At 42.4% G+C, this 72,089-nt stretch overlaps 1 protein-coding gene and 1 pseudogene across 2 annotated transcripts; one reads left to right on the top strand and one right to left on the bottom strand.

Moving 5' to 3' along the window:
• Positions 1-3,041: 3,041 nt before the first annotated feature.
• Positions 3,042-3,758, top strand: LOC308217315 (tetraspanin-7 pseudogene; annotated as a pseudogene). The gene has a single exon. The product of its transcript is annotated as a tetraspanin-7 pseudogene (transcript).
• Positions 3,759-29,065: 25,307 nt separating this feature from the next.
• Positions 29,066-49,372, bottom strand: PANX2 (pannexin 2; the record flags this gene model as incomplete). Its single annotated transcript, XM_080635836.1, has 3 exons — positions 29,066-29,418; positions 31,349-32,800; positions 49,147-49,372. The coding sequence occupies 3 exons, from the start codon at positions 49,370-49,372 to the stop codon at positions 29,066-29,068; spliced, it is 2,031 nt and encodes a 676-aa protein (XP_080491962.1).
• Positions 49,373-72,089: the final 22,717 nt, after the last annotated feature.

Here is a 72,089-nt window from a genome sequence, read left to right as displayed (position 1 = left end):
ACAAAGTTTATCCAGTATTTCCTCTTGGATCAAGGGTTTGCAAAGGGACCATGACTAGGTGGGATTCCATGATGCATTAATTTTTCCTGAAGAGACTTGCAGCTGGAAGTGAGCTGTGTTATAAAATGTCAAGACTTTCACATCCTGGAGTTAATGGGAAGATTAAGGGGAAATTCTCTCTTCCTCCAAGGCCATCTTCTTTTCCCATCCAGCCTGGACTTGCACCACATCCATGTTGCACAGCCCTGAGAGAGTGTAGAACTATGACTGCTGTTCAATTTGATTCAATTTAGAATAAAAGTATCATTCAGTATTTGGATCAATTGGATTTTGATAACTTTCCTTACACTGAATAACTGCTTTTCCTATTAACAGTTCTATTGAATTCAATGCAATTGAATTTACGGTGTAAGGGGTCACTGAACATGACAAAGCATCACAAAACCAGACTTTAATATAAGAAAGCTTTTTGGTTTGTATTTACAAGGATCCGACCCAGTAGGCATCATGTCCATGTGAGAAGCTCTTAAGAAAATCTCCAGAGAAGAAAATACCAATAATAAATAATTATAACCTCAAAAGTACACAGGTATAACATCAGCAGGACACTATGGTGGCATCACAGGAGTTCTGGTTTCCCCCAGGGTAAGTAAATGGAGGTACTTCGGCAGCTATAGTAGCTCTCCATGCGTCATGACATGAAAATCTCATTCAGGTGTCTAAGGAAAGCACACTTGTGAATGCTAAAGTAATACTGCTTTTTTTTGAAGCTACTCTTGCTACGCATATTTTCACAGTAAAGCGCCTAACTACCTGATCTTGCTTTCCGTGCCAGTGTTGCCACTGGTTCTTGTAGCCAGAGCTACCTTAAATAGCTGTGAACTGGGGACCACAAAAGGACTCAGTTTCCTTGAGAAACCATGAAGAATCAATCCCTGCATTGTTTTTCTGTCTGTATGGACTGATTGGAAAGAGTCACTTCAGAATTCCAAGTGTAAACTCAGGCAAAAAAACCCACAGAAAGTGGAGCTGGAAAACTGTACGGTGTATGAACATCATCATACCTCCACCAGGGAAGAGATGTAACACCTCAGGCATGCCCAAACTGAAACAGTAAGAGAAAAATTCGTGCTTCAAGCAGACTGCTTTTCCTTCCCAAATAGTATTGCAAAGCCGTGTCTAATTAGCTATCTGCTATCACCCATATATCCTTCAGAGGCACTGTCTGGCAGGCTCTTTCCTGCCACTAAGCACCAGTTTTGTCTGAGATATATTGGTTTGCATTTCAGTTTCACTGTATTTGCTACCTATGTCTGTAAGCACTCTTTAATAATCGGTATTGCTGCTCTTACTAGTGGGTTAGGCACTTCTGAATCCTCACTTCTTATGGTGACACTTTGCTTTCCAAAAAGACATGTAAAGGAATATCACTTCTCTTTCATCAAATTGTCAATCCACATATTGCATGCAGTATCATGAACATTTATTCGCTAGTATGATTTCATGAGTGTCTGTAACAGTTTTCATACTAAGATGCAAACATATTTTATGACTCTGCCAATGTCTGAAAAATCAAGCTAGTCTATTTCCAGACACTGAAGCTGTTTCATTGTTTATAGCTTCCCATACACTCAAGGAGCTCAATCCTACCTTCTCTACTTACCCAAACAGTGCCAGTGGCACAACTTATGAGAATGGGCAGAATTTGTCCCTGTAAACCGATTTCACCCAGGTTAAAAAAATCACAAATGTTGGTATCATCTGGCACCTTCCAACACTGAATGCTTAACATGATCTTTGGAGGAAGTTCAGTACTTAACTGCCAGTGAAACCGGTAGTTATTATGTGCCAAATGCTTCACAACATCACCAATAGATCATAAAACATCTCTATGGAGATACTTTTAGATTTCTGCACCCTTAGCACCATCCTTCATCTGTGACACATGCTGGAGGAACTTGGCTGACAACAGAGCTGCCCATATGCCCTATATTTTAACTACTCCTAGCAAGCATAATGCATCCCAAGATACTTGTACAAGCCTGTTCTAAAGCTATTTCACCTAGCTGCTTCCAGTGCAAGGAAGGGCAAGGGTAACAGAAAACACCACTTACTGGTGTTCATTTTGGTGTTCTTTATTGGTGTTGAAGCCAAATGTGGCTTCAAATTTGAGACAGTATCCAGAGAGAGTATTCAGAGGTTTGTCCTGCAAAACCAGGCAGTAGCCCCTCATAGGCACTGCCCAGGGTGGCTAGTCCAGCCCTTCTCAGCTGACTGCAATTCAAGACCCAGTTCTGATAGCGTTAGCTTCAAAAAACGTATGAGAAAGCATACAGAGGTACGAAATCTCTGCTGCAAAATGGCAGCAGGTAGTTTTGAGATGTGGGTAGTTATCAGTTCAAGAATTCAAAAGGAAAAAACGCTGCTATGAAAGGGATAAAATCTAAGAAAAACAGCAGGTTGGAAGATGCAGCAATGATCAGCACGACCCAAGGACAGGAAGGTTAAACCTGGACTGCGGTAGAAGTTAATCTCGAGCTTTCAGCATGCAGAACCTTTTCATCGGAGCGTGTCCAGTGCTGCGGACAGCGGGAACCGTCAGTCCACACACATTCACCCGTTTGCTACGGCCCAAACCTCGGAAAGGAGCGCTAAGGCGTGTGTGTGTATGCTTCTCCCTCCGGGTATCGCTGGATACACACTAGCGTAAGACGGCGGCTCGCTTAAAAGAGGACGGCAGGAGGAGAGGGGAGGAGACCTTCGTCCTGGCCCGTTCCGTCCCTTCTGGCCCCCAGCCGGGGCCGCCCCGCACCGGGGACAAGCGGAGCCGCCGGGGCCGCCCCCCCGCGCCGGGGACTGAAAAAGGGCGACAGGGGAGGCACAGCGGAGCTACTGGCACCGGCCGCCGCGGGGGGAGGCAGCTGCCGGCCCCGCGCTCAGGGAGAGCCCGAACACCACCCACCAAGGCGCCCTCTCCTCCATCAACCTCGGAGAACAGCGGCACCGACGGCCGCAGGACCCCCTCACAGCCCCAGGGCACCATGACCATTCTCAAGCTGTCCCTCATGGCCTTCAGCATCGTCTTCTGGGCAGCGGGGCTGACCATGTTCATCATCGGCCTCTGGGCTACGGTGTTTCTGGGGAGCTACCTGGAGCTGTCAGCCAACAGCAGCCCCAGTGCCCCTGCCATCCTCTTGGCCACAGGCGCTGTTGTCATCATCTGGGGCTTCCTGGGCTGCTTCGGTGCGGCCACAGAGCACCGAGGCCTCCTGCGTGCCTACAGCGCTTTCCTGACCACTGTGATGGCAGCCGGGCTAGCGGCGGGGCTCTCGGCACTCCTCTACCGCCAGAACATTGCACAGGGATTCCAGGAAGGACTGCACCAGGCCCTGCTCGCCTACGGGAAGGACGAGGGGATGGCGGATGCCCTGGATGCTTTGCAGCGCTCCTTATCCTGCTGCGGTGTGCAGAGCTACCGGGACTGGCTCACCACGCCATGGGGGTTGGAGCAGAACCGCTCCGTGCCCTTCAGCTGCTGCCAAGCCCGCCAGGGCTGCCACCGCAACCCGCCTGACACACGCGGGTTGCACCACGACGGGTGCTTCCCCAAGGTGTTGGCCTTCGTCAGCAGCAACATGTTCTGTATTGCCACGGCTGCCCTGGGGCTGGCGCTGCTGCAGCTCATAGGCATCGTGCTGGCTTGCCTGCTGGCTGCCCGCATCCCTGCCCGCCTGACGGGCATCACCACCCTGCACTGAGATCCCCTGGTCCTGCCTCTTATCCCCTCTGGCTCCCTTCTTTCCCACTGACGTCGGTGTACCCCACTGGGAAAATCATCTCTTTGTGTTCCCCACTTCCACCTGACCTTCCTCCTCAGACTCCATTCCTCCTCTGGAGCCTGTGTCAGGTGCATCCATGCTACAGGCATCTCACAGTCCCTTGGAGGGGAGCAGCAGGTCCCCACTGCCCCTCCCCGGAGTCTCTGGACTGCTTCTGCAGAGAGGGGTGACAGCATGGACGGACGTCACACCCTGGGGCAGCAGGGACACCTGGGTCAAAGCTGACCAGTCTTCTAGGTGATGCAAACATCCCAAGGCACTGAAGTGGGAGCCAAGAAAGGAGGAAAGAGGAGAGGGTCTGGGAATGCAAGAGAGGTGTCTCTCAGCATTACACCACGTGAGTGTGCTGCTGGGACTGGAAAATGGTGTTACTGGGAAGCTGCTGGAGCACACAGAGTCTGCTCTGGGGACACCCACGTACCCTGCCAGCAGCTGCCATTGGGGGCTGCTTGAGAGACTGCCCAGTGGCGTGCACCCCACCGCCGAAAGATGTCCTCCCTCCGCCGTGTTCGAGCTGTCCGGCTGCCGCGGGTGCTTTTCCTGCTGTGCTGTTCCCAATGCTGATCTCCATCTGAAGGTGGAGCTGCAGCTCCAAGTGCAGCTCTCTCCTCCAGTACATGCCTGTACTCGTAGCCGGGGCATTGCCGGCTATGTCTTTGCAGGGCTAAGAGCTTAAACCTGGATCCCCATCATACAAGAGGATGGCAAAAGCTGCATGATCAGACCTGACTAGGGGTGGCAAGAGGGGGGAAGGGTGCATTGTCCTTCAGAAGTTTCTTTGAGGCTTTTGCTGTTAACTTCAGAATGAATGGAACGGACTCTCTGTTTTTGAAGCCAGGTCTCTACAACCAGAGTGTAAACAGAGGACCCCAAGACTTGCTTTGTTGCCTGTGGTGTCTGCAGGTCAGACAGCACTGCAAATCTACACGATTTTGGTTCTCCCAACTGTTCTGACTGGCATTTGGAGCTTTAGGAAAAGCGAGCCCTGCACTTTAGAGGATCTTGAACTTTCACAGCTTCACCTCTGCTTCTTCCCACTTCTTTAAACCTGTGAATGGGACTTGTACATGTTTCTCTGCCTCGCAGCACAAAGACATGCTGAACACTGTCCTCACCCAGCAAACTCGGGAGGGAGGATTTCAGGAAAGAACCAAGAACCACAAAGGAACTCCAGGATGTAGTGTCTTTTAGGAGCATGGCTAGCAAAGCTGTGGAGAATGCTCAAATGCCAGCAATAGGAGCAGAACAGGAAATCTTCAGTGAAGAAGATGGCTGATACAGATGGTGAGCGGAGTAACTGTGAGGGAAAGAGGATTAACAGTGAAGCTCTAATGCCTGGGCAATGAATGCATGAGGTGAGGGGTGAAGGAAGCTTGGTTCATTTTCTTCCTTGCTTACCTTTACCACCTTTACATGCCTGGCTTTCTCTCTTCCTCCCACCGAAGAGCAAGTGCTTGGCTGCAAAGATGAGCTAGGCAGAGCCTCCGCCCCACTGCTCCTGCTTGCTTTGGGGGATGGAGCTGGCCCACCACCCTGGTGAGGCAGGCAATGGGAGAGCAAATGCATTGCTGCCTCTTCGGGGAGAGAGCCAGATCAAACGCAGAGCTAACTCTCCTCCTGCTGTTTAAATAATCCCAGTTTCTCTACCTAAGAGAACCCTGCTTTGGTCTTTCTGTGCTTTATCCCTGCTGAAAATAAGCTTCTAGAATTTTGCTTGACAATGCCTCTGGGGGTGAAGCCAGGGCAAAATGTGAATTCACTTAGAAAGATTGATATCTTTGCTGCTTTAAATGGTTTATACCATTTTAAAATAGCTGGAAATGCTACTGCTTCCCTTTCTTTTGTGATAGTGAAGCCTTTCTGGGGTTTTTTTATTCTCCCACCAGTCTTCTTTTTTGGGAGAGGGGTGGCTCAATCCTACAGTGAATTTGTTCCACCTGCGGGATTGTAACTATTTCTGACCTGGGGATATTGCTGCAATAACAGGGGGCTAATAACAGCCCTTGACTTGTTGGACTGCCCTCACAAAGGTGCAGTGTTCCTGCAGAGCACAGCAGACTTGCCAAGGGAACATAAAGTGAATTTCCTTAACTTACATTAACTATTGCTCAAACTCGAGGGTAGTTGGGAATGTAAAGAAAAACCAAACCAAACCAATGTAAATAGATGTTTCCATGGAAAGAGATGTTATACTCCCCAGAGATGCAAAATGGTCTAAAGTTTAAATGAAGTTTTAGTTGAAGGCTGCTGAATTGGAATGGTATTTACAAGCAAAAATCTACAAGGACCAGTAGCAAGTATCCAGTACTGGCTTATGGGAATAATTCCCTTGGGATCAGTGCTCTCAACCAAAGCTCACAAGATCTAAAGTATAAAAAGAAAATCTGGGTTTTCCTTTTTGGAGAGTGATTCTAGCCGGCATGAATGGAGCTTATGATTCTGGAAGGACAGTGATGTTGTGCTTGGGTGTTAGCTGTGGCTTTATCTTCACTGTCCCTTTTTTCAGGTATTGTATTTTTCACGTGGCTATGTAATTATGATAATCACGTTCCAGTTGGAGAGTGCAGTGTGAACAGACCTCTCAGTCACTTGACTGTTCATCTGCACAAGTGATCTCTGTAAGTGTGTTGGGAATCTCTTTTTGTGGAGAAAACAGCGCTTCATTTTTTAGTGCTGATGTTTATTGGTCATTGTTTTACATCATGTAATTTTTTATTTTTGTTAGTAAATGTGCTTGTACTTACACCCCTTTTTTGGAGTTATGAACTAGTGGAATTCCTGTTATGTTCTGGAAATCAATGTCATGGGGCAGAAAGTATATTTTGTATGGGAAATGTTACTTCATAAATAAAGTTTAGCAAGTGCTATGAGCAAAACAGGTCACTGTTTGAAATCCAATTCGCTATTTGCATTTCTGTATGTCTCCAAGTGGTTTGACTAAGTGTAAGTGAAATGAAGTGTACACTGAAGTGTACAGACAGATGCATATTGTGGTTTTCTGTATTGAGAAGATCCATTAAAGAAGTCATAAAAGAGCTATTGTGGAATGTGTTGGAAAGGGACATGGAGTTGCACTGTTTATTATAATGATCTTCTTTACTGGAATCAATAAGCTCTGAAAATCTATGAGAATATGGCCTTGCTCTTTTTTTGCTCCACTGATTACAAGAATTATTTCCTATCCTGATGCTGATTACTTCATGTGACACATAGATGCTGTTAAAACACATAAAACCAAAAACCTTGTGTAGATATTCACTTCAGTAGATTTGTTGTGTTTTTAAGTTGCTGGGAATACCAAAATAGGAATGATAAGACTAAGTTTTAAGCATGACAGTGCATGTTTGTATGGTGGCCAGGACTGAATCTCAGGACACCAACTTAATGTAATGAATAATTCAAAATGTAAACTATCATGTTGCACTCTTAGCCTGCGCTCGCTGAAATAGAATGAACTGTGGCAGTGACCATGTAAATGTTAAGGATACTTATATCACTGAAGATTTTGTGGACTGGCTGTTTTAGTTGAATGTTCATTGCCCAGTGCCTAAAATAATCATTAACAACATTAACTTTTGTAGATGTGTGGATGAAATTTCATTCTTTGATAAAGAATTCCCAGATTAGCAGACTCTCAGTAGCTGTTTCACTTGTCTTGAATTCTTTGTGCTCAGTGATTAAATTTTAATTTAATTTTAAAAATTACCTAATTCAATGTTAATTTAGTTCTAAGTGATCAGAATGGCTGCAACATGTAACAGTGGTCAGCACCATCTACCCCTTGCTGGGATATGTGTTTGTTTTCTGTCATCCTCTTCAGTACAAAGTCACTCGTCAAAATGGTATGAGTTCATAAAAGCTGATCCCTTCTCTTACAAAAAGCTAATCTCAATTTTAACATGCTGGTTATTTAATCAATTAAAAATCATACCAAATTAAGCATAGGAGCAAGCTGTGTTGCAGTTGTAGAAACAATAGAGCTGTTGTTTGGACAAACTGAGATTTAGAATTACCAGGGTGGTAAGATTAGACCCTTGTTTCGTAACAAGACCCTTGTTTTATAATATTGAACTAGAATGCCAAGAATATAACTCTTTCAAACCTCAGAAGTGTGTTGATGTTTTGTCCAACATCAGTTATTTACTGTACTTTTGTGTAGCTGAATTTCACATCACATAACCAGAACTTAAAATGGCCTTTATAATAGATCATACATTTTTAGAGAAGAGATGGCTTTCCCAGGGTCAGAAAACTTAAACAGTAGCAGTAAAATTGTGTAAATCACACAAGAAAGAATTTTGATGACTGCCTTGGTGACTTTCACTGGTAGTAGCTGATATTATATAAAGCCCTTGACAGGAAGAGTATTCATCTGTTATTTCCACAGATAATAACAAACAGTAAAGATGCCCTTTTTCATAAATCCAGCAAACTACAGGAGATTTTGATAAATAGATAACATGGGAACAGAGCTGGAAATTCAGTGTTTCAAATATTTTGGGTGCCAATGAAAAAGGCATGTCCACGGAAGGTTTTGGGCAGTCAAGTTAAGAAGCCTTATGACAGTCTTGTTCTGAAGGACCACAAAATATTGGTCAGAAACGTATAAGTCACACAACTAACAGAGTCTGAGACTTTTAATCTCAAATATCTCTAGCCCAGAAGGTAGCAGATGTCATCAGGAAGGTGGCATTGGTTTTCATACCATATTTGTTTGAGGTGTGCTGGTGTCAGCATGGAACAGGGATACTCCTATCTCTGAAAGAGCTCTATAGTTTCTGAAAGGATCTGCAAGCATCAGGGGAGTATCTGTAAAGATGTTTTATGTCCAGTGCTTCCCCTTCATCCAGCCACGCATCTCTACCTGAGGGAGCTTATCAAAAAAAGCCACCATCATGTCCCCATAACCCCCATAACATCCCAGATTCTGTCTCAAACAGTTAAAGAAAGTATTTATTTGTGGGAAGAGATTTTTTTTTCTTTCACTAGGAAAGCAAACTGTTGTTCATTTATTTTTCAGACAGTTCACATTGCTTTATTTTGCCCCCTTGCTGTTTCCTGGTCTTTTTGGTCCAGTGCAGGGGCATGAACGAATTGCTCCAGACAGAAGTATGGCTAAAAGAATGGTGAAGGCAGATGTGGTGGCTGTGAAACTGCAAAGGAGGAGAAAGCAGTGGTAAATTCTGCACTACCACAAAGAAACTTTTCTGAGCAGAGTTTAAGCATGAACTGTGAAAAGGATTTAACTGTGGGTGAATCCCTTTTGCCATTAGCCTTCCAATACATGTAGTGTTTACTTTTCAATTCCACCGTTTACTTTGTGCAACTTGAAAAGTTAATGACTCACATCATACCCTTGAATTTTAAGCTTTTCAGGATGATATTATGGGAAGACATGCGAAGCAAACTGGAGTGCAATACAGCTTAGTGGTAGGATCTTCTGTGGTTCTTCTCCATTTCCTTCAGTGTCAGAGGATGACCATCTTTGTAAAGTAAGAATTTTACACCAGTATGTTAACTGGTCATGCACCCGTTATACTTCGAAGTGGTAAAAATAAATCCTTCTTCCCAGACTGATTTGACTGAAAATGATATACATTTCAATCTGTTCAATAGACCATTGCAGTTTGCTGAGGAGCATCACAATTTAGCCTTCTTTTCTTGTGCCCTCTACTGTCCTGATGTACTTTCTGGGCCAGTAATATTAAAATATCAAAGGATCTGGTGTCCCTTATTATCAAAGAGAACACAAATACACATGCTTTTTTCAGTAGCTCTGTGTTTATCGGTCAGATATGTGGATTTGCTTGTGGATGAGCCAGTGACATTAAAAAAAGGAGCTATCTAAGGAACATATTGTTCCATCCTTGACATTAGCTTTCATTTGCAATGAACACTCAGTACTGTCTATTGTAGAGAGGAAATATTTTGTTAATTATTTTAATCCATGTAATAGAATTTACTAGAGAATCTTATCGGGGCCACAGGATTAAAATTAAACATTATTTCAAATGCTCTAATTCTATAAAGATTTCTCTAATCTGCTTGAAGTTATTTCTGTGAAGCCTCACTTCTCCTGTTCACTCGTTCTGCAAATGTCTGGAGTCACCTGTAGGCTGGCTCCACATCATCAGGTACTTCCTGGAGAAAGCAGAGGTAGAATTCAGGTCTCTCTTCCAGATAGGCTCGCAGAAAATGAGCTTCATGGTTTGAAAGCAGAATTGAGACATACCCCTGGTTAACACAGCTCTCCCTAACAAGTAGAAATGGAGATGTGAGTGCTGTTTTGAAGCCAGCTTTCTAGCATCTGATGTATATGCCATGCTTCCAGAGTGTCAGGGATGTTCTCCTTTGTTTCCATTCTGTATAATGTTCCTTATCTGCTTATGACTTCAAGTTTATTTATTGCTCCATTTTTGGCTCTAGACACTTTTCATCCTGTTCTTTTCCTTTTGCAGAAGGCTCAGCAGCAGTGTTTTAACACCATTCTGTCCCTGCAAGTTGATCCAGTAAGATTTCTCCAGTGCTTCCTGCATATTTCACCCTTTTAAAAAAAGATGGAACTATTTTTTCACTGAATTTTCACTGTGCAATGTCTTTTTTGCTTCAAATATAATGTGAAACACAGATTAATCTTTGTGTCCACAGAGCCATCTAGCATATAAAAAGCATTGCTTGCCTTTAAGCTAGATATTTTTCTGAGTTTTCTCAATGGTATCGTCTAAGCATTACTAATGTAATTCCCATGATGCTGCTTCCTCTCCAGCTTTTAATTATGACATTGTGGTACAATCAGCAGGCTGCTGGTCAGCTCCTTAGCTGTTACATTTTTGGGAACTGCATTTCTTTTGTCCTTCACCCTGGCTTTTATCATATTGATTATTTCTAGCTCCTATTGACATGTTTCCAGGACACACTGTTCTGCTTCAAATGAGATTTAAAAAGCATTAGACACCCTAAATGTCAGATCACGTATTTCATATTTAACTTGATTCATGCTTAACTTATTACAGTACTGAGTCCCGGGACTCTTTTCCAGAGCTGGTTGGCACAAAGCTGGAAGCCATCGGGAGCTTACTTAGGAGAAAGTTTTCATTCTGCAAAAGTAGGGTCCTTAGGTGCTTTTCTTTTATAGCGCTATTGATGCAGACCTATATACAAGAGCATAGAAAGTATAACTGTGCAACCTGTACAACAGTGTGTGCACATATCCATGTATCATTTGCCCAAGGCCCAGCCATTAGTCATTAAGACTGGGCTGGCAGAAGTAGATACCACCTTCCAGAGTTTCAGACCAGCTCTGCCCTTTTTCCACAGTAAAGCCAGGACAGACACTGGACACTGAATGGTTCCACCAACGATGGTGCCAATTCAGATTAAAACACAAGGAACCAGCATCAGCCACTGTTGCTTTGTGGGTTTTCTGAGAGCACTCCTCTTCCCTTGGCCATGTGAACCAGCTCAATGCAGTGAAGGGTGTGTGGTGAGGGCAGCTGGCACTAACCCATAAGATATCAGCCCACAGACAGTTTGTGGTGTGCTCTGTTATCAGTCGTTTGTGCACTGCTGATTGCAGAAAGGTCAGACACTGCTTAATGAAATCATGAAGCTCAGAGCCCAAGTGAAAATGTGAACTTAGGTACGGCAACAGAGAAGATGGCATTGCTGCTGATATGTGTGCCTACACTGCGTGATGTGGAAATCTCTCTGTGAGCTCTGTGCACTCCTTGATCAGACAGACCCCGAATTATGGAAAGCACTATCTCTGTAGCATTTACTGCCTGGCTCCATTAAGGTACCTGCTTCTGATCGGGATGTAGACTGTGACTGAAAGGAGGTTGTAGCCAGGTGGGCATCAATCCCTTCTCCCAGGTAACAATTGACAAGACAAGGGGAAATGGCCTCAAGTTGTGCCAGGGAAAGTTTAAATTGGGTATTAGCAAAGTTTTCTTCAACAAGGATTGGAACAGGCTGCCCAGGAAAGTGATTGAGTCACCATCCCTGCAGATATTTAAAAGACACGTAGATGTGGCACTTAGGGCCATGGTTTATTGGTGGACTTGGCAGTGCTGGGTTAATGGTTGGACTGGATGATCTTAAAGGTCTTTTCCAACCTAAATGATTCTATTCTATGTAGGAATTTGAACATGACACACGGCATTTCATTTGATGCTGACTCCAAAGCTTATGACAGCAGATGTCAACCTGATTGGCTGGTATGTCTAAAAGCAGGCAGCTGTGGTATAATGTATGGGCAGGAGAAGGAGGAAAGAAAAGGAAAGGGAGAAACACCCTTTCCTTACTGTATCACTGCTGGTGCTGGTCAAATCAACGTGCTCTTTTCAGTCATTCTTCCTAATTCAGTCAGTGCAGTGCAGTGGTAACAGGGAGAGTTGTTTGCATTTGTCCTGATGTGGAGCAATTGCGTTGGACAGAGAGCTTCTGTGAAGAACACATACCCATGTGCTGGACATCAAAGAAAAAGCAGACCTCAGTGTCCATCCCACCACAGCTGCCCCAAAGCAGCTGATTTATGGAAGGCTTGTGACAGCAGTATTGTCCTGGCAATCTTACATCTTTTTGTGCTTTATTTTTATAGTCTGTATAAACAGATACTTCCATATGGAATGAGTCAATGCACTGTTAGCTGTGCCGTGCTGGCAGTGATTGTAGCTGATGAAGGGGCGGTTTGCTGAGGTGGGTGAGCATATATTCAGAAATAAGGAGCTAATGGGAAATGGAAATGTCAACTGAGGATATTAACTCATCCAAGTGCAGACACTAGGGACGAGAAGAAACCAAATCATTCTCCCTGGAGTCACTTTTGAAGTCCACTGCTCCAGAAGACTGTCCCATTTTCGGCTTTGCAGAAAAGGACGAGGCAGCTGTGGAGGACTTGATGAACAAGAGCCAGGGTGCTCTTGCAGCGGAGGTGGTCAGCTGCTTTCTCTGCTGTATTAACAAAACATTAGGCAGCAGGACCAGAGAAAAGATTAATTCTCTGTCTCTGGCACTCATGAGGTTGCATCTGTCCAGTTTTGGGCAAGAAACAGTCACCAGCTGGAAATCATCTGGTAGAGGGCCACCAAGCTTGTTTGGGAGCTGGAGACAATGATATGTGAGGAGAGGGTAAGTGAGCTGGGCTTGTTCAGTCTGGGAAAGAAAAGGCTCGGTGGGGAATCAGATTGCTGTCTTCATCTGTTTCATGGCATGATTTTAGGATGTCCAATATGCAGTTCTCTGGGTATCAGAGCTGTCTACATCTGCAGACACTGCACTCTGGTGTTTAATCACACAGAGTTCACTTGTAGGAACTGAGACACATGATAGTCACACTTCAGGTCTGAGATAAAACTGAGGGGGAAAGAACAGCTGTTACATGAGCAAACACAGTGTGTAGGATATTACCCCTGGGCAGTCATTGTGTTGCATGTCCAGATAAATCCCGGCAATCTGTCTTTACTTGCAAGGAAGATGGATGCTTAATTTCAGTCCCACTATGACAGAGACAAGAAACAGTGATTATTTTTTTTTCACTACCTTATCCAGCCATTTCAGGACAACTCAGTTAATATTTATGGTTGGAGATTTTGTAAATCATTCATCATCTCCTATTCTTATTCTCAGGCTGGGCTGACTGATCTGAAGCTCTGCTGAGTGGAGGCAATTGGGATGAAGTGGTATGAGTTCCTTTTGTGCAGTTGTCCTTCTCTCACCCATTCTTGAGGAAGTTTTCCACTTAGGAAAGAAGAGCCATGGCATAGCCAAGAGCAGAGACCCAGAGGAAACCAGGACAGACACTCCAGCTGGTGGCTCAGCGGAGCACCATGTAACTCCCAGCCTGGGTTGTGAAGCGTCCTTGCAGGTCTGTCCAGCTGGGGTAGAACACATACTGGCATGGCTAACCCTGCTCCTGTTTGCAGTGATGGCTCCCACAGAGCTAACTGAAGCATCTCTGCATGTCACTGCTGGCTTTTACTCACTGTAGTTACCAGCTTGGATGAGCCTGTACTCATTGTGTACACCAGTCAAACCGCTGGTTCAGAGAAGGATTGAATGAAACCTCTTGAAAAATATAACCAAACGTTAAACAATACTCACTGAGTAGTAACAGATGTGACTAGACCAGTCAAGTGCTCTTGAGGGTTTGCCTTGGCATGCAGCAGCTTCTGGACTAGGATACGGCTAAGCAGTCCTGCAGTTTTGTTTTCTGTATCATGAGAATGTGTCACACAGCCTGAAGAGGTCAGGGTAAATGCCAGTTACAAATATGTTACAAATTCCAACCAGGGCTTTTTAGCACATTTCATCTACATGTTGTTCACAGTAAGCTCCAGTAGAATGATTGGATGCTCATATCATGGTACTGTACTTACTGAACAGCATGTCTTGAGGTAATAGCTGGGTACTTTTATTCATGCGGGCACATTTTAGAAAGCAGGAGAGCACAAGTATCACTTCAGAAGGTTTCCTGGGCATCTCTGCTGAAGAATACTGCCTGCTGGGCAATGGTGTTTTTTGAAAATAGGGATATTACAGACACAGCAGGCAGGTTTCCTTTCAGTTGAATACTTCGTGCAGCAGTAGGCTGCAAACAAATTCAGGGAGTAATATTGTTGAACACTGACCTGAAGCTTGACCCTGTGAGGGCAAGTGTTGCTCTGCAGAGATTCGTACCTTTCATGTATATGTTTGTGTACATGTACAAAATAGGAGGCAGAGATGCAGTCGCCTTTGCTCACATGTTCAGTGCTAGGCAGTTCAGATAGCTGTCATGGGCACATGCCTGTGTCTCATGTAGACTCCAGCTGTTGTGGACTATAAAGAAGATGCTGAGAATGCAAAAGGGAATGGTTTGGCTGTTCTGGGCCACAGATCTCCCTGTGATGAAGAGGTTGCTGAAAATCAGAGTTGTTCTGGTAGACTTGTTCTCATTGATGACATGTCATCTGATACAATGCTTGAAAATCTGGGATGCTCAAAAATGAAACCAGCTCAGAGTACAAGGCACCATATTCCTAATTTCTTTACTGACTGACAGTGCCCTGCTGTATTCACTGACCGTGAGTAAAGCTAAGCCATGAAATCCAGTTAGCACCTTTTTGGTAGGAAAGAAGAAGCAGGAGAAGATAAATACTTTAGCTCACTATTTAAGGTTCAGAACAAACAGAGTAATTCAACAGGTTAGTGGAAGATGATTATAGAACACTAGAGAAAACATCATTAGTGTGTAACAAGTTTATCTTATGAATGCCCAGAATGTTTTCATAATGCCCTTATGTAATGATTTCCTGGTTTATTGCTTGTATTTTAAACAAACTTCTGCATTTAAAACATGCATTTACCAGCTTCAAAATATATTTTTTAAATAAGTAGGGCACATACTTATGTAAAGGGCAGACAAGAAGCCAGTTTTTCACCTCGCTGCCAGGCATCTGATGGCTGGGCAGATGTATCTTCTGTGTTTTTAAAGTTGACTGTAAGAAAATGTTTGCACTTTGAGATGGCAGGTATGCCACTGCTATTAATGACATTGCTGGCAACAAGAACTTTACTACACAGTTTCATATTGAGCTGTTTTCTCCTTTCCCTGCAAATCTCATCTTGTGCCCTGTGGTGATACCATGAATATAACTGTAGGCTCAAAATACCAAGCAGGTGTGATTGATAGGTTGAAGAAATCACTGCGATGCCTGGCAACACTGCTTGTCTCTCAGATTAAAATGATGCACGGGCACGTTTTGATGGAGGGACATTTTCACACAATAGGAAAAAGGTCAGTGCTTGACATTAATTTTTTGCTTGATGCAAACATCAGTCATCTCCTGCAGATTTTGTGTTTGAAAAGTAATTCTTGTCTCCATTTTTGGAGACCATCAGGCTGGGTAATTTTTGATCACCCAGTAACTGCACAACCTTTGGTATTTATCTAATGGGCTGTTACAGCTTGATGCTATTATACTGATTTTCTGAAAATGTATTTATTAGTACTACTAAAAAGACGGAAAGGCCTATACAGCTGTAGGCACTCCAGCAGGTTTTTAACAATATAATGGACATAGTGAAATTCAAAAAGTAGTGGATATCGAGTTGATTTTCAATAAGCAGATAAAGAAGCTGGATACCATACCATATCCTTTGGGTGCTATGGGAAGCCCCTCCAAAACTCTTTATAAGAGAGGCAGACCCTAACTGTCTTGTGTAGACCCTCGCTCAGTGCATCACCAAATCTAGATGGTTTCAGATTCAAAGGGTAGCAGACCTGTGTGGCTCTAAGACCTCACAGTAAACAGTCTTGGACTCTATACTAAAGGGGAAGTATCAGAGGAGCTCCTCTGTGACCACAGCTGTAGAAAGAGGTGATTCCTCACAGGCTGGCCCCTTCTCACAAAGATCTGGATCATTGAAATCCTTGCCAAGGCCTAGGCAGCAGCCAGATCCTGCAGTGCTGTTGTCCAGTGCTCTCTATAAGCTGCCCTAATCACTGCTGCTATACTATATACATATATATATACACACTATATCAGTTCCTTAAATATTTTTAGATATAGCACAGCTATAAAATTATTTTTCATTCCTTGTTTTGTATTTTGTTCTCTGATGTGAAAAAAAATCCAACAACCAATCCCAAACCACCACCACCACTTTTCTGTTTCGTTGGACCCAAGTTAGGCTTTTCCTGCTCATGTACTTTTACTTCAGGTATTTCTTCCACCTAAAGATGAATATCTTTCTGCTGTTGCTAGGACTTTCCAGGGTGATCAGTCATTGGGAAACTTGAGCTGTCCTGAGTGAATGCCAGAAAATGTTCTTTAATTTCATGGGTCACTTACACTTACGTTCAGGCAGATACGATCCAATACCTGTCATTTCAGAGACTGACCTTGCCCATCAGAAAATATACAAGTAAAAAATGTTTAATCCCTCTTGCAGCCAGAGACACAGAGACCTGAGGGAAAGACTGGCTCAGGCAGTAACCAGTGTGTTTGCTGCATGCTGTGGGTGCATCCTGCACATGGACTGAGCTGCCGGCTGTGCTGTTACCTTACCTGGAGCCACATATGCGAGTTGTGAAACCACTCTCCTGGCACATTGGTGTAAATTTGGTTCATACAACGTCAATATTCTCCAGAAAAAGAGTTTAACTTTTGACTGATTCAACAAATTCTGCCTAGAAAAAGCTGTTTGACTTCCCTGGGAATTGCTGGTGTCCCTCACTATCCGCAAATGTACTTACTCAGATACTAAAGAGCACAAGGCTGTATGGACACACTGAAATGTCTGAGTAAGCACTGGCTTGGGCTGCTGTGGTCAAGTAGGGACCCATGGGGACACACAGAGATGGGCTCGGGCCTAAAAGCACCCCAACCCCCAGCTGCAGTTACCCTGCCTCAGTGCCTGCATTGTGACTGCCCACATCCATCATTCCTGGCCCTTCAGCAGAGCTGGTCTTGTCTGTCTGTTCCACATCATCCACTCCCATCCCATGACAGGCATTCTCTGCTGCCTTCAGTCCTTTAAGCATTCCCTTGGGACTTAAAAAGAGGTGCCCTATTAGCCTTCAATCCCAGGTGATTTTCACCAGGTATAATTACAGCCTGACTTCTCTCCATTCCTCCTGAAAACTTGCTTTGAAATTGGCTGTCACTGCTTCCTATTAGAAAAGCCATCTCACCTCACTCGGGTTGATGGCACTTCAGAAATGAGTATAGTGATTTCTAAATGCAGCTTGAAAATGCTTTCAGCTGAAGGTTACTCTGGTTTGGGTTTTTTTCTCAGACAGAATGCAGTAAGATTCTTAGTCAACAAAGGAGATGGGAATTGGAGCTTCATGTGTACACACTGGAGAGGGGGCTGGCTGATGAAGGGAAAGGTAAAGTAATTCCTTCTTCTTTGAACACTGACCTTTCCTCCGGCAAGGTAAATCCAATTACAATAACTGCACTGATTTCATCGCAGTACCACCAGGAGCACTCTAAATCCATAAAACAAATTAGCATAAACACAAAGCACACACTATGGGTATATGGAAAACTGTTCCAAGTTCTTTCTGTGCAATATTAATATGTTATTTATCAAAGCTGTGAGTGAGTGATGATTGTTTTTAGCTACATGTGGCTTATGACAGTGAAAGAATAAACACTGCTGCTTACTGCTAGGAAGGTGTCTCTTTGCACAGAGTTTAGTAAAAGAAGAATTTCTACTCCCTGTCCATCACTGAGACTGATTCGGATCCTATTACACAAGCTTTGTGGAAATATATTTACTTTCTCTACTTTTCTCATCTGCTGTTGTGATAGTTTTGGATTTAATGTTGCAATTTAAAATATCAAATTTCTTCCTGACAAACTGATTATAAACCTCTTGATAGACAAAATTGTACGACACGTGCAAAGATGTGTAAGCACATTGAATGATAACACATGGCTAATAACAAAAGATGGGTATGTATGAAAAGAAATTCAGATAAATGACTGTCTGCAAGTCACTTGCAAGTCCAGTATTGTGATTAACTCTTAATAAGAGGTTACACAAAAGGTGATTTTAGCTTTAAGCTGTTAAAAATGTATTTCTTGATTCTTAAGTCTACCTTCAGGCAAGGCTTGAATTTTAATTCCTGTCTCTGGATGAATGTATAATTAATGCAATATGCAATTAAGTATTAACTGGTTAATTGTTCTTAAAGTTCATTTAGGAAGCCTGTTACGGATGCTAGTTACCAGGATAACGGCTGAGATTGTTACAAATACTTGTACTAAATGCTAAAATCACTCATAATCAATTTAATGGATTATAATACTTTATCACCCCTAATGAGATTAGTAATGGATTCTGAGGGAATATTAACCAACAAAACTGGACATTTATGAGTCTATTCAAGACTGGTTAAATCATGTACGAAATGTCAGCTTTTGGATTATCAGAGCGAATGGAAAGTGGCTCCTTTCTGAATCTTCCATTTCCATCTCAGCCCATGGCTGTGATCAAAGGTTATTCTGAAGTTAACGGAGACGTTTCTATGCGTGTGCTGAAGGTGGCTCCTGTCGTCTCCTGGGAAGAGAGTGAGGGTGGGAGGCACTGGCATAAGCTAATTAGAAGTGCTTGTTATGTACTGCATGGAAATGCTGTTACCTGTACTCACCACACACACAGAGCTTTGGTCAGTCAGCCTCTGCTTGAGCAGACCTGTCAGGCTCCCACCAGGCAGCAAGTGAATGTTGAACAGCACCTTACAGCTCAGTACAATTCATACTGCAGATGCTTGGCTGCTCTCTGGTGTAGAAAGGTATCAGGCTTACCGGCTAGAAAATCCTTCTTATTGCGAGGTTCTTAATGATCAGGACAGTTTTGACAGTAAAGCAGAGCTGGTGCTGAGAGAACGAACCCGCTCCACAGCACTGGACTCTAAGAAAAGGGGAGAAAACCCCTTTACCTCAGTGCTTTTGTCCACTGATCCAAAAGTGGCAAGTACATTTGAATTGTATATTTTGCATGAACCTACTGTCCTCTCTCTTTCAGTCTTGTACATCCCTTCTTCTGTATGCGTGTCAGGTGTTCTCACCCCAACATTTTGCAGGAGATGGAGAAGAGCACTACTTGAGACAATATTTCACAACTGCGGTTTTAGTTATTTTTTCCCCTGACATGTGCCAAAGTAACGAGCTGTCCAAACCCTCTGCCTGACCTTGATAAATAAATAATGTGAATAATTTAGATTATGAAAGACGTCCTGTGCCAGTTGTGTCTGAATAAAGCAGTTTATATTAAATTCCATGTGGATTTCTATGGGCTGGGGTTAGTGGTTCCATTATGCCACTGAAGTACAGGCTTCAGCCAACCAGGTTTGCTGTGGTGAAGTGCACTCGACAGGGAGGACATTTGGTGCCTCTGACCTGCTGAAGACAAGCGATCCCATTCTGCCTGCCCAGCAGGACTCACACCTGGCAAGACAGCAGGAACAGCCCAAGTGACTGTAAAATAAATGGTCCCGGCTAACGTGGAGGCGAATTGACTCCATTTAATTTGTAAAGCTTTTGTCTTTGAATGCTCTAATGAAAAGAAAAGGATTTAATATATCAACGCAAGGGCAGGTACACGGTAACATTTCAGAAGGCAATTAAGGGAGTATCAAGAGGAAGATATTTTAACAGAAACATTTTGAGGTAATGTATCATCGGAATAACAGTGCTGCTAAATATTAGCAATCATTTCCCCAGGAGTAAGGGATAATTGGACCCGCACATACACATTACCTAGTGCATAGAGAAAGTCGCTTAGCTGGTTGCCAGCCTGCTAACAGAATCGGTGTTACCTTGTTCATACATTTGCTGCTTAATTAACATTCCAGGGGAAGAAAATGGAAATGATACCATAAAGTCCTCAGTTTGCATTCAGGTACAGCAACCTCTATGCTATAAAATCTGTATGTATCAGCCCTCCATGCCAAACAAGTCTTGTCAGTGCTCCTCAGGACCCAAATGCTTTGGGTCTTTATTTCTGCAGAGGAAACATCATTAAGGCCAGCTCTTTGTGTAGTCATTTATTACTCTAAACCTGATAGATTGCTCAGCACAATCATAGCGTATTTAGACACATTTGGTATCACTTATCACATCAGTTTTGGCTTCCTAAGCAAAATCAACAAATGAATATTTAAAATTTCAACACTGCAATGGAGGCATTGGTGTTCCTGTCTCTAAGGAGTTTCCTAATGGAGTCAACTCCCCAGAATACAAGAAGCTGGTGGGGAAGGCTAGGACATGGATTTGGGAGGTGTTAGGTACTCTGGGGTAACAAGTCTCGTATATGTGCCCATCTGACGGTAAAGCAAAGCTTACTCTTAGTTAGAATGGGGGATTTATTTAACATTTAGCATGGGGCAAGAGTAAGCACATGCATAGTTGCCACACCAAAGTAGTCAATACACTATAAAGCCATAGTTTAATTCTACGTCATGGTAGCCGAACGTTACCACATTCAAGGGGCAAAGCTGAACATCACGATGGCTCATGCATAATCCTACCCTCTGGGCAGAATTCACCTTGCACATGAACTGATAAATTCCACTGATTTTGGCTCTCCAGGTCCAGCAATCAGCATTAGCACCCGCTGGCCCTCCCTGTTTTCTTATTGCTGATAGGCGAAATGGTTCTGCAGCCTCTTCTGTGGTGGTGTGCTGCACTGGGTGGGTGCTCAGGGAGGTCAAGAGATCTCTCCTGTGCAGGAGCAGTACCACGGCTGTGGGCTTGGGGCTTCTTGGCTGGAGCTGCCATTGTGTTGCTGGTGTATGACAGCAGCTCCTAAGTGCTGCCCAGATGCTAGGTAGTAACATATAATAAATTAGCTAGTTATCTCATCAGAAGTCTCCTGCCTTGATTTTGCACATGAAACCTGTCATCAAGTATCTTACAATTTGCTGGTAGCCCAAACAAGAAACATTAAAAAATCCCCTAGTGATTTATGCATCTTAATTAACTACACAACTTACAAAACTCAATTGTACAACTTAAAACTTGCCGAAATTAGATAATCTTTTATGGATTTTGGTTTCCATGCTTAGGTAAATATCAAAAAGCAAATTCCCATTTGTAGTGAAAATGACATTCATATTTTAATAAGTATTTGCTGAGGAAGTCAGCACAATATAAAACCATGAAGTTTTAATTAGAACTGCGTAAAGCCCAGGGCCAGAACCTCCAGAGGAGATACTTGGTCTGCTGGAAGAAAGAGGAGTGTGCTTGCAGAGGGCATTTCATGGGCCAGCCCATATTTCCCTTAATGTTTCCCAGAGATTCAGGGGAACATAAACCTGCAGTTAGATGGTAAAAGGAAAAACAAGACAAAGAAATTGCTCTTTCTTTAGGTCCAAGTGTCTCTTTCCAAGACTTTGGTCTTGGATCTGCCCTTGGTTCCTATTCTGTGGTTACTTTAATATGAGCCTTTGTTTAAACAAAAGAACTTATGGCAGAAGACCAGGCCTTCCCAGCACTTGAGTAGAAACTGATGATTTAGAGCAAATTAGGTAGTGGCAGGCCAAGACAGCAACTCTTATAAGTAAAGACAGGCTTGCAGAGAAACACTTTGCTGCTGTGGGACATTGTGACAATTCTGTGGGAAAAAGAATTAAACAGGCTTTTGCAAAGACCTCATAGCAGCCTTCCAGTGTCTGAAGGGGACCCACAAGGATGCTGGGAATGGACTGTTCGTCAGGGACTGTAGTGACAGAACAAGGGGTAACGGGTTCAAACTTAAACAGGGGAAGTTTAGATTGGATATAAGGAAGAAGTTCTTTACTGAGAGGGTGGTGAGGCACTGGAATGGGTTGCCCAGGGAGGTTGTGAATGCTCCATCCTTGGCGGTGTTCAAGGCCAGGTTGGATGAGACGTTGGGTGGCATGGTTTAGTGTGGGGTGTCCCTGCCCATGGCAGGGGGGTTGGAAGTAGATGATCTTAAGGTCCTTTCCAACCATAACTATTCTATGATTCTGTGATTCTTTAAGATCCTTGAATATAGGAGACAAAGTACATATCTGCACATATCTTTTATTGATGGCTTTTCCCAGGCTGATGGTCTTTTTCCACAGCTGAGAGTCCCTTGGTTTCATGTGAGCTGCAAGGAGTTTTCATGAGAGCAGCCGGGCTGCTCGAGAGCCTGGAGCCATGGGTCTGCAGGATGGCACAGACCTTACTTAGTGTGTTGGATGCTGTTCCTTTGCAACCACCACCTGCCTAGCTGAAAGGTTATATACATTGTCCCAGCTCTCTCAGCTTTTCCTTATAAGAGAGGTGCTCAGTACCTCCATCATCTTTGTGGCCCTTCACTCAATGTCTTCTTCCTAGGCATTACAATATCCTCTGCCATTGCCTTGGAGTCATTGTCATGATACTTAGAGCTTCTCCCAGAAGCTCCTTTGACTCTTCTGCTGCTCTTGTTGTCATGTGAAGCATCCCTTTACTCCGCTGGATACCTGGTTCCTCAGGCTCTCAGCTTTGTTGTTTTGGACTCTTTCTTCCTTATATCTGGTCTGAATCTATCCCCTTTTAGCTTAAAATCATTACTCCTGTCCTATCACTACAGGTCTTATTAAATAGTCTGTCTCCATCTTTCTTGTAAGCCCCCTTTAAGCATTGATAGGCTTAAATAATAAGGTCTCGCTGGAGCCTTCTCCAGGCTATTAATTTCTTCTATACATCTCATCACTCCTTTACATTGTTTAGGCCTTTCCAATAACAGGATAAATCTGTCAATGTGAAATCCGTGGGACATAGAGGACAAATAGCACAGAGTTTTCTTAGCCCCCATTGTGACACATCCTTTTTCCAAGTTTGCATGGAAGAACACATCCATCACTTTGCAAAAGAGGTTCCTGGACCGCTCTCAGAAGCTCTTTAACCCAGCAACAAAACTACCCCCTTCTGATGTGCACCCCAGGGCCTGGGCACAGGCTTGTTATCCCAGAGCAGTAACTGCAGCAAACTACCGGGGCTCTATTGACATGGTACAAAAGCTCTAAGAGCGAAACCCGGCATAACCTTTAAAGCATGTAATTTTTCTTTATAGGCAGGCATCTGCAGTGGAGAATATGGAGTGGTTTCTGTCTCCTTTCAAGCAGGACATCAGATTTTGCTTGTGAATCATGCATTCCTCTTCCAGGGATTTATTGTAGTCTGTGCACTCCCTGGATGTGTTTTTGGAAAGCTAGGCTGGTGAATGCTATGAGCCCCAAGATTATAAAGCAAAATATTTCTAGTTAACCAAAAGAGTCAGTAAATTCTTTGCCCTCAAGCCCAGCAGGAGGCCCAACAATTTCTTCTTTCAGCTTAAACTGGCTCTGACTACTGGCGAATTCATTCTGTGGAAAAACAGCAAGTCAGTAAAGCCTTGAGTTAAAAGCATCAATAGCCACTGAGGACAACAGGATTGGTGGGCCAGAATTCCCTTGATTCTGACCTGCAGGGCCCCGAGACCCTCACTGGTGTCGCTGAGTCATTCATAAATTTTTCTGTTTGTACAATGCTGCAAAATCAGCTTAGAAACACTCCAAAGCTGCTCAGAGAACAGCGAAAGCTGACAGTTTGTTGCTTGTAAATAATGTACATAGAATGTTTTCCCATTAGTTACAGTCTGTTTACTGATGGAGTGGAATATTCCTCATTAAAAGCCAGAAAATATTGGAAGGTGCCTGAAAAATAATTGTCCTGTTTCAAACTCCCACTGCGCTCTGTGGCTTGTATTTTAGCAGAATGATTTTAATAAGAAAACCCATTGTTTCTTTAAAGCAAAACATTCCTTTGTCAGCATTGCACAATGTTTCTGCAATAATAATAATGATAATAATGATAATAATGATAATGATGATGATAATAATAATAATAATAATAATAATAATGTGTTTTCAGCTAAGAGAAGAATTCAGAGAGCTTTCCTGCGGCAACCCAACACCATCCTCACTTGCTTATGCCGGCAGGTAGCGCAGTGCCCTACCTATGACATGTTCTATTTATAGATAATTTAGACACAGCCTCAGTAGCTTTGGGACAAATTGTTTACCTTTCCTGTGCTTCAGTGTCTGCAACCATAAGCTTGGAGGGGACAACCCTGGTGAGCTCTTCTAAGAGCTTCTTGAACCCTCTGACTGAAAGGTTAAAGCTGGGGTTTCACTACTGCTATTAATACTATTCTAGGACTGTGATATGAGGGAAAGAATTCTCCCCTACGCAGTGCTAGGTCAAGTGTGTTTAAGGCTGTCTTCAGTTTTCACTGAATCAGCATAAGCCCAGTTTTGGAGCCCAGTTTTTCATTAGTGCTCCCTCTGATGCAAGCCTGAAAGGGCAGTGACAAGCTTTCTTAAAGCTAGAGATGAAATACTCTCAGTGCAGCATTTCTCTCTCAGACATAGATCCTGCGAGCACCATTCCTGCTGTACTTTTGACTGGCAGATGACCTGGTTGCTGGTAACCAGGAACAAGTGAGAGGTGCCCCAGCTCTGCTTTTCTTGCCTCAGTGTCCAACACTGGCTTTGTATCTCCAGTTCTGGAGACACAAAGGATGTGCAAAACAGCTGTCAGCTATGCTAACCGCATCCCCAGCACAAATTCTGTCCTCTGTTTTTGTGCCAAGGAGTCATAGTAAGCACTGCACAGAAAAGGGCTCCAATATCAGGGGCTGACGCACTGTCAATATCAAAATATAACCTACCCAGCACACCTAACTCTGCAGGGAACAGAGCATCCTCAGCAGCATTCTGAGCACCAGAAAACCCTGGTGGAGCCCGAAAGATGCATAACATGTTGCTGGGTTGGGCCTAATGCATGATAATGGGAAATTAAAAGAAATGACTAAGTATGGCTTGTTTACAAAGCGAAGTAGAGATGAACATTTCTATGCAACAGATAAGTGTTTACATGTAATATAGATAGAATTTGTAGGTATACAGTTAGCATATATAAATCTGTGTGTGTGTGTATGTGTACATTTACTCAGTACAGCTCAAAGTTAGCAACATCAGTACTAAAAAGCATTGCCCTTAAAAAATCCTCACAGAAGCACTTCTCTAGCTGTCTGTGAGACAGAAATGGCTGATCTCCTACTGGGTTTGGACAGCCTAAATTTAGCTCAAAAGATGCTTCTGACAGGCTTGTCTCTCCTGTTTGGTTGTCAAATGTACTCTGAATAAGAGTACCCTGAAGAAAGAGGGTTCTGTGTTCTCTCAACATGTGGTCCTTTTCCCAGTGAAGCAAATGGGAAAGCAGCTTTGGGGACTGTGAATCATCTAATCTGTCATGCTGAAACCATTAGGCAGAGACAAGGCAGATGGAGATGCTAGTGCAATTCAGGCTAAAGAGACATTTTAAAATGAGGCTGTGTCTCATTCTGTCTCATCTTTGATCATTCAGTTTAGGTAAATTCCTCTCAGTGGGTAGGCCACTAACATTTTGCTTTCAGTTCAGCAAGGTGGCATTTGCTATGTGCCTGCATCAGCTACCTACCCCACATCAGCCAAGACTAAGCTGCACTCACTCATTGCTTGCATGGTGGGTGAAATACTCTGTCTGGGCCACCATCCTGCCCTTAGCAAGTAGTTAAGCTGTTAACAGGCAGAACTGGGTGCCTGATATCTGCAGCCTTCACCTTGTGAAAGGGTGGTGCAATGGTCCTGTAACACAACAGGGAAAGGTGAGTTAGTGTGTTCTCCGAGTTTAGCTTGCCCAGGGACGAGGAAAGCTACATGAGGAAAGCTTTCCTTTCTTTCTTTACATTGATCCAGTCAAGTCTACTGATTTCGACAAGGGCACCAACAGATCCTAAATCAATTAACCAGCAGTATCACACGACAGTGCATCCACACAGACTTGAGTCCTGCTCTTAAATGAACAGGGATAATGTGTACCATAGCAGGCAGCCCTTCCTAAGGAACAGCATCCTCATAAGTTCTGTACATATTCCCGCCCGAGAACCCAGCCCTGCTTTTTCTGCATAATGAAAACCCCTATAGTTATTGAATGCTGCTATTTTCAATGTTTTACACAAAGTTTGGATCCTTAATTTTTAGACATAGTGTGCTGTGCCTGGCATTGGTATATATGTATATTGGTACATCATTTTAGCTCAGAACTGTGTGGTTGACATGGTGCTCAATGTGTGATACCAAGTGGACAGCAAACAGGTCACCTTAAGGATTTCCCCTTGCATTTGCAACATTGTCAGTTGAGCTGCTGCACTCAGGAAGAACTTCACCCTGCTGCCTTCTGGCAATTGAAAATACAGGGGCATAAGGTAGTTACATCTCTTTAAATTCAGCCTCAGGGTCCTATTCTTTCACCCTGCTTTTATTGACAGGTTTCTGATTTTCTTAAGGTGATTTTCCATACTTTTTCTAATTATTTATTGTTTTTTTTAACAAGTACTGAGCTATTAATTTGCCAAAAAAATTAATTCTAACTACAGCATACATCTAAATGAATAGGATGCAGTGGCACATTTGGCTCACCTCTGAAGTCGTCATGTGTCACTGCTATCAGGTAACTCTCGAGGGATGGCAGTTTCTCATCAGGTGAGACAGAGACCTTGCTTGCAGTCCCATCACTGGTGATCCTCCACTCCCAGGCTGCCTCGCTGCAGAAAGCTTCCTCCTGTGCCTGGGGCAGAATGAGTCCCTGGCTATACAGGCGCAGAGCTGTTATTTAAAGCCACACCAGTTTGTCAGTCACACAGGCAGTGATGCCAGACACCCTGCAGCTTGTGCTTGGGTGGGTTAGCAGAGGGGTGACCAACCTATGGCCCTGGAGCCACAGGCAGTGCATGAGCTGTTCATATCTTTGCTCATCACATGCTGCCTCATTCAGACAGTTCTGCTGCGGGCTGTGGGGGGACATCGATGTCTCCAGAGCGGGAAGGAGACAAGCCAGCAGGAGCTGTTCAGCCACCATTGCTCAGCTGCCCTGGGCCAAGCTCTATGTCCTTCATCAGCTCCAATGCTTAATGCACCAAGACCTTAGCAACCTGTTGCAGCCAGGTCCTTCAGCTATCCCCAGTGCCCCACACCAGCTGCAGTACGTGTCCTCTGGCTTGCTGCCTTTTTGGTATTTGGCTGTTCAGGCCAAAAAGAGTGGGAATAAGTGAAGTAATGCAGGTGGGAATGGTGGCTTTACCTATCCCACCTACTACTCATAGTAAAATCCCACTTGCACATAACTAAGCTCGGAAGTAGTACACATTAAACTATTCAGAATAACAGGTATTTATTTTCAGTGCTATTTTCATTAAATATTGGTATAATATATCCATGTCTGAGGTAATAAATTAAAAATAAATTCAAGGTTTCGGTCCCTTATTTGTGCTGCATATTTTTTCTACCATTATACATAGTTTTGAAGCAAACACACATAGTCCATAATTCTGAATGCAGCTAGAAATATTATTTTAACACAGTCACTTTCTGTTTCACTATAATTTTGCTGAGAACGATTATTGCATGATGCACTTTTAATAGATGTTTTAGTTATCCTAGAGTTTTCTATTAAATCACACATACCGTAGTTATAGGAAGATGGGCATGAGGATGTGCTTTGAGCCAAGGACGGCAAGTATTGAATCAGAGTAATAGCACATACTGCAGGGTTATTGTCTGCCTGCACTAGAGCCCAGATCCAGCAAAGACATTTCAGTGTGTGCTTAGCTTTAGACGGATGAGTCGTTTCACTGCCATCCATGGCCTCAAGTGTTTGCTGAATCAAGGACTAGCCAAGTCTGCAGATCTGAATTCATACACTTCTTTAACTGTGTGTTATTTGAAAACAGTCTTGCTGGTTTCATATTTTGTAAGATATTTTGTAATGACCTTTACTTACAAAATACAGCCTTTTGTCATGTTTTTTTTGTATCAGTGAAGCACCCATGAAAGTTTCTAACCTGGTTCATAAATAGACTATGAAAAAATAAGCAGCTATAATGATTTGCTTCTAAGTATTCTGTTAAAATCAACACCTGGTTTGAAAAGTTATTAAAGTAATTCTTCCCATGGTAAAATATATTTAAAAAAATAAACTCTTCATTTCATCATCTTCCAGCAAACATATAAGCTAGGTAAAGGGCAGGGCACACCTCAGGTATTTTCATTTATACAAGCAAGAGATCGAGTGTATCAATCTGTTTGCACTTAAATGCTGGTGGTAGTAAGGCCCTTTCAGCTAGGTCTCCATCAAGCCCAACAGCAGTGAGCTAAAGAAAGAAACAAAAATTTTGCTTGCATATAACATTTCATAATCCTGAATTGAAAAGAAAATCCTCTCTGCTTAGAAAAAAACTCGTGTTTAACTGCTGCCCTTAAAACAGTATAACCTCACCTCCAAGTTTTAACTTTAGTCAGTGATTCTGAACACAAAGAATTTAGACACTCACTAAAATCGCTGTAGTATTCCATCAGACTCTTAATGTTCATAAATTGTGCTAAACCCCATTTAAATCAGGAAGCTATAGTTCAGAGCTAACGGTTGTCCTGGTGTTAAAGGTCTATTTCCACCAGATTTTCTTTATCTTATTTTGCAAATGACTGACAGTGCTCATGATGTGAACCTGAAAAACCTTCTGGTGTTATTACCAAAAGCTACAGTCTGTGTGAAAACTCTCCATGCTCATGCAGTGAATTGCATCGTTGGGGGACCATGGTCCGCACTGCAGTGGTCTTTGCCCTGGCACTGAGGGCAGATCTGTGCAGCCCGTGGTCCTCAATACTCCACCGAGCTCACAATTGCCATTGGTTCATCAAATGTTGCCAACCTTATCTGCTTTGGGGTAGGGATGGAGAGAATTTCCCCAGTGTCAGTTGGTGAGTGAATACCATTGTCTATTATGTTTGAAACTTCCTCCTCGTGATCCTCGTACAGTGTGTTGATGTGCAGCAAAGGGTGGGATGGGTTGCAGTTCAGTGCAGGAGCTGGCTCTGCCTTGACTTGGTTCAAAGTCATACTCGATGCAGCAGCAGTGGTGGCTATATGGTTGTGGACAAAAGCCCCAGCAGCAGGCACAGTTCTGCATGTTTCAGATGAGTATAGGATCTCTTTTGCAGGATGAGGGGTGTCTAAAAGAAAACAAAACAGACAGCTAAAAGACAGGTTATCTCTTTCACCCTTTCAGTCCATTAGAGAGGAGTGTCCTGAACCAGTAAAAGTGGCAGTTTTGCCACTGATTTCAGTGGGAGCAGGAGTGGACCCAAAAATGAATGCTTCTGGGACCCTTTGAGAAATCCAACAAGACTGAGTCAAAACAATGGGGTTGGAAGCTCAGGGAAATAGGACAAACAACAAACGGGTTTTGTAAATCTTGCTCTTTTTAATGCATGCTCATGCTTCCTTATGTGAATGGTATTTTCCTAAAATGAACAAAAAAACCCTGAAAAGTATCTTTTATTTCTCCTCTACAGTCTGGCAGGTGTTTTAGATTATAAATATTATGATTTAATGTTTTGATAAATTTTATGACTGTTGAAATCCACAAGATGGAATACAAAACCACTGATCTTTTCAATGGGAAAAACTAGTGGTTACACACTGTAAGCCACTTGTCTTTAGAAATAACTGTGTAATTTGGCATTAACTGATGTCTCTTTCAGAAATTATGAGTCTGCCTTACCTGATGGACTGCAATGTGGGTCTAGCTCAAAAGCAAAGGTGAAAACTTTAAATGGGAATGGGGAGTAACAGAGCCCCAAAACTACAGTAATTATATTTTGCCCTTAAAATATTCAAGCACTAATTTAGATAAAAGTAATTGAGTCCAGAAAACCCCAGTAGTTTTGAGGAGTTGTAACCAGAGCAGGTGACTGGATAAGGAATGCTGTAGAATAGCTCACATGCACATTGGGGAGTTGGAGGGCTCTAAGGAGCATAGGGATTTGGAAGTGACAGAAACTTTTATACCTCAAATCACTTCTTTGCTGGGCAGTGGGGTGACGGTAGCTGTCAGTCTGTCGGAGCCCAGAGGGAGGTCTTAGCTTGTAATGAGATGAGAGCCATTGCTTTAAGTACATACAAATCCTTCTGTAACTTCAACTGCATAATGCTTCTTTCTTATGGCAGTAGCTTGCAAAAATAAACAAGAAAATATCTATCTATCTATTTATCTATCTATCTATCTATCTATCTATCTATCTACCTACCTACCTACCTACCTACCTACCTACCTATCAGTTTATCTACTGGTCTATCACTTTTCTTAATGCTCACATGGCTTTCCTCATCACTCAAGTATCTAACAATTACTGGTATATTTGACACACTCCTTTACAGTAAGAAAGGGCCAGGATTTTCAAGACACATTGAGGAAATTGAGGCATAGAAATAGCATCTCCTGTGAGACCATATGGGAAGGGAATGGTAGAATTCCTGAATCCCTGACCAGTGTCCACACTTTAGACCATTCATCCTCTGGTCCACATGAGACAAAGGGCAATTTAAAACATCTCTTGGGTGAAGAACAGTAACAATGAACTGAGTTGTGATTTCCCAGGTGACAAACACATGCCAACCCCTAGGAATTGGTAGTTAAAGAGATTTTTTCCTACAGGCAGCTTTAACTGCCATTAGCACAGTTTCTCACACACTCCTAAATGGCTGTTACTGGTCAGAGTACTGGTCATCTACCATGGCAGTTTCCATACAACTTGAAAATAAGGCATGCTTGAAACATGCTGGGTGTTGGTGGCGCAGGAAGGGCATCATGGAGGCCAAACTCTCCTCCTTTCCTTGGCAAGGTGTGACCACATTGTGAGAACCTGCTTACACTTGAAAAATTACCTGCTGTTTACAGCTCTACCCCTAATAATCCTTATCCTCCATATAGCTGTTAAAGAGAGAAAACCTCTAGTTCTAAGGCCTGCAAGCCCTAATATTATTAGCTATCCAAAAATCTAGCAAGATAGGTCAAACCGTTCAGATAAGTTTTGAGCTCCTGAAGATCACTACGCAAACTATGGTCTGTGGAGGTGGTACGGGCATTATAGCATACTGTACCTTTGAGAGAGGAGGTAACGTGCACTACAACATTTTCTTCCTGGTTTAAAAATCCACTCTCTTGGCTTTTGGATGTAGGCATTGAGGGGATGGCTTGAATCTCTGGCTTGGGTTTTTTGCTACTAAGTATATAGGGATGAACATCCAAGGAAAAGTGCCGTGTGTGTTTTTTTTCACTGCTTGTGCTTGGCATGGCGTTAGGCTCAGTTTTATGAGTGGATGATTGCTGTGAGGTTTTTGCAGCAGACTCTAATAAAGGAGCTATAAGGCTGTCTGTTGCTGTTTTTCTCCGCACAGGCTTCGGTTTTTCAGGTTTATGGTTTTCAATTTTCATAATGGCTAACTGTTCCTTGAATGGCTGAGGAAGAGGATTGGTAGTTGGGATCCATTTCATCTTCTTCCTTGGCCTCTTAATGATGAGCTGCTCATTAGCATCAATGTCTGCTGGATCAATGCTTGGGTCTATTGTTTGGATCCCTGAATCACGCATGGTTGGGGTGGCATCATGATTGGACTGGGCCAATGCTGCAAGCAGCTGGCGTACCACATTGTCATACATCAGATCACTTTCATTTGTAATAAAATCCAGACGGTTCAATGATTTTATGTGGTCCCGATTTTCATTGCAAAACATGGCCAAAATATTGATATCACAAAACTGGGACTTCTGCCACTGTTTCTTGGTCTTTATTCCAACTTTGTTCAGTTTATCAAATATGAAGTTAGACTTGCGAAATATGAAGAGGTGAATTAAGTTGATAAGGATTATCAAGTTCATGAAGCAGAGGAGAACGATATCTACACCAGCAATAATTCGCTGGAGCTGGACAGATGGCAGTTTGCAGTTCACTCTGATGTGCAATTTGGAGCTGCTTGTTTTATCTGGAGGCTCTCCTAGTGCACATGTAAATTCATTTTGCTTCTGTGTAGCATAGTAGGTGGATAAATATGTAATTGGTATGATACTTAAGAAGATGATGAACAAATGTCTCGCAAGATAAAGCTTAGCCAAGAAGTTGCTTCGTCCTCTTCTTTCCAGGTATTTCTCAAACAAGTTCTGTTCAGGGCTTTTTTCCTTCTCTGCGTTCTCAATGATTTCTCTCTTCTCTCTCTCGGTGATCCCTGGGCCTTTGGACTGAATCTGTTTCTCTATTTTTGGTGCCCGCCCTTCAGCTGCACGGTGGTAGCAGTTATCAATCTCCTGAAGCAAAAAATTAAGCTCTGAAGTCAGTCGGGTAGAGGCCAGAAATTCCCAGCCCAGAGCTGGAATGTACATTATCCCAGCAAAAGCCAGCAGTGCATAAGGTAGGAACTTATGCTCAAACAAGGAGGGCCAGTGGCTGGCATCAACTCCTGGCAAGGCATCTTTTAATTCTGTCCAACAATATCCTCTGGCATACAAGGCTTGATCGCGGGTGAAGTTGTGTGGTGTATAACAGTATATTGGCTCCTCTGTATAACAGAGAGAAAAGTCACTGCTGTGCATTTAACCTACAAAAGGAGCTCTGGAAAATAAACATTTTGAATTACATCAATTTTATTTTACTGCATCTTTACATAACCGATAAGCCCTCCATGCCTATTAGACAGCTCAGCCTGCACACATCTTCACAAAACCCCAGGCAAAACTATTTACCTGGTAATTTTAGGATGAACCTGAGCTATAAATGTCAGCAAGAAATACATATTCTGGTTTAATTACATTTCTGAGAACAATCACCTAAGCAACCGTGACCCAAACTATGTGAAGCTGAAGAACTGATATCCACTACAGAATAGCTGAGGATATTATGTGCAAAAGCTGAAAGACTCATTCAGGTGAAATTTAAGGTTCGTTCCAGCTAAATATTCTTCTAAATAGAAAAAAAGAAGATGTAGTTGAAGGCAATATTTTTAATCCTCACTAACAAAGTCTACTGATTGCATATGGTAAAAAAAAATGAAACTTAAAGACATGCAAGCATTTAGTCAACTGTATCCTTCCCACCTACCACTCTCGAATTCAAGTGTGACTGACCAGGACAGAATCTGAAATGTTAATTGTATTTCTCACTATGAAAATTCGTTTCTGCATTTGAAACTGTAACATTGTTTTTTACAGAGTGTGCAATTAAGTGGTGGAACTTGCTATCATACAGTATTATGGAAGAAACAAATACTGTGGATCAAGAAAGCAACCAGGCAAATAGAAGAGAAAGTACAGCAAGGATTATCAAATACACAGATAGTGATGCAATATTTCTCTAAGGACATGTTTAAGCCTAGAGCTGCTGGAGGGTGGAAAGGTTTATCAAAGGAAGTAACACCATATGCATGTCTATTTTAACACTCCTTCTTAAGCATTTGCTTTTTGCCATTATCAGAAGTGGGATATTGGTCTAAAAGGACTTTTATCTTGACCCAGTAGATAAATTATGTTCTAATACAATTACATCTTTCTAGCAGTACAAGAAATTAAGATAGAAAAACTTGTGAAAGCTAGAACAGTATTAATTGTCCAAAGAACAATGACCATTATCAAATCACCCTCTTCAAAGAGAAAGACAGTATTTTCATGCTTTGGCACGTAGAACAAAGGGATTATATTTTACAGTGTTCTGGTATACCTTAAAAAAACTTCCTAAAATGATACCCATAGGAAGAAGGCATGTTCTCTTAACTGATAACTGGTCAAGAATGCTAAGTTTGCTCCAATTCTACAGTTCAGATCGAGATCAAGAACAGCTCAAAATAGATCAAGAACAGAGTTGTGGTACTGTTTTCTTAATAACACAAACCATGAAGAGAAGAAATAAAATATTATGTTGTTTGATAACAATAAATAAAGCATTAAAAATTAACAGGCAGGCAAAACCGCCCAGTCCTTTTGGCTTAACAGAAGACTCCTTACTTGACCAACTACTTCTCACATGCAAGCAAATCAAAAGCATTTACTAGTTCTTTGGTAAAATGTTGAAGTGTAAACCTCTTCTGTGACCTGCAGAGATCTACATGCTGAGGACTGCACTTTTTTCTTTTTATTGAAAGTGATGCAGTGAGGATTCTTTTCTAAAAATAAAACCAATTTAAGCAGAGTTGAGAGAACAGATGATACTACCCAAGACAGCATGTGCAGTGAGTCAGCCCTGCGAAGTCTTTAAAATCACTTTTCATTACTATTTTGAAATGATCTAACTCCAATTTCAGATGAGAGCTTAAAGCACTCTAGTGTTAAAGTTTCCCATTTAGGTTATTTCTGTGTGTTTACAGCCATGTGTTACAAGATAAATGATCACTGACTCTTGGGTTTGGTAATTACATGCCCTCCTGACCAGACCCATGAAGGGATACATACAAAAATTTCAACTCCTACTATCAAAAAGCTACTATGATTCCCCAGGAGAAAAAGTAGATTCCTATGTGAAAATGGTCCCATGGGAGGGGGTGGGGGAAAAGGCAAAGAATGGCACGTTTCTCATAAGCAGAAATACTTTGAATCAAGTGCCCCTAAGTTCAGTAGAACCTGCCAATATGAAACCTAGTTTCCTGTGACATGCGTTGGTTCCTTTCTCCTAGTTCTCAACACCATGAATACTTGGGAAGACAGCAACAAATATTCATACAGTTAATCCATAAGGATTATTTTTGGATTCGGGTATCAGTTGTTACTACTAAATGAAGTGTGGATAGTTTTCTTCAGTTCTCTTCACTGTGACCTGAAAGCTAAGGCGACTTCTGCAAAAATTGCATATATATATACCAACAATCAAATATATATTTTTTTATAAATTAAAAAAGGAAACAAACCAAAATGTCTTAAGATTTACATTTATGTTAGACAGATTACTTGGAGACTAACTCTACACTCTGTCCATTGCCACTGCTTCAATGAAAAAAGTCTGAAGAGCTTTGCAGCTCGAGTTTGATCTGAACAGCTTCATTACAGGCTACTTCAAAAATGAGGCTGCCCAGCCAAGTAGAAAAAGCAGTTGAAATTTTGCAGGAATTTGTTTGCTTTTCCTCTCTTAAATGTTTTTATTTGTTCCCATTGTTTGGTAAGTTGTGAGAGATCTCTAATTTATTGGGATAGATGAACATCGTGTCCCATTCTTCTTCAATGTTATGTTCTTGGTGCTAGTCTAATATTTTCTTTGCATATTTGTTAAAATGACATGATTTTCATGATATACAATGTAAATCCCAAGACCCTGCAGATGAAATTCAATCCTCTGGGAGGTCAGTGGGACTTCTGATAACTGATTGAAGTGTGGGCATGGAGTTACAATGCAGTTTTATTCAAATGGTATTTTCTAATATGTTTGAGCCATACTCACGGTCAATGTATGTCACTAATGTTGGTAGTTATTCCTACAGGGGATTTAGCTTAAGCTTCTCAGCATACAACTTGACTCACAAAGCATAGCATCAGCTTTAGGAAGCTCATGCACCTAGGAAATGGTCCAGACCATGGAGAAGTCAGGAAATGTTCTTTTTGCATAATTTTTAATAGACTAAGTACCCCATGCTAATGCTGTGCAGAAATAATTACTACATTGGAAAAAGTCCTTGATGTTAATATATTATAAAGTTATATTATATATATTATGTTATAAAGTATATTATACTTTATCTTATACTGACTTGAGTATAAAGATGCATACTAAGAAGCTTAGCTTCCCCTTTTTCAGTACTATTAGATGATCACAGGAGCACTGCATTAGATGTTTTTAACAGTTGTACATAAATACATTTTATCCTGCTCACCTATGCATGTAAGTAGCTTCTAGAAGTCCACAAAACTACTCCCATAGGTAAGGTATGAGAGAGATCTCATTGAATTTTTTGGACATGCAAAGAAGATGAAATAATCAACACAGAATTACTTAGTTGAATTACAATATAATTGATTGTGTTATGCCACTTAAAAAATTAAAAATCCCTTGGCAGCTAAGTTTTTTCACATGCTCCATTCTGTACCATCTCATCCCATCAGTTTAAGCACTACTTAAATGGAGAAAAATTACTTGCAGGAGGTACTGTGGTATAAAAGGCATACTTTAGGGGAATTAAAGAGAGTGCATGGCTGTGAGATCACAGCCAAGGTAGGGAGAGTGACAAAGGAAGGAGCTGTGCTGAAAAAACTCTTCAGAAAGAATCTAAATAAACAGTATGGAATGAAGGAATGAAGGCAAACCATGGAAGCTAGAAGCTGCGAGTCTGCTGCCTTTTAGCAAAGGCTCCAAGAAATGCTTGTGGGCTTCCTCCAGGCACGGGCTCCCACTCCTACTGTTCCCAATCTAAGGTCAGCCATCTCCTTTCAGTGGTTCCCCAACCTCTACGTACTTCAGTGTCCATTCACCTGCCCTCTTCAAAAGGCTCTGAACTGAAAAAGATTTCTCATGCTGCAAGTGCTAGGCATGAAAATACGTTAGGTAAAAAAAAATCTCTTGCTTAATTTCAACCTTGAGATACAACGCTGTTAAGTTCTGAAATTCCTCAAGGAAGCGGCTGGAGAGCTGAGGCTTGGAGTTGGAACCCCTGTGAACTTTCCCACTGTAAAAGTGAATCTCAGATATGGAAATGGAGTTACCAATGGAAAAACACAGTAACTGTTGTTCTAGGCCATTCCCTTAAGTTATCCCCAATGCAGACACATGGAAACACTGGAAGGAACCTCAGAAGTTACTGATTCACACATCCTGCTCAAAGCAGGGCCAAGACTATGTTCAGACCAGCTTATTAGGGCTTTGTGAGTCTGAAAACCTCCAAATATGGGGACTATACAAGCTGTGCAACATGCTCCAATGCTTGATTGTCCTCAAGGTGAACTTTTCTTTAGGTCATGTCTAGCAAGAATGGCTGATTCATACAAGTGTGATTTTTTACACAATTGAGAAACAGCCATCTCCAAAACCAAATGCAATGGCCAGTTGCACTATGAACACATTAGGTAAAGTATGGCTAGAAGGCTATCATTGAAACACAAGTGGCTAGAGCTCAGGCCTCAGTATTTCATCACAGTCAAAGGAAGAGGTATCATCAGCACAGTTCACCAAGGAGGTGTGTGTGTTTTCCCTATATATAAAAAAAAAGCCTTGGAAAAGAAAAAGGGAGCTGGTGTTCAGTACACAGAAATGAGACTGTTAAGCATACATGGTGAAGCTGTAGATATGTATCACTCCATTATCTTTGCAAACTAAAGTTTTAACACGTCTTCCTGGGAAAGTGAATGAATTGCATCTAACAGAAACATTCACTTGCCCCTTCAAAAATAAAGGTGAAAATGCCACTCTCTTAGTATTCAACACTGCAAAAATTAGATCTGCTCCTAAAAGGACTTAAGTGACTTCATGCATTGGGCAGTTTCTTTGAAGGCAATGGGATTACTCACACTGCACAAAATTTGGCATGTGCATCTCTCTTTGAAGAACTGATGCTGTAGGGAGAGCAATTGCAAGCTTGTAAAATTTTATTATGAGCAAAATTATTTAAATAAATATGAACAACACTTTTACAATGCTGTTGGTAGACATTAACAAGTAAGGAAAATATTAGTAATAAACAATATACACCCTTATATAAAAGGGCACGACTTTTCACACCTACCGTATTCCCAGTGAAATAAAGTATATTCATCCAAAGCAAAATATAAACCATGATAATAAACTGTCTCCTGTGACACCCAGCTTTTAGAATTTACTCTCGAAAAAGAAATCATGCTTTATTAATCTTCCAACTGAATTGCATGATTTCAACATTCTAGTGCAGTAATTCAGTAATGCAGAAGGAACACAACAATTTTATAACAGCTGACAGAAAAAAAAAAAGAAAAAATGGAACCGATTTCTTAGAAAGTGTAATTAAGAAATGAAAAAAAAAAGAATTCTTGTGCTTGCTACACCAGACAAAGGTAAGTATGCCTCTTGTGCAAAAAATCCTGCAAGGATCTAGAAGTAAGCATTCAGCCTGACCACCATGACCCTGCATTGGGTACAGGCAGGAGAAGTGGTGCTAGATGCTGCTGAGCAGGCTGGATCTCCCAGCTCCTGGGCGACTGCCTAAACCCTCATGCTGGAGACCTGAATTAAGTATGAGGTAAGTACACTGATAAGTATACTCACTGAGTTAAACATACTACAGACTCACCATGGGCCTAGTGCCTCCTACCAATTGGCCTTCAGCCCTCTTGAAGAGGGCTGCTAAATCATCCTCATGCTGGTGCGCAACCTGCCTCTGAAGAAAAGCTGGAATTCCAGCCAAGTTCTCTGAAGCACTCCTTGTACAGTCTCTCCACTTGACTCTAAGAAGAAATTCAGTGTTTAGGTAGAATCTCTGGATCTCCCTGCCCATCAGATGCCAGAACACAAGTTTCTGTCAACTAAGATAAATGACAAACACCATTCAGCAATAAATGCCAGTACTTGACAAAGGTAGTCCTTATAATACTGCTCTCCTTACATTGTGTCACATATGTGTAAGCAATCAGACACGCCTCATTCATCATGGCTACTAAAAGGATTGCACAAGAAAGCAAGTATCAAACTGTTTATTTTGAGAATCAGAAATAATTTATTTAGTAATTTTTCAGCAATTTTTAAATGGAAAAGAATAAATGTCCTGGATCCTCTTCTCTCTGGAAAAAGAAAAAGAAGAACAAAAACCATCCATGTTACTGAAGTTGAAAATGTAGTCTAAGGAATTATAACATTACCTGAACAGCATAAAGGTTTTCCATCTCAGACACAGTCTACAAGGAATACATAACTCTCTGCTTGGAATATGATTTTAACAAATGCTGGCTAATACCCGAACTAATTCACAGCTAAAGGAAAACTTCCCTTAATTTAATTGGTTGATCTCAACTACTTCATTTAAAGGGTATTTAAAGGTTAGAAATTAGTACAGCATGAGGATGGACTCCTGAAATTACTTTTGTGTATCAACTGTAGTCATACAATCCTATTTAACTCACAAAGTTTACTCATATGAGTAAGAAAACATTCATCAAACTAAGTCTTAACTTAGCAAGCTAACTGTTACTTTAGCAAAACAAGAAGACAATACCTTTACCTTCTTTCTTAGGGAATATTCTTTCCAAATCTGAATATAGGTTCCAGGCCCATGAAGTCTTCCTAAGATACAAATTTCTCCAAGATCAACAAGGTAAGGTATAGCCTTTTTTGCCCACTCTCTGAAACCACTTGCCCTGTTTAAGGAAAATATCTTTAAAAGAAAGTCCCTGAAGAAATGAGACAGGAAACCACTGCTGCTAGCAAGTTTTACTGACCTGTTCTCTACCAGGATTAGTCATAATGGGTGAGACGTAGATAAGCAGTTTTAAAGACTGACAGGTAATGGGTTACTCACAGGGTTAACTGCAGTGTAAGGGCAGCAGCAGGTGTCTCTGTATTTACAATTTGGGACATTTTCCGTGCAGGTCTACTGCCTGAACTATATATTTTGGATCAGCAGAATCAATAAATTAATAACACACTTTCTTAGTGTATATCTATATTTACAGAACCATATTTCCTGTATGTAATAAACATTTGCTCTTCTAAAATTGGCTGGTATTTTGAAATTCACTTACCAGCAATCTGAGGCTTAAAGACTTGTAACACCTGCCCAGGTTATTCAGGAGAGAAAGATACCTACTCCTACATGGCTGATATGTTGAAGCCTGTTGGAGAAGTTATTCCAGAAATGGCAACTGTTATGCAGAAGGTGCAGAAACACCTAAATGAAACCCCTTAGAGTGCTTCTCCTATAGAGGAATGTTTCCTCAATAATGAGTTACCATCCACCACGTGATGATGGCTGTGCAGTATGGTGGTAATGTCACTGGAAAAAGAGCTTATTTTATAGTGACTGCACTGCTGAACACCATTAGAAGCATTTCTTCCTGTGCTCAGGAGAGCTCTGTGAGCACACAGAAAACACCTGAAAAGATACGACAATGCTTGTATTTGTACACAGAGGTCTGTTCCTGTATTGTAATGCTGCTTTGTATTATGTTAAGATTTGAGGGAAGGTTAGAGCTGAATTTAAAAGAATGTGTTCATCAAAATACAATTAATGAAATTCATCCACACACAGTTCTACAAAAGAGATCTGAGTAATATTTACTTCTAAATTTAGCACTTACATGAAGAGGTGAGTGGAATTTTAGTGATGTACAGATCTTCTGTATAGGAGAAATAATGTGTGAAAGTAAGTGTTTTAATGTTTTCCAAAGATCAAAACAATATTTTGGGGCAATTCAAAAATTCCCCTCTAGGGAATCCCAAAGCAACTGCACAAGAACCCAGACACGATGATAATGTAGATTACACAACACCTAAAGCAAACTGCAAGAACATGTAGATGCCAAAGTGAAATGAATTATGACAATCCAATGAAACCGACGATACACAGACAAGGGTGGCTTCTTAAGTCAAGAGTCAGGCACAAAATACAAACACAGAAGCAATAGGAAACAGCAGGTTTGTCCTATTGCATTGCTGTTACTTACTGACTAGAAATGAAAAGGATGGCTTGTATTTTGGCATAAATACAGCATCCAGAAAAAAAGAAGAAAAACACCAATAGTTAGTTCATTAGGTAACAATGTTATGTTAACAACATAGTATTGAGGAAGCAGAGATGGCCAGTCCACTGCCCTCCTGAACAGGTCATGGATCTCACAAAAGACAAGATACATCAACCTCAAAATGATGAAATAATTACTTCAGCATATAATTAAAATTCTCCAGAAATAGTCACTGAGCTCTAAGCTGCAAAAAACACACTATGCATCGCAGGGCCTGGCTGCTTCACTGCTCTGGTAACTTCGAATCAGCACAACAGGCATGGTGCCAGTAAACGAAAGCAAACAAACCCCCAAACCTTCCTATCACAATGAACTGCTGTATTTCCCAGTTCAAATGCAAGAGTATAATACATGCCTGGGACAAAATCCCCAATGACGTAAATATCTGCACTGACTTCAATGTTGGGGTTTTTTAGAATAAATCCTCTATCGTGTGAAACAAAGGGACTCTCTACAAGAACCATGCCAGTCTACTGCAGAATTACTAGTCTTTTGTAATTAAATGTGTATACCTACTGGGGGTGCCCACTGCAGTAATTTTAATACTGGCAGAACCCAAGGAACTCTGTGATGATGCAGATTTGTCTTGAAGAGTTTTATGGCTCTAAGAAACAATACAAGCTGAGATTTCTTCTAGATCATGGATGCATAATTTCTATCTAGTTTAGGGACAACAAAAAAAGCCTCAAATACTTCAGGGTAGCTTTGAAAAACAGTCTCAACCCTACTTATATTTATTCACAAGGTTTCTTCTTGACACATGCGAATGAATCAACAAAAATATTTTTGACCATCTGTTCAAATTGTTGAAGTTATCTGAAAGCATGTGGCAAGCTAAACCTCATCCACATTTTGGACCTTTTCACATACATGACACTTGAAGATGAAGGGGTTAACAGTGCCTACAGGGTCATCAATGTTCCAAATGAAAAAAAGATGATGCATATGTGTCAGTGAAGCTTGAGAAATGGATTTCATGCAGAAGAGCATCTGTAGCAGCTAGGACCTGCAGTGGAATTGATTACATATGTGAAATGCATAAATTGATTACAAATGCTCATGCATTTCCTCAACAATACCTTTTTATTTAACATTCAGATATGTAACTGCAGATCTTTAAATGACCAAAACTCAGAGTTTTGTGAGTTACATGAGAACCAGCTTGCACATCTTGTGCACACCTCATGTTTGTGTGTGAACTGCCCTTCCCCTTTTGGGAAAATCTTCTTCGGCAGTACGAACAGCCAGCAGCTGAACTGAAGCCAGCCTTTGGTTGCCTGTACTATTTCATTCCTTTTAAAAATAAGTGACTTGAAAGCACTTAAACACAAGTGGTACTGAGACACTCCTTACATTCTTTTTTTGCTGCTGTTTATGCACTGGTGTCGTAATGCACACAAAGCAATCTGTCCCTGTACTCTTAACACTAACAATAATCACTTGGAAAAATATAATCTTCACTTTCTTACTGTATGTGGCTTTAAGTACAGTTGAAGAGAAAAACTGGAAAATTAGATCAAAGGCCATCTATCAGGTAAGTCACCTAAGTAAATATATGTAAATATCCTGCTCACAACTTGAAACAAAAATGCAAATTATGAAAGTTGACCAGCAATACCAAATAAAACTCCATCTGGTAACACAGAAATCTTCAATATACACTATTTCAAACATATTGTTTGTTGAAATGCATAAAAAGACATTGAACTCAAGCATATACTGTATTACACAGTAAAGTAAGCATGACTTATGCAAATGATTACAAATCAGAAAATAAAACACAAAAACTTGAACTGACCCTTCAGTCATTTAACTTACTGTCTCCTTCCATTACTTCCTCATGAGAATTTTCTAGCAGAAGGGTGGTAGAGGCTGAGCTACGTAACTGCTAAGAGACATAGAAATACAGTATTTATGAGCAATTTTTTGGGGATTTTGTAGGCACTGTTTTATAAACCTAGCAAGAAAATTGATGCCAAAGCTTAGCTTTTGACTAAAATATAAAAATCAACTGGATGATTGTTTTGCTTTATTTCAATAAAGTATTTGCATTTAACAGCTTCTGAGAGAAAAGCAAACATGGTTGCAACATGGAAAGAATAATTCGCTGTGAACAGAAAGCGTGAGGCATTAAACAAGATGGATATGACTTAGCAAGCCTTGTAATTGACCACATCAGCCCTAAAGCTTTTGAAAGTTTGGAAATCAAATTATTTCAATAAGTTGAAGATAACAAAAAACAGAAACAGCAATGTATTTTCCTTTGGGGACCACCACTCTCTGGTTCCTTACACAAAGAACCTCCCACAGATATTGCTTCTGAACACAATACAACACTGAATTGGAATACTTAAACCATTTACTTAATAAAAACATTAAATAATACAAACTAAGCAGCACTTCATGAAAACCAAGTATCTCTTCATCTACTCTATTGTAGAACAGCGTCTTAGAAGCTCAGCACATGCCACGAGATGCTTCCCTACAAAAGGTTGCCCCTCACTGCCAGCAGCATCACTGCCAGGTGCAGGGGACAGAATACTGCACTTGCTGACCCAGCAGCATCCTACCTGTGCATGTGGTTTCTGTGTACTAGTTCCATTGCTAAAACAAGGAGAGCAGAGGAAAAAACTAAAACCACATGGAACATCCAACAGACCCACTTCAAACTGGTAATGAATATTGCAGTCTAATGCTCCTCATTCTGTACATTTTAATAAGGAAGTGAAAATGGAAAGGTGTTATATTAAAGGACTAATCCCTTTTTATCCAGATCCATGCCACCCCAGAGTGACTATGCCTTGACAGAAGCTACTGAAACATCATAACTAAAACCAACTGCCAAACACCAGCATGGACTATAGCTGGACTAGAACTATGTATCTTGGAGCATTACCTACTAACATTTAATTAAAGTTTGGTGGTTTACCATTTTTTCACTAAATATTAGTCTAAGGCTAGTCTGCTTCAACAAGGAAACACTTCAAATACTTTCTTTAAAAATAAATAAGTAAAAAACCCACAACCAAACCTTTATCATAGAAAGGGGAACCAAAAAGGCTCCAATGCAGCTAAAACGGAAGTATAGAAGTCACAACCTATACCTGCAGGCTTACAATTTGCTTCTCCACCAGACAGTACCTCGCTTAGTCATCTATTCCTGCACTGGGACAGTGCTGTACAACCAAATCTGAACTCTACATTCATACTGGTTGCATTTTACTTCCAGTTTGCACAGGAATAACTAAGTGTCCAAGCTGCTAGGGAAAAGACAAGCTTATGGATCTTCAGGTATGGGAAATCAAATCTATAACGAGTCATACAAGCATGGACCTTTGCAAAGCACTTGCAAATACATGTGCATGAGTGCTCTAGAAAATGTCAAGGAATATACTGGGTGTGATGGGGGTCGTCGCTATTCTGACAGAAATTCAAATGCACTGATATTCATATTTAAATAAATAATTTTAAAAATTGCTATATTTAAAGTATCAATTTCCAAACAACATCAAAGCAAACTGAAGTAAGTTCCCTTGGGACTACCAACTGCACACATTCTTATTCCTAACGAGGACACTGCCACAAGAGAGGTTTCCTTTAGCCTATGTTGTTTCTGTAGGCATCTTCACCAGTGTTGAGAGCTCTATGACTCCAGAAAACCAATTATACTTAAACACAGATCTACTCACTGGGTCAGAGACACATGTCTCCAAAACTTTCCTTATTATCCTTCAGGTCAACATACACTGGCCCCTAACTACAGGATGTCTGGGTTTTATATGAAGTCTGCCCATGGGGAGTTTTACAAGGGGAAACTATTCATTCTTCTTTTGTGGGTGCTCATGTAGGCTTTCTTTGGTGGAGTGGCTGACTATTGCTGCTAGATGACTTTATGATGATCTTATGCCCAGTATAAATACAGCACATGGATTTATTTTAATTAACTTTCTAGAGGTGTTCTTTCTGGCATCACTGGTTTGCTTGAAAAACGTTAGAGAATTGGGAGACTTGGTAATCATAATCTAAGAGGTTAGCTGAGTGACTTTCTTTTCTCTTATGAAAGAAAGTTGAGGAAGTGCAAAGGAAGGCTGTATTTCTTTGCAGAAGGGCCAGGGCAAGAACTGCATCTTACTTTGGCTGTAAGAGTGAAATTCTGCTCCCATTGAAATCAATAATAAACTCTTTCTGACTCCTTTGCAGCCTGAATTTAACTCTCAGGAACACATACTAACCATGTGTGTGCCCTATGCCTTCCCTCTGCAGAGAGCTCAATTTCACCCACAATGCACTGCCATCTATTAGTGAAGTTTGGGAACAAAATTTTATCTTCCAGTAAATTTTGGTTATGTTAAAAATTAATGTATAGGGCAAAAGCAGGCCAAGGATGACAGCCTATTTTTCTGCATCAAGTCAGACTGTAAGGACACTAAGCACCCAGGGCTGCATAACAAGGAGCGTGGCCAGCAGGCTGAGAAGCCCTCTCCTCTGCTCTTGTGAGACCCCTAGTTTCACAAGAAGTAGTGCATCAGCTGAAGTACTGCATCAGCTCCGGGGGTCCCAGTACAACTTTCTGCTCGAATGAGTCCAGAGGAGGCCACAAAGATGATCAGAGGGCGGGAGCACCTCTCCTATGAAGACAGGCTGACAGAGGTGGAGCTGTTCAGCTCTGGGAGACCTTACAGCAGACTTTTCAGTATTTAAAGGGGGCTTTTAAGAAAGACAGAGAGAGACTTTTCATCAGGGCCTATAGGGACAAGACAAGGGGCAACGCTTTTTAAGCTGAAAGAGGATAGATTTAGATTAGATATTAGGAAGAAGTTCTTCCCTGTGAGGGTGGTGAGGCACTGGCACAGTTGCCCAGAGCAGCTGTGGATGCCATATCCCTGGAAGTGTTCAAGCCAGGTTGGATGGGGCTTGGAGCAACCTGGTTCTAGCACGAGGTGTCCCTGCCCATGGCAGGGGGCTGGAACTAGATGAGCTTTAAGGTCTCTTCCAACCCAAACCAGTCTACAATTCTGTGATACACATAATAGAAGAAAAGCATTATACCTAATTCAAAGCCTTTTGTAAGACACTAAGTGATTTATCCAGAAAATCGGCATAGTACCTGCTAAACAATTGTCTTGCCTTGTATGCTACTGAACAGTAATTTGTCATTTAATTTTTCAAAATTAAAGCAAAGATCACTCCAGTAGGAGGACAAACAAATCACATGAATTAAATGCATCAACCTAAACAACAACTTTGCCCTTGCCACTAAACCAACATAATTAACTAAGTAACTTTATCTTCACCCACAGGTAAACCACAGTATACAATATATTATGCTACATACATAATAATATTTAAGGTTTATTTATAAGATATTAATTAACAATTAACATGCTTTGTGTTGTGTTGTGGGGTTGATCTCTGCTTCTGTACCTGCTTCATCACAACCTATGGCTCCAGAAGGCTTAGTGCTATGCTTTAAGCTACACTTGATCCCACACACTTAAATTCAAAGATAGATCAGAGAGATAAGAGGCTCTTATCTCCTCCATGCACACATCATGCAGATTCTTCCAATTCTCAGCAAAAGGTTTGTGAGAAACGACTGCTTTTTTGATAACTACACTTTTATGTCTGGAGTGCACACACCACTGTTCCATGACCTTTACCAAACAGTGATTAAATAAGATGGTACAGACCCTAGAAAAAGGAGTGGTTCTCAGTTTAGTGACGTGATGACAGCTTTTTCCACTGCATATCATTAACAGAATGAAGAATAATGGAAACTTTCAGATAAGCACATAAAGGCCCAAAGCAAAGTTTGGGAAGCTACTATGATATTCACCACCAAGGGGCAGCAGGATCCTGACTCAATTTTGTCACAAAGGTTTGTACTTTCATACCTATTATTTATATTGCACATAGCGACAGTATCCAAAGCAAGCAAATGATATTTCTTTTTTTCAAGTGGCAGTGCGTGGATGAAATATAACACAAACAGCAGAATCAGTAGTAAGCATGTGTCCATCTGGACTACTGTTATTACAAGGGTCAATGTCTATGGACAAGCTTGACTTCGCAAAGAAGTCTGAGCAAGTATTGTTTTGCTAACAGAGTAACATCTGATTCAGGACACATTAAATTAATGGAAGTTTTGCTCTTGAACACTGTGGAAACATAACTGAATCCACCAACCCTGAATTTTTCGACTCCACACCCAAACAAAGAATCTATTTAGTTTCATCAGACTCTTAACGGTGTTGCTGTTACATTGTGCAGTATTGTTATTTTTTTCTCATATTATTTTTCTAACTGCATCTGAACAAACCAACCATCTCAACAAACACATAACATCATATGAGAGAAAAGTGTTATCCTGTATTTTTCCAAAGACATACGGTGTTTTCTGTGTTGTCTTGTAAGCTTTGCCCTGGCAGGACACAACAGGTTACTGTTCTATACCTTACTGGATTCAATCTGCATCCATGGTCCCTAGGTAGACACAAATGATTCTGCTGTCATCCTAAAGAAGAGTGTTCCACAGCACAGAATAAATTCAATTGCAGAAATATAGACAGATGCAAGCAAATTCAGGATACACCCCCCCCTTCCATGTGTATGTGTGGACCTTGTATAAATCTGAATCTCTTAGACATGAGGCGTCCTCCACAATCTACGGTTCCAGAGGACTTGTTCATATGGAGCAAGTTACTGCTACCTGCACAAGCAGTGAGTCATCAGAGGGCTTCTGCTAGGAAACGTGCACTATTGAAGGAACACACAGGAAGGGGCATTACCTTTTCCGCACCCAAGGTCGTCTTTAGGCCTACTGAGGTTCAAACCTCTACAATCTCACACATATACTTACATATGTGCTCTTGCGATCTTCTGTAGGATTGCTTTTGCATTAAGTTTACTTCTCTACAAACCAACCCAAGGAAGGCATCCCAAACCTTTTGCATTCTACAGAGGAATTTCTCAGTGGTGACCTTGAATCCTGCCTTTCAGTCACTATGAAGATACAGCTTTCAGATGTTCAGCAAGCTTAGCATGTCCTGAAAATATGGTCTCTCTGACATAGCTCCAGATGACCACCCAAAAAATGGTCATCTGGATGGCCATTAACTGTGGCTGAAGATCTTGAGCTATATAACTGTATAAAAACTATATAACAGTTTAAAAACTCAGGTAGACTGAAAAAACTTTACCTATAATTAAGGAAAATCACAAGACTCCATTTGTAAGCAGTTATCTAAGTGATTTAACTTTATCTCATAATGAAAACAAATATTAAGGACATTAAGTGTTGGAAGTCAATCCCAAAGCAGTGTGCAAAGCAAGAACCTGATTCTGGTATGTTTATACTGATTGAATACAGCCAGTTTTCTCTAACCTTAGAGAAAAGGTTTCTACAGAGTGCCAGTGTGTACAAAAGTGTAAATAATTTAACGTCCATCTTCAGTATGGAGCTTCAGTGGCCCTTTAAAGCAGTCATGCTGGCAGCTGCACTCATCAAGCTTATCTTTATCTCTGCCATTACATATGTGCTAAAAGGTGTCATAACAGTTCACTGGGTCAGTAATCTTCAAGGCTCATCAAAACTTGACCTTCCTAGACTGGAAGGACTCCACACCAATGGTGATGGGCAATCAAACCTGGCTGTATGCAAGATAATATGCGCTTAACAAGAACAGACACCAGTGATTTCCACTACCACAACATGGCAAAGCACAGTGTGCATGTGTCTCCACACGTTGTACCACTCTCCATGAAAGCATTGCCTCTCGCTTCCTAGCAGGCCAGTTCAACGGTCATGTTGCAGACACCTGAATTGACGCCAGGACAAATGCTTGAAGTCAGCCGGGGTCCAGCTCAGGACTGGTCCCGGATCCAACTCAAGTAGTGTAACACCACACCCCGTGTCCCCCTGCCAGCAGCAGACACCTTCCCGCGCGTTGCTGCCTGCAGGCCACTGACCAGGGGCCGCTCGCCGAGCGGAGCAGCAGGGTCCCCTCCCCACCGGCGGGGAGAGGCGCTCACCCGCCCCCCAAGGTGAGGGCCGCCGGCCGCCGCCTCAGCACGGGTGACTGTCAGGGAGTGGCTGCCGCCGCGACGCTGCTGCCCCTGCCTGCCAGGGCGAGGGGTGGCAGCCGCGCTCCGAGCATCGGCGCTCCCTCTCTGCGGCCGTGAGGCACAGCCTTGCCCACCCCGCCTGCAGCCGCTGTCCCGCCGCCCTTACCAGCGAAGTTCTTGGTGAAGACGAGCGTGACGAGGAGGATGGGGATGAGGACGGTGCCGATGGTGACCACGCGGTCGAAGGGCAGCTCCAGCTTCAGCTGGATGAGCAAAGCCGCCAGCGCGCCCGCCTTGTCATCCTGCTGCCCTGGCAGGATGAGCTCCTTCAGCTTTTCGCCCGCCAGCAGCGCGGTGGCCATGTCGGGGTGGTTATCGATGATGTGTTGCATAAGCGGCAGTGGCGGGCGGCCTCACGCCGCCGGGCCCCCCCGGAGACGGGCGGCGCGCCGCGGAGGGCTGGCTGCGGGCGGCGCCCGCCGGCCTGCGGGGACAACACCGACAGCGGTGACAGCGGTAACGGCGGGGCCGCGGCTGGACCCCTCTGCCGCAGCGGCACCGTGCCCGGACCGACAGCCCCGCGGGCCACCCCCTAAAAGCCCTCGCCCAGGGAGAAGGGTGCAAACGGGCCGGCACAACGATGCAGCCGGGTACCCGCAATGCCAGCAGCCGTGCAGGGCAAGGCAGCCTCCCTCTCCCTAGCGCCGCACTGAGAAATGTCACGAGAGGCGGGCAGCAAGAGCTGCACGGTGACAGCTCTGCCATTAAACGCCGCCTCCGCTCTGCAGTTCATGCAGTACAAAGGCGGCGGAGCAGCCATGCAACAAGGCAGACCGGAGCTGCCTCTCCTGAAGTGCTGCAGACAAGGAAGAGGGCATTTACCTGTCAACTTCGGCTGGCGCGGTTCCCAGGGGATGGTGAGCAAACCCGATGGCTTGTAAATAACAGCGGAAGCCGCGAATAAACTTACACTGGACCTTCCTGCCGGAAAAGGGTCCCTGCACCTCCGCGAGTAACAAAATCGCTCCGAATTCGGAGCAGGAGGCGAGTGATGTGTTGATGCTTGGTATTGCCGCTGGCGGGTGGCGCTTGCATGGAAATGCCCGCCCGCACCGAGCGGCAGTAACGTGCAGAGCAATTCAAGAAGGGGTTTGCAGCAACCGTGGGGAGGAGGAGGAGCACCGGAATGAACTGCGGGAACGGAGAGGTCCTGTGAGGTGTTAAAGCGAGCGGCTGTAGCTCGCTGAGGCGCGAGTAGCCGCAGCAGGCGGCAGCGGTAAGGGCGGACACACACACACGAGCCTACACCGTGCGCCCGCGGCCCCGGCCGCTTTCCCGCAGGAGGCAACGCGCATGCGCCAGCGCGGCTCGGGGGCGCTCCCCGACCGTTGGTGCCCGTTTGAGGAGCGCTGAGGCGGGCGCGGGGAGAAGTGGTCCGCGGGCATGAAGGACTCCAGCAGGAGCAGGCTCCGGCTCCCCTCTCTCCCCTGTCCCTCCTCTCCCCCAGCACGCACGGGAGCTCTGGTCCTGGTGCGGCGGCGCCTCCAGCAATGCAGTGGGTTGTGAGGGGACCAGAGACCCTCACCCCAGCGCGCTGTGCCCTGAAAGTCTGAAACCTGCGTGCACCTCAGGATGTAGGTGCTGCCATGAGAAACCCTTGCAGATGCTTGCTCATTAAAGCTCCTGTGGGGTTAGCCACACCTGATAAAACAGCCAAAGGAGTACATAAACCAGCCAGAAATGCAGAGGACAGCTTTCCGCTTGCCTCAGCCTAAAGGGGTTCAGGCCTGTATCTTCACGGAGGTGACCAGCCCTTGCTGTCCATCTCTGGAGCAGGCTGGGAATGGAGCACTCTTTAGGCAAAAGCTGGACCACACAGCACCAAAGGAGGACAGTGCTGCATCATAGTTAGCAGTTATGGCATTCAGACAAAAGCTCTGGGTCACAGTTCCTCCCTCTCAAGTTGTTTATGGACTAAGCAGTACTTAGATGAAAACCAGAGATAGGCTTAAACAATGTTGCTGACATTTCTCTCAAAGATTTGCAGTTGTCATCTGCAATGCTGCATGAATAAGGCAGAGATTTTAATTTTTGCCTTGAAGTTTCTCCAGCTGCTGTGAACAATGTGATGGTGCTACTTGTTAATCAGGTTTAAATGTTGGGTGCAAGCTTTAAATAATACCTCTTGGCAGGGGTCCTTCCATCCAGGCAGGGGTGTAATGAGCAAGGCAAGAAGGATGACCTGATGGCGACAGCCCTTATGGAGGATCCCTGGCAGCAGACGCAAGCTGTCAGTGCCACATGCTTCTGAAGAGTGCTGAGAATGAGAAGGCAGGAGAGATGAAACCTGAAGCTGTCACCATCACTCATTTCATTTTCCTTTGCTCCTCACCCTCTGTAGGGTCTGTGGCTCTTTTATCAGCCACTAGTATACAGGCTTTCCATTCCAACAACAGACAACTGAAACTCCTTGTGCACCAGTTACTGCTGTTACCCGAGGGGTGATGCTGAGCAAGGTGGACTACAGTAACAGTCCACTGCTAGTAGACTAGCAGTACAATTGATCGTCTGTTCAGCTTTTCCCAGACTTACATCATCATAATCATTTTGCCATGCTTTTCTCTGCTGTTGACAATCTTGTCCTGCACATTGAGAATGCTGCTGAAAGACCAATTTACTAATCCTCACTTTGTCTTCTCCTTTCTGAATACTGTCTTTTGCTCATCCAGTTACTTAATTCAAAACAAGCTGCTTGCTTTTTGTTTTTGCAGGCTTCCCTACCTTCCCTACCTTCCCCTGCCTAAGCCCTTGCCATGTCTGTTATCTACGTGCTTACTCTGGATGCTTCCTCCTGTTTTCACATGAGAAGATAATGCCAGCCTTTAGTGACCATTTCAGAGGAAGCTTGGTGTAAACATCTACAAACTTTAAGAATATAGGAGCAGCCATCCTGGGTCCTTCTAGTCCCTTATATCTTCAAGTGTGGCTGTAACTGAACAATTAAAGAAGTATGAAAATGAGGCAACCTCTGTTGATGCCTTTACCCTAACAATGTCCCAGCTTCCAACTATGTTTCAGGAATTTCCTGAGCTTCTGACTGCGTAATAACCCCCAAAAGGTTTCTTCTCAGAGTATTTTTCCTGGTCTCCTGTTGGGACTGTGCAAATTTCTGGCCTTCACAGCCTGTTTTGTTAAGGAATTCCACAGGCTTGCAATCTGTTGTATAAAAACCACCGTGTACTGTTTGTTTCAAACATAATTTAATTTTATGTGCCTTAGTTATGGAAAGGTATTTGGATCAATCCCTGTCCATCTTTTCCATGATGCATATGCTTTTGTAGACATCCGTTGCATCTTCCCCTAAATTAGATCTAGTTCCACATTTAGTGTGCAAGAAGTCCTACTGGCATAAAAAAAAATTATAAATCAGACACTCTATTTTTAAATTAAATGATATCCATGAGTAATTTATATTTCTCTTTTGAAGCTTGCTTCATTATAATGCCATCATTTGATTTAATCGTATCGATTTTGTAATCTTGCTTGGCATTGTTATGTGTGTAGCAAGCCAAAGAGACAGTCAAGATGGAACAGTGCTGTCAGTCCAAAACGTGAGTAAACAGAAACCTGTAGTAGGACAGAGTGGGACATGGAAAATTACTGTCATAATTTACGGACAAACACTGTAGCCAAGTGTCTCAGTAATAACATGGTGGCATGTATGCTGCTGGGTAATCTAGACAGTGATCAGGCTGTGATAATAATCCTGTGCTAATAAATATTTCACAAGCTGCTGGTAGGGTCAGAAATTGATTTACAGATCAAAGTGGAAAGTCATGTGTATGTATTCTAATGAATTCTAACAAAAGATCAAAACCGGAGTATTATTTTTAGAGAGTTTGAAGAAATCAGTTGGTGTTATCATACTGAATATATTGATTCCTGAAGGGCAAGTGTGTGTGGCTTTTTAAAATCTTGTTTTCTGAAGTTCTGCAAGTTCAGAAATTTAAAAGCAAATGAGTAGAAGTAAGAGATTGACTGCAAATTCTGACCTGTAGCATTCAGAATTTGCTTCTAAGCAGAGGGTATGCTACATCTAGATGTAGGGTGAGATTTATCTATTTGAACACGAAGGCATCTGAGCTAAACACTGCAGAGCACTATTCCTGAATCATGTAGGAGGAGGAATAACTAAATGTAACGGTGCAGTTTATGTGACTAAATGCAGAGGTCCCCTTCAAAATGCGATGAATCATTTCCACATTGTAGGTGTCCAGAGCTTACACATGAATCCCACTTACTGTCTATTACAGCTTGTCCCAGCTTAGGCATTTCCCCAAGGGTGACTGCCAGCTCTCCTTGTCCTTGTCAGTTCATAGTCACTTAGGAATTGCTGCCTTTTAATCTGGTGGTTTTAGTATCAGTCACACTACCATGAATCTGTCATGCAGTCCTCCAGACTGTCTTTACGGAAAAGATGCAGTTTCCCTGATAACATTGCTGAGGAGCCGAACTGGGAAGTGTGGGGCATTTCTTGCCTTCAGCCAAGGCTGTGACTGTCATCCATACAGCCTCTACTCCATCAGCCCTCCTTGGGAATGGCGTCCTTCACAGAGCAGTGGTGTGGCAGCAGTGTGGTCTTCACACAGACCAGCTACTTCCGTGTTTGCCCAACTGCTCTCACTAGGATAGGTCTGCAGTTAGTGCTGCCACAGCTCTGCAGGTACTGCTGTCTGCCTGCATGAGCAGCACCCTTCCTTTGGTGAGAGCAGTCATGCCTTTGCGGATGCACCCAGTGAGGCGAGACTGTGTAGGGTTGGCAATGGGAACTGGCAGATGGCAGCAAGCTGTGACAATGAGCCTTGGCACTGAGGTGAAAGTTTTGTCAGTGAAGTGAAGTCAGATGCCAGAGGATAGTGAAAAGTGGCAACTGGCGATCACTGCTGGCATGGTGATAAAACTTTGGCAGTAAGAGGAGGTTCTGTGCTCCCTGTTAAGAAAAAATGACTCTTAACAGTAAGATGTGATACTGTTGCTGACATGGGTGAAGTATTTTTTTTTTTTTGGCAGTTCGTATCTCCTTGCAAATAGATCACTTCTGGGGTTATTTCATAGAATCATAGAATAGTTAGGGTTGGAAAGGACCTTAAGATCATCTAGTTCCAACCCCCCTGCCATGGGCAGGGACACCTCACACTAAACCATGCCACCCAAGGCCTCATCCAACCTGGCCTTGAACACCGCCAAGGATGGAGCATTCACAACCTCCCTGGGCAACCCATTCCAGTGCCTCACCACCCTCATCAGTAAAGAATTTCTTCCTTATATCCAATCTAAACTTCCCCTGTTTAAGTTTGAACCCGTTACTGCTTGTCCTGTCACTACAGTCCCTGATGAATAGTCCATCCCCAGCATCCTTCTTCATCAGCCAGTTGAGGTATTATCAGTCTTAGAGGTATGTTGATTAATCAGTAAACATCATAACTGTTAATCAGTTACATCTTAGGCCTCCAATCTAAAGGAGAAGTCAGACACATAATAAACTATGATAATTATTTTAAAAGCTATTTTATATGCAAAAAGCTAAAACTATTTCCCAAAGACTTTCCAAAGAGTTATCTACAGCAACCAAGAAAATTAAACAGGGGGTACTTCTGTATCCTGTGATGTGGGGCTTTTCCAGAATTGATCTAGTGCTTTTCTTCTAACGTCATTATGGCGTTGGCTGTGGAGTCAAGAGAGCTTACGGTTGTGCAAACCAGAAAGCTGTATGGAGCCTGAATGTGGATGTTTTGTGGGGCCTCAGTACTGCAGCTGAAGACAGCGAGACACTATTCTGAAATGCTTCAGTAGCAGAGACTGCAGCTGCAAACAGATTGCTCATGCCAGGAAATGCACAGTGTTAAGAAGGCTGGGCATGTCAGTGCGTGGGGCCTGGAGGTGAAATTACCAGTGTGGGACTGAAGAGACATTCAGACAGAGCCCACTGAAGGACAGAAACTAACACCAAGGGAAAAACGAAGAAAAGAGCATCTTAAAAATTAATTTGAATTTCATTTTGGAAGTTTGTATTAATTTCAGGGGAGACTAAAGACGAGGATGTGTTGTGTATTATGCTGGTTTTTGCTGGGGTAGAGTTAATTTTGTTCATAGTAGCTGTGTTTTGTATCTGCTCTGGAAACAGTGCTAATAACACAGGGATGTTTTCGTTGCTGCTGAGCAGTACTTACACAGAGCCAGGGCCTTTTCTGCTCCTCACACCACCCCACCAGCGAGCAGACTGGGGGTGCACAAGGAGCTGGGAGGGACACAGGTGGGACAGCTGACCCCAACTGACCCAAGGGATATTCCACACCGTATGGTGTCATGCTCAGCATAAAAGCTGGGGGAAGAAGGAAAGGGAGGACATTAGGAATGATGGCTTTTTGCTTCCATTATGTGTGATGTAGCCCTGTATGTAACCATTATGTGTGATGGAGCCCTGCTGTTCTGGAGATGGCCGAACACCTGCCTGAACATGGAAGTGGTGAGTAAATTCCTTGTCTTGCTTTGCTTGTGTACACAGCTTTTGCTTTAACTATTCAAGTGTCTTTATCTCAACGCAGGAGTTTTCTCATTTTTACTCTTCCAATTCTGCTGTGCGGTGCTCAGTTGCTGGCTGGGGTTAAACCACAGCAGCATTGAGTTGATGATGACTTTATATTTGTATCTTTCTGTTGCCAGAAGACAGCTTGTTTCTTGTTTTAGTCTCTTGCTTCAAAATTCCAAATTCTGACAAAAGAAAGCAAGGCACATGCTTAACTGCTTTACTGGGTACAGATTGCAATCAGCAACATTCTTTCAAACTCTACTCTGAAGCTTGCAAAGTAAAGGCTTCATCCTGCCAAGCAGTGGTGTTAAATATCACATGGGGGCCATCATAATTCAGTTCAGAGTAGCAAGCAGCATTTAAAGTTGAAGTAAACTTGTGGTGCAAATGCACAAGTAAGTACAGATGAGATGATGATGGCTTTTTTGCCATTAAACCCCAAGTGAAGGGGTGAGAGCCCTGACTTCTGCTGCTAGTCCTGCTTGTTTGAGCATCACAAGCTAAAATATGTAAATATCACTTGGAGCAAGGAACAGAACTTTCTAGGACTCATAAACTGCTGGGAGCCCTTATCTCGCTATGCTACACGAGTCGCCAATTGCTTGTCCCTTCTCCCTGGTCCCATTAATTTTGCACTCTCTGCTGCACATTGGCACTACTTCAGCAGGATGGATGGAGAACACTACCACTATAGCCTATTTTGTAGCATGAGTTGGCATTTTACTGAGAAGTACAATTCAAATTTTTCTCTGAAGAGGGCCTAAAAGCTCAGATTTCTCACGTCCTGGGGAAGTGCTCTGACCCTGGGGGTATCGCGTTGTCGCCTCTGCTGCAGGATGTCAGAATTTTCTTTAATGAAAAATAAAACAAAATGCTAATGTTGCAATTTTACAGTTGCTCAGAGCATTTGGTTATGCTTAGTCTTGTTATTTCTGTGCATCAGCCTTCAAATAAATGGTATGTCAAGAGGGAAGTTTTAACCCTGCATCTTGACATACAGAAGAGGGTTTCCTTCTCTTGCATGTTTGTTAAGGAATTCTAGCTGGGTTCTGCACTGAGCTCCAGGTCTGCAAGGTAAGCTGTGCTGCCAGCAGGCTGAGTGTACTGCTGTTACCCTGGAGGGAGTTCAGGAAGAGAGGCTGCCGCAGAGGCAAAAGAGAGGCCGTGTTCCAGGAGGTAGAAAATGCAGGAGAAACAGAGCAGAGAACTTGGCACAGGTTTGTGGAATAAGGAGAGTTGGGGGAGGGACAACAGTGCTGGTTCACAACCACCCAGCAACTTCCAGCATGTTTGATTGTGGGTCTGTGATTCTGTACAGGGTTATGAGTACACAGCTCCCAAGTCCCTGCAGCATTGACCAGACCTGTGTCTGGTTCTGGAGAGATGCACGTGCCCTTCCCTGCAAAGATTCCTTTGCAGATGCTTAACAGGGAGTGAATGTGGCCTTTCAATTTTTGCTGCCACAGACTGAAGATGATTCCAGAGAGATGGACAGCTCAAGCAAATGAAGGGGAGAAACAGTTCTCATCCAGGTGGTCGCTAGCCAGCTCTGCATCACATGTCCAAGTAAACATATGAAAGGGAAAAGAAACAAGGAGAGGCAAGGAGGTAAGTGAAACTCCTGCATTTTTCGTGAGTTTCTGTTCATGCAGTTTGTAGTCTTTTTGATAGTGACCGTTAACTGTTACAATCAGTCAGCTGTTCTCACTACACAACTATTTTAACCCTGTTGCATACACTTGCAAAAATAATACAGATCATTGTTTTCAGCACTTGTTATTGTCCATTTAATTGTAAGGAAATGAGAAGAAGCAGCCGTGCCAATGTATTATTTTTAATGTATTTAAAACCAGTGGGTAATCTACACAGTTCAATTATAGGGATTCCCATGTCCCCAAGCCAGCAATCTCAGAGATTTACATTTTAATTGATATTTTATTCTGTAAAGGAAAATAAAAGCCCTCAGCTACCTCAGTCCTTACAATTAATTAGGCACAAAATACTCCATAAAGATTAACAGTGCCCTTACCCCAGGAGTGCTCAAAAAAAAAAAAAAAGCACTTTAAAATCTGTAAGATATCAGTACAACATGTCTAACAACAGCTCACAAGCCGCAAAACAACACATGCATTTGCACAGTAAGTAATTACTCATTAGAATTATCGGGTGTGGCATGTATTTGCGCACATATGGCGTCCCTAATTTCTGTTGCCTGCCTTAAGTCCACAGTTCTTATGAGGGCACACTGTTTGGTTAAGGGATCTATCAGTATGTAGGCTCTGCTCCATAAAACAATATTCACGTCTAGTTTTCCAGTTACAGACTGACAGAAGCAAGTCACGGCTGTATGTACATGCTTTTGCAATCTTGACATCCAGGTGATTTTCAAGCCAGTGCCATTTTGCTTTTGTGTTCCACATGCATGAGCCAGTCCTACCCTAAATCTTCTAAATGTACTGAACTGCAAAGTAAAATTGCGGAGAGCTTGCTTCAGTACCTGAATGGATTGCTTCAGTCATGTATCATGGCCCCGGAAGCCTGGAGTACCTCCCTTAGAGCCATCAGATCTTCCAGACATTGTGGAGCCATCACTGGTCATCCCATGTCAGCGAGGCAGTATAGTCCCACCTACCATGCTGTGTCTTGTTCTGCTGCTCCTTAAGTGTTGAGAGAATGCAGCATTCATCTTGTTTGTCAGATTTATCATATGCTCTGTGTTCAGTCTCCATACTCAATGCCTTTACATAATGATGAACTGTCTCTGTGATCTAGTGTCCCAAACCACAACTGCCAGCAAACACAGAACCAAACAGTGTGCAGGCCCTGCAAAGCCATATGCCTTGGCAGACTAACACAGCTTCTGCCCTTGAGCCTGCTAAGAAAAAGCAAAGTCTCACAATGCAGTACAGGGGAGTGCCCTCCTGGAAGGAGCTCTGCATTCCCATGGAGAGGGTGGATTTGCCCCTACCAGCTGCCATAAGACTGGCACAGCATGAGCTCCAATAATAGTTGATTTGAGCCTGTTAGGCATGGAAGCAAAGGGCATTGACTGTCTCAATATGGCATCCACGTGTGCAGACATGTGCATACTTTCTAATATGTACCTGCCTCATATGGATAGTTATTTTTGGTACATTGCATTGGGGGGGGTCAGGCAGCCTTTGGCACAGCCTGTGGCAGATGCTGCTGTGTGCACATTTGGGCATCTGCCTACCCCCTCGAGATGTTCCAGTGTAAACTGAACCACACTGGAAGAACTGAGTGTCCAGATTTCAGTTGGTGACATTCTTCATTGTTAGAAGGAAATACCACAGAAAAGGTAACGAAGAATCAGAATACCATCTTCAGTGGTACCTCCTGTCTAATGTTTGGAAATGGCCCCACAAAAATGGAGATTTCCTGCACTTATTTCCAGGTGTGGGCATATCTTCTCAAGGATGCCAAAACATGTATTTCTGGATGAACAAATTGGATGAAAACTCCTAATAGAACCAGTGCTTTGCTTAGTTAATAAAAAAGCTGTTTTTAATAATAACATAGCAACAAAGAGTATGAATTAAATTAGAAAATCATCTGGGTTTACTATTCAAGAAGTCACACATAATCATCTTTTCCCCTTTAAATGAGCTTTGACTATAGCCTATACATGAATACTTTGGCTTAATTTCAGCTCAGAGATTTAGAAGTGACTGAAGTAAAAGAGCTGTGAAGGGAAAAATTCTGCAGCATTTCTCAAAAAAAAAAAAAAAAAAGAAACCAAATATATGTGAGAAGTAGAGCCAATTCTCAAGAGGAACTATCATATTGGTGCCACAGATATTACCTTATGCAGCACAGTAAAACTTGGTTTTGCCCATGTCCAGAACCAGCCCGAGTCCAGCAAAAGTAGACAGCATCTGCAATGCACCCTGCGTTATGACTGCCGCTTTCCTGCGAGTTCCCTAACAGAAGTGCTTGAAATCTGGCTCACATGAGACTCCTCACAACTTCACAACATGCACACCTTGCCTACTACCTGCTCAGTCCTGCATGTCCTGAGTCAGTCAGGTTTGCTGGCTGCTGCAGCAGTGTTTGCAAACTCATAGTGTCCCCAGTCAGATCTGATCTGCACGTGTTCAGTAGTCTTTTCCTCAGGATATCCAGTGGCTGGGTCTGAAGGGTCTGAACCATCACTGCAACCAAGCTGCCCAACGCTTAGAAGTAAGCAACAAATTGAAAGTGAAGCCCTTTGAACTCACCCGGTAGCCCTGTCACAGCCCTCCGTTTGGCTTGGTAGCTCAGGTCTAGTGTGGGACAAAGGCAAAGAACCTGCCTGAGCTGAAGAGGAACCAGAACTCATTCCCCAGGAATCCAGGGTGCTGGCCAATGCCATGCAGGGTTGTTGATGTGACTGTCATTTTTGCTGTTTACATCTGTGTTATCTAGATTTTAGGGCTATCCACCTTGAGTATCCTAGCATCTTACCTTCAAACTAAGTAAAACAACAGTTCAAAACCCTAATAATAAATATATTTTATGTAATTTATATCCTCTCAGTAATTCTATTGACTTAATGTTAAAATGGTGTGCAAGCAATCCTGATACCTAAAATTATCACAAGACAAACTAAGCTGATAAAGGTTTGAAGTAATACTAATACTTTCTTGTTCTAGAAATAGTAAATGTTAGTCCTCCAGTAAAGGACAAAATTGGAAACACATCCTCCCAGAAACATTGTAAGGGTTTACTGTTTGCTTCAGACAGCTGAGACAAATTTAAATTATTTATTTGGCTTTATTATATTTGTCTTATTTCAGAAGTTTATTGAAGAAACATTTTTCTCCTCACCTTCTTATGAGGAAGAAAGGACACAATTTTGGACAACAGAAATTGTAATTAGGTGTAAGAAAACCAATTATGGTAATGTTCAAGCACTGGAAGAGGTTGCCCAGGGAAGCTGTGGACTCTCCGACCTCAAAGCTATCAAAAACCCAACTGTACATGGCCCCGAGCAACCTGACCGTGCTGGAGGGGCTCAGAGCAAGGGGGTTGACTAGATGATCTCCAGAGGTCCCTTCCAAGCTATACCTATTCTATAGCCTTATGTCACATTGGCAGCATTTCACATCTCCAGTACATCTGGAAAGATGCCCAAATCTGTGAAGAAAATACACCCTTGGGAGCTACTGTTGTGCCAGTGCTGTATCAGTGCTGCAAATCATGTCCCTCCAGTCCTGGCTGCAAGCATTTTGCTGTGTAAGCCATGTCACCCCTAAGAGCTATTAGGGTAGAATTACATGCAACACAACTACAGAAATGCTGGATCCTCATCTATCAACACAACAGGTTTTTCTTGTAATTCTACAGATGTAACTGATGCGGCCTTGGGCAAAACATTTTTGATTCCTGTGCTGTTAAGTTCCGGCAAACCTGCATATTCTGCTGGTTTGTGGCCCTTGTTCTGTAAGACCTGACACTTATTTTATTGTCCTACACAGTCAGCTATGTTAAAAAAGTGGAAATACATTAGTAAGGTTGAGCCACTGCACACGTGTTTGCAATGTTTGGCATCTGTATGTCGTTTCACACAAACGGGCTCCAGTCCAGCCGAGCTCTAGCTGGGTGCTGCTGTAGTGTAGGTGTCATCATGTGGAGGTCTCCAATACAGATTGGGCTGTACTGAGCCACTTACCTCGGAACAGAGAATATCAATGATTGATTGAGTGGTTGAGTGATTTCCCACAATGCAGAATTTGTATTATGAAATAATACTGATTTTGGCATAAGCCTCTACTGCTACAGTTCGAGTATGCCTAAAGCTGTAAGCTAAAGTTAATGGTCAAACTCCTTTGTTTGTGGGACAAAGACAAGTGGTGAAGTTCATGATATAAACTTGGAAGAGATGAAACCCCAACAGCCAAACAGACCAGATAGTGGACAAAGAGGGTAAAGCTGTCAGTCGGGATGCACAAAATGGAGTTACACTAAATTAGCATTTTCCTTGGAAAGTATCAGGAAGATAGAATTAGTATAGCGCAGTAAGGGGGAGATAACTTACGTACCACCATTATCTACTACAGCTTGTTAAAAAATAACTAGTCATGTGAAAAAAAACCCACTGAGGGAGCCAGTTAATCTGCAGACAATTTAAGGAGCTAATTAAAAAATAATCTGAATAATTCTGAACTTAAACAACTGCTTGAACCCTGAAGAAGTTCTGTTTAGTCTGAAAACCCCCTATCATTTTAGCCATAACTAAAATGGGTGAGTGACATGACATGGGGAACTACAGGCTCTGTAGTCTGCCCTGAGGAGGCACTGTAGAGAAGATGCAGTGTATAGTACCATACCTAGTGCCAATCAACAGGATCAGGGCAGATGCTGCCCCAAGTAGGAAGGTTGTGGGATGGATGTGGCTTCTTCCTAACCCTGTTGAATGTGTGTGTCAGGTCACATAGTATTTCCTGCTGGCAGGAATCTACATCTGAAACAAATTATATCAAATACATTTGGACAACATTACAGATTAGGTTGATAAACTGAAATAATTTCTTGATGTGACAGACTTTTGGAAGGCATTTATAAGATATTAAATATGTATTCATTATCGTTGATACAGAAAATTACAGCACCTGAGTACCTTTTATGCTGATTCACAAGCTGCTCTATATATGACACTAACAACAGCATAGATATTTGGTGGAAAATGATTATAAGCTTAGGTTATTCAATAAAGCTTTTGCTGGAGCAGAATTAAATTAGTGTATAAGGACATTTTCACATTAGAAGAAAAAGTCAAGTAAAAACCAGCCAAGTCAAGCAAGACAGGTAATATCTGCAGAAAATGCAATGCTGCCCTTCAGATATTCAGCTTAGTATCTGTGGGCTGTAGTTGTTCACCATGATCCTAAAGCCACAAAGGGAAAACTAGTCTTTGCAATAGAATCATAGAATAGTTTGGATTAGAAGGGACCTGCAAATGTAACCTAGTCCAACCCCCCTGCAATGAGCAGGAACATCTTCACCTAGATCAGGTTGCCCAGAACCACATCCAGCCTGGCCTTGAATGTCTCCAGGGATGGTGCATCCACAACCTCTCTGGGCAGCTACTCTAGTGCTTCACCACCCTCATTGTAAAGACTTTTTCTCTCACATCCAGGCTGAATTTCCCTTCTTTATCTTAAAATCATTACCCCACATCCTATTGCAACTATTAGATTATGTTTTCTTATCTACATGTAAGGTAAATACACATACATTTTTGATTAGTAAAAGAAATGCAGCTGGAAAAAGCTATTAAGGGAATGTCACAGTGGCAACAATCTTTTAACAGTTATCATGATTAAACCTGCAAAACCCTAGTTATTACCTTAAGAAAGAAGTAAGGTGCCTGTGTAAACCTTGCTCTGCACTGCACAATAGGAAACAGAAGTAACTCCACCAAAGTCTAAAATACAAGGCATGAGTTAAAACAGGCTGCAGAGTTTCTTTAAAGGCGCTAGATGTGACCAGTCTGAGGCACTGCAGAGGGCAGGGTGTAATTTCTTCCTTTGTGAGGGAGAGGGAGGTGTGTGCCTCCATGGCACTGCCAGTGCAGCCGATGCCGGTGAGGTGGAAGAATTGCTGAAGTTCCCATCTCATCCCATCAGTGCTGATGGAACCACTCAGGCGTTAATGGATGATTGCACCACACAGGCCTAACACAGCCTATGCAGGCAGCTGTTCAGAAATTCACAGTAAACCTGTAATACTCTGTTAAAGGGGAGAAAGAGATTTGACAAGTACCTGATGTGAGATAGTAATTTAAAGGTTGTCAGCCCTAATGCATGCAAACACACACTGATGTAAAGACTATGCACTCACTGATTATTGTTTCTTTTATATTATATTACCTCCTGAGCTTGTACCAGGATTCCTTAATTTGCAGTCCATGGGGATTGGGTATGTCCTTACACAGAGCCTGTCTCTGCACTGCATAAAGCAGTTTCAAAGCAGCAAAACTGCTCAGTAAGGACTTGACTTTCCAGATGCAAACAGTACACTGGTATTTCTAAAAAGTTAGTGTTTGGGATAACCTTTAAGTGGGATGTTTTAATTTCTCATGTTCTTAACCAGTTCTTGCAGTTCCCAACCTTTAAAATAAGTAACCTGACAGAACCACAGGTCTGACTGCACTGAAGCTGAGGGTTTGTTCATGCTTTTAATGTATACTGGTTGTCTACATTTACATTCTGAAAGGACACTGAGGCAGCATCTTCCTCAAATATGGCCAGGCTTTCTGCATGCATCCCTAACCTGCTGCACAGAAAAGAGAGGTGAAAACAAAAAGTTGAAACTCTTGAAATAAATAGGCCTGCCGCTTCCCTTTGCTTCTCAAAGCACATTCAAAAAGTCTGTGAGGTCCACGAGGTTACTCAAGAGCTTAAATTACATCATCTTCCAGCACAGAGTGCACAGCACAGAGCGCACAGCACTCTCTAGGAAAATTCCCAAATTTCAATGGCATTGCTAACATGAGTGAATTTACTAGTTTGTATTTAGGCCCTACGTTCAGCTGACATCAGGAAACCCCTCAAGAAGTTGTTCTGTCATTCAGTGGAAGGCTTATTAACATCAATTTTAATTTGAATTCTGTCTGAACCTGCTACCTCAGGCTTATGGATTACAAGGTTTACTACAGGTTTCCAGCCACAAGTCCAACGGAAAAACTTTCAGTGTAAAAACCTAGAAAAGGCAAATTCCTTTTCCAGTAGAAGCACAAGGAATTACTAAAATAGACAATTTTGGAGCACAGTGGATCACAGGATCTCAAATGTAACCTTACTTTGTCCTACATGACATAATGATGAGCTTGATTCAGTGGGGACTAACAAAGGAAAAGAGAGGAGAATGTACTTTTAAAGCACTTCATTGTCTTCAAGAGGTTTTTTTAATTGGATGTACTGTGGGAGGTAAGTGCTGACTTCCAGACGGTTCTTTGAGTAATTTACTCTTAAAATGTCTGAAACATCATTTACAAAAGGAACATGTCTGAGAGCACATTAATGTGCAGTTCAAATGTGAACTGTCACCAGGCTGTTCCCTACCATATTTCCAGGTATGGTGCACACGAGGCCAGTTCCTTCATTACACATTAGTCCTCCCCAAGTGTGCTATGACTAAAGGCAGTGCTGGTCTCGCCTGGCTATACACAGAGTGATGTGAACACTAGGACCCAAGAATGACAGAGAAGAAGCTATCTTGAACTGTTAGCACTTCTCAGGCTGTGGAAGCAATATTGACTTTTTTTATTCCAGGGTATCTCTCCCAGCAGGCAGCAGGACAATAAGGATTGGCTTCGAGCTCAGATCAAATCTTGTTAACTTTAGTCCCAGGCAGATCTGCAGTGTAATCTGGATCAAGAGTACACAGCAATTTACAAACGACAGCATTAATCTGCCTGTAATGGATTTATTTTTATTTCTACTATTAACTGATGATGTCAAAATGGATTCTGCTTTTCTGTAGCCCTTCTTCCCATGGGCAGTGAGCCACTGCTGAAAAACATTTGTTCTTTAACATTTTCCCTTGCTAGATTTTTCTGTGGTGGTAGCAATGACTCCACATGCAAATGAGGTTCATGTACAGGGCACTACCATAAAGGCCACGTACGCTTATGGCATACAATAATTTTTAAGACTTAATTTTAGGATGTGCTGGAGTATAAAGGGGCGATACTGTTACAGATACTGCACTCATTTTCAGTGCGAATAAGATGGTAACATTGACCGGGAATGTATTTGCAATGACTTACTACCTAGTTAGCAGTACTTAGCACAACATGCTTGAAATAAAAGCTTGATAGCATTATATTGGATGAAGAAATCTGCCTGCAGACTGGCAAACAAGTTGTTTTTAAAAAATGGGCAATGGCTTAAGCAAAATGGATGAACAGCCTGAGAAAGTGAATTGCACACTATTCACTAGCCTATTATTAGCGATTCCTTGGGTCTGAAGTTAAACATCGCCACATACGTCTGACAAAGGTCAAGTCTTAAGGCAGGTGACTCCAGCACAACCTCAAGACTGCAGAAATCTGGAGGGGTCAGACAAATTGTGCCATACTGGCTGTGCCCACATCAGCACCTGCTCCTCCAGCACAGGCTGCTGAGGTGCTTCTCAGAGCCAGCTACTGCAGGGATAGAAATACACATCTGGAGGGTGACAGGGCTGAGTTACTGTCACTGTCCTTGTCTGACCAGCCTGCAGAGCACTCTCCTGAAATAGAAAGAATATAGGTGAAAATGCCTTTTGGTTGCTATGCTGTTCCACACAAAGAATGTCTTCATTTGAGGCACTCTACAGGGAATGTTTATGCTGCATTTCTTCTTCTGCCTCACTTGTTCCATCTGTGCTGTTTGTTCATTAATTTAAGAGAAGCCAAAAGGGAAATTTTCACTACCCTTCTGTCCTCGCTGTCTTGTCCCCTTCACTGCCCCGGGGCACGGCTGTTAGCAGCAGAATGGAACACCACCAGGCCCTTGATTTCCCACAGAGCATTTTCAGCAAATGGCCAAGAGCTGACAATAAGCATATTTCTGTGCTTCTCCCCTCACTCCCCCTGCTGCAGGGGTCTGCACAGTGCTGCTCTGCCCAGCCCTGGTGCACCCACTCTTGCTGTGCCCAGGGCAGCACTTACCTGCCCCTCACTCAAGCAACGCTGCTCTGTGGGGCCATGCTGTGGGCTGCAGCCCAGCCACCCTCTCTCACTCCAGGACCAAGTGAAGTAACAAAGGCTGCAGCATTTGGGCTTTCCTTTGAAACACAGCTTTGTCTTATGGTCAACACGGTCCATCTGGCTGCTTACAAAGCCCTGCTATTAGGGACAACCTAGCTTCCTGTTTGCCCCTGACACTAGCAGGACTGCTCTTCTGGTTGCTGTGAGCCCTCTAAGTGCACTCAGGTATTGTGATGGTGATCACCCAACTGGGATCATCTGTTCTGTTGCTCTTCAGACATATTATTAGGAATATACATATCTCTTACAGAAGCAGGCACTTCTGTTAAGCATCATTGTGCTAAAAGCACATTAAGGGAGAGCATCCCATTCACAAAAAAGGCAACCAAATACCCCAGCTTTTACTGAAGCAAAGTGGATTTTGGGACCCCGATTTTACTGCAGGGCACTAAAGAAGTGCCCAAGCATGCAGGCCACATTTCATGTACCGCCCTCTGCATCATCACCTACATTGCTTTATAAAAGAACCGAGAAGTCACAAAGCATGACACGTGCAGCTGTGCTCCCTCAGCCACCAGTCAGAACAGTACCAGTTGTACCTCTGGATACCTGCATCCAGACTCAACCTTGCTGCTGGATACCACTCCTTAAAGAGCACAGTCATGGAAGTATTTCTCCATTATTCATCTCTTCTATCCTTCCTACACTGAATTTCCAGTACTTCTCACCTTGCCTTACTTTTGCTATTGTTTGGACACACTTTATTCCCAGCTGAAAGAACCACAATGCGCAAACCATGAACCAGTGTTTACATATTTTCACCTTGTGCACTCTCCTAATTTTTAGTTCCTTGACATTAGTCCTCCTTAAAGGAGCCATTAGTTCTAGACTAGAACTATTCATTTGTGCATTTTGGACAATTTCCAAGCCTTTCCAAATGTAACATTTCAACAGCACTTTGTCCTCTCCTTACCTACAGCTCTTCATTCCAGGGTCTGCAGTTTGACTTCTGTCCTACAGCATGTCACCCCTCACTGTACTTCTGTGAGACATCGCAGTGGAAGCATTTCCTCTGGCTCTTACAGAGCAATTATCAAGAAGCCAGTACTGAAACATCTTTAAAGAGCTACTGAGACATAACACTTAATGCTGTAAGAAAATTGAAGCAGCTTAAAAAGATTACTTTACCCTCCCACTCCAGCATGTGCTGGAAGAACACCCTTCCCCACAGCTTGGAGGCATACTGCATTTGCCTTACCATTACTACTTAAAAGAAAAGGAGCCAATTGTTTAAATAATCAGATATGACCAAGGCTGAGGTATTGTTTCAGGGAGTCCTTATATCTCTTCTTTGAGGCACTTCTCTTGTGGCAACCAGTGATGAGTTCACAGTAAAACGCAATCTTAGGGAGGCAGTGATCCTTCATCCTAGAGACATGCCCTGCCCAGCGCAGCTGTGATTTCAGCAATATGGCCTCAATGCTGCCATGATATCACACACTGCAGCTTCTCAGTCATTAAGAAGCAGGGTGAGGCAAATGGGTTAGGAAGAAAAAAACCCCACAACAGTAGTTTTACATGTGTAACAACAGAAACAGGAACAGAAATCCCTCATTCTTCCACATAAAGAGAGTGTAAGTTTGGCTTGCTTTGTGCAGCCCTCTCGATGAGGCATAAGCACTGCTCTGGAAGCACTTTTAAAGACTGTCAGAGGCTAGCCTTAGTAACTCAGGGCAAAGGTTTCCACATCTTAGTTGTGGACAATATGAATTACAGCAAGAGCAGTTATATGCTCTTTTCACTGATGAGTTTCTCCACTGGCAAAACGTAGTTGTCAGATGAAAGATTTTTTTTCTTCCCTCAAAAACGTACACTTGCCCTTTAAACTAAGAACTCTTCTAGAAAAATAAACCTGATGTATGAGAAAAGGCATTTATAATGTGACTTCTGCTGAGTAATGAAAGCACAACCTTCAAAAATAAACAGGTTTTTATCTTTGTAGAAACTGGTATCAGCATACAAACTATTACAGTTCAAAGATTATTAACTTGTAACTATATATATTAACTATCACAATATAATCACTCCTTGCTACTTGGCTGTGGAAATGATAAACAGAAGTTCTGTATATGTCTTGCAATAAAGTAAGCATCATCAGTCTCCATTATGATCTCTTCACTGTTCTCTCAGGAGAGAGAAGCATTGTTCTGACACACCAGAGCAGATAGCTGGAATGCAGAAAAAACCCAAGAAAATCCTATGTGATCTCAGCTGTATGTATAAAGGTCTTAAAAACTGGAAGTAGGGTTTTTTTTTTTTTAAAGCATGCTTGGCTTAAGACACTCAACATCAGTCAAGTGGAGATATTTATGTATTATTCCAGCTCACATTGTGCATATATTACTGTAACACTCCCATAACAAAATTACAACACACACGTACGTTCTTGGGATGGTCCAGTTTTAGGAGGCACTACAGAATTCTGAGAAAATCAAGAAGCTGAGAAGATTACAGAACAGGAAAAAGCTAACTTAAGTGTTTATCAACATTTTTGTTCTGAAGCTTGGAGGATTCAGACATACTGTTACAGGTTCAGGCAAACTCTTCTATGCAGAGGCATAAAGTCACGTACATTCTAAACAGAAAAGCAAGCTGCCACTACTATTTTATACTGTTAAATCTCAACTTTTTCACTTCTTAAAGTACTAAAATCTTGTTTGGAGAAACTTCCAACTGTTTCAGAACACGTGCCCTTGCCTAAGGGCAAAGGGTGCTGGTTTTCCTCAGGATCAAATTGCCATTAAACATTCTTAGTTTCAAAATAGATGAGGGCTGAATGCATCTTGAACACTGGAAAACTAATCACACCTGTCAAAGGGAAGAAGATACACAATTTTTGCTACCTTTCCATGAACAACAATATTGACTGGAACAAAAATAAACAGGTCTTTCAGCTAGTAGATCATACCCATTTAACAACATATCACATGTTACTAGAAGAGATGTTTAAACCAGCCTTCGAGTGGATTTCTTTAATTACAGTAAAGTCACCTTAAACATTCCCCCTGCCTCCCTCTAAATCAAATCCTTATGGTCATCAAAATCATTAGGGGAATATGCAAAATGCCAAAGTCATCAACAGCTCTTACACAATATTTAATGCTCAGACTCCTATGGGGCAGGAGAAAATATGGTTACATTACATGTTATTATGTTTACAGTACTTAAGAATGCAAAATTAAATCCCACTCTGATACCACAGGCTGCCGTATTTATCAATCTTTCAGATGATATTAGCTTTACAAATAGTAAACTGGTTTGTGTCTAGCAAGGCTGAAGGGAAGAACAGACACTCACTTCTTCAGGCATTCCAGCTCCGGAGGCAGATCACAGCCAACACAAACTCCATTCATTAAACTGTATTCTAACAGTGCACAAAAACAGGGATCCTGGAAGAGAAGAGGAATGTTTAATTTAAATCACACTGCTCTGTGAAGTGAATTTACAAACAAATTAACATGGCACATGAATGCAGGACATTTAACACGACCTTTTCCAGCAACAGGACTGCTGCAAGCATGGCCTAACACTGGAGGAAGGCTTACAGCTGCTCTAAGTATTCGTTGCACATAGGTGTGGGGAGACAGAACCTACTATTCCAACCTGCTTTCCTTTTTATCTGAAAAGTCAGACATAAAATCAAGAAAAAATTAACCCCCCAAATCATTCATTTACTCTGGCAAATACCAAAAGTATAAAAACAAAACTTACTTTTGCAAGAACATGAGGATTTCCAATGACAATGAGCAAAGCTTTTGCTCTAGTAACTGCTACATTAAATCTCTTTGGGTTAAAGAGAAAGCCCAAACCGTATTTGTCATCACCAAATAAGCCTTCATGAGATCGCACCTAAAATTAATTATGAATAATTTTAGTATTAGAATAATGAGAAAGCAACTTACCTTGCAATAGCCACAGCATAACTTTAACATAGTATTTGCTTCCTGTAGCAATCGACATCTGCAGCTCAACATCAGCAATGCATGAGTTAGCTCCTAAATTGCAGCTACCTAACTATTTCCCATCCCTGGCTTTCCCACAGGAAGTCTATTCCCCAACAGGCTACTAAGGCAACTTCATCAATTACATGAGAGTGGTGCACTGGTTTTATTTTAGCACCAGGACTATCGTGCTGTAATTTGAAACACAAGATACCAAAACTGCTTCTGAAACCCCAGTGATTTTTATCTTGTCAGTAGAAGAAATGCTAGAACTGCTGGTATTCCAAGTCCTACAGCTGAATAACAACTCACAGTGCATCTTTTCTGCAAGCCTCCTTCAGTAGCCTCATCAGTGTGCTTTGACTTAGCTTAGAAAAAACAGCCAAAGCAACTAGTGTGCTGTAACCAGTGTGCTGTAGTGTGCTCATTAAATTTACACCTCTATTTTACCTATATTTGAACCCATCTTTGATAACAGATGGTTCATGACCAAAATAATGAGTTCTTATAAATAGGAGCATGGTACGTACCTAGAAGTAGTTTAAGAGAAAAACAATGCTGGATTGAAAAGCTATGGTATGATGCAGAACAAAGAAAGCAGTCGTAGTACCACTGCCCTCAGGAAAAAACAAAACAAACAAGACAATCCCACAAACTCTTCCCCTAAGCCACAAAACAATCCTCCAAACCAACTGTTCCTTCACCCCTGCATTCACCCTGCTTTCCAGTGCTTTGGTTGTTCAGACAGCTGTTTTACCCTACTCTCTCCTGGAAATCCTATGTACTCCTGTTACAAGTAGGCCAGTACTGATCTTATCTTCAGCTACACATTCCTGGTCTATACTTCCTCCTTTGACCAGTTTGCCATGTATGCCATTACTCAGACTTACAGGATCTGCCTGGTCTGTATGTTCTTGAACAGCCCCAAGGGACCTGGGTCACAAACACCTCAGGAGCCCCACGTTCCAAACACTGCCATCTTCTGAGTTTAGAGACTTACTGCACCAAAACCATGTCACCATTTGGAAAAAAGCAAGTATATGCAGACTTCTTTTGTATTCTGAACTGAATTCCACACTGTAGAAACACAGCTATGTAGGGCCCACAATGTCCACCAAAAGAAAGTCTGAACCCTACACTGACCTAGTATCACTTGCTGATGTTCACAATATTAAGCTTTCTCTAAGATTTCCCAACTGTCTTTTTCCACTGATCCAGCAGAGATCTTTACTTCTGTCCAGGAGTTCAGCATGCCTACAACACCACATATTTGATAGCTGTTGACTCAGATGGGTACCATGCATTCTGGTAGCAAGAAGCTGTCTGCAAAAAGCCTCAGCAGCTATCAGCTGACTTGTCAGCTGCTGCTTACACTTCTCAACCCCACACTGATTTCTCCTTAGAAGCACAAAGCCTCCTGACAAGAGCCTCAGGCAACCATCTTATATGCCTGAGAAGACAAAGAACATAAAAGTAGGATATAAAGAAGCTGCTGTAGCTTTTCCATTTATGGGGTTTTCACATGAAGTCAAATACCAGGGAGAGGTACATTTGCTGAAATAGTATCTAGGATTTAGAGAGGGAACAGGCATATACTTATATTTAACCTCAGCTCAACTCTGGGAGTCTTCTGAAGCCTGATGTCTCAGCTGCTACAAACAGTATTTCCATACTCTAGTCAACTGCCTGAAAACTACGACCTCATCTTTTGCTACCAGCAAATAACATGCCCTGAGATCTTTCAGAACAGACAGACATCTGCTGGAGCATATTGGTCATCAACTTTTCAAAAGAAGATGAGAGACAAAGGCTGCCAGCTTCCA

The sequence above is a fragment of the Psittacula echo genome, assembly GCF_963264785.1.
Source record: "Psittacula echo genome assembly, chromosome: 1".
NCBI classification, from domain to species: domain Eukaryota; kingdom Metazoa; phylum Chordata; class Aves; order Psittaciformes; family Psittacidae; genus Psittacula; species Psittacula echo.
The sequence above is the reverse complement of the archived record's forward strand: the minus strand, read 5'-3'. Positions and strand labels throughout refer to the sequence as shown.